We start from the raw sequence: 72089 nt of genomic DNA on the forward strand, positions 1-72089 counted from the left end.
CTCATCTACAACCCATTTCCAACATCAAAAGAGAGATTATCTTGCTTTCTTCATCTTTCACACTCGTTTCTTGTACATTACATTTGTTCAGTGAAAGAAAATAATACCCTTACATTTTTGTCAAATATCATCCAACATCCACTTACATTTCTGAAAACTTCATACACAAAGAATTATTAAGATTATTCAAATATGTATTTCTGCATTATCACCTATATATTTTACCAAAACTAAATAAAATAAATTATTACCAAGACCACTTGAATCTGAGCCTAACACATATCTATCTAATAATTCTTCAAACAACAACAAAAAGAAACAAAAATAAAATGTGGAATTTGGCAGAATGCACTGAGTTTAGTGCAAAACCTCTGGGAAGCAATGTAATATGCAAATAAGGTGCACACGCAAGCAGTATATCAGCGTACTTAAACTGCTATGTGGCAAAGAGGTGCCACATACAAGCAATATATCAGCGTACTAAAACTGCTATGTGGCAAGGAGGTGCCACATGCAAGTAGTATATCAGTGTACTAAAACTGCTATGTGGCAAGGAGGTGCCACATGCAAGCAGTATATCAGCATACTAAAACTGCTATGTGGCAAGGAGGTGCCACATGCAAGCAGTATATCAGCGTACTAAAACTGCTATGTGGCAAGGAGGTGCCACATGCAAGCAGTATATCAGAGTACTAAAACTGCTATGTGGCAAGGAGGTGCCACATGCAAGCAGTATATCAGTGTACTAAAACTGCTATGTGGCAAGGAGGTGCCACATGCAAGCAGTATATCAGAGTACTAAAACTGCTATGTGGCAAGGAGGTGCCACATGCAAGCAGTATATCAGCGTACTAAAACTGCTATGTGGCAAGGAGGTGCCACATGCAAGCAGTATATCAGCGTACTAAAGCTGCTATGTGGCAAGGAAATCAACGGCATTCAGTTACTTATACTCAACAATAACTATCTGGCAAGAAATTAACATACAGCAAAAACATTGACAAAAACCTTTGTCATACATTGTAAGATAGCCGCAGAATATTTTAATTAATATAAACACTAGTGCTCAATTTTATTATGCCAACATTGCTTATATGCCATAATCAACTTGTATCTCTGTAGAACACTGACAATACAAGGAGGGCCACTGGTGTACCAGTTTATCCCAAAGGGGTAGCCTATGGTACTGAAGCCATGTTCTGTATAATGGTGATGCATTTTGCAATGTAGCCCCCCCCCCATATCCTAGTTAACATGTAGTCTGCACAGTGATGAACAGCATATTAACTTAACAAAAAAAAAAAAAAAAAAAAAGGCAACAACAACAGTACTCATTAGGATGATGGCACAATGCCACATACTGTTAGCATGTAGAAAAATAACCCCCCAAAAAACTGGAAAGTGCTTCCAGCACTTATCAGTTTATTCCCTAGTGTATTCAAATTCCAACAGCTAAAGCAAATCCCAATTTCCATAATATCTACCCCTCTGAAATTAAAATAAATGTAGGGTGGAGTTTTCTAAGTCCTAATTTGTACATACATTTACAAAAACAATTGCAATAACACTGAACAAAGACCAAACTCAGAGGTGCCATCTACCCCACACTTCGAAGATGGCCACCATCTGAGAAGCATATTAAATTATGCTAACAGGAAAATCAATAATTGCCAGACAAAGCCAGTAAAAAACAACTTGGTTCAGATTTAGATTCTAACTGAAGGAAATTCTGTCTGGATGTTAACACAAATAAAATCTGGAAGAAAAAAGATAATGTAAAGAATAAAGGAGAGGAAAACGCAGTGATTGACTGATGACAGAGCAAGGAAGGAAATTCTGAAGTGTACAGCCAGCTCTGAAAAGCTGGAAGGGGCAGACTGTATATGCATATGCATTATGAAGGCCAGTAACAGCAACTGGACTGGTATTGCACAGGAGGACATATTAAAAAAGAGGTCACATCACGTTATATCTTAAGAAGTCTTGCACAGACCAACAATTGTGAATATACAAACATACCAACAAAAGTAAATGGTGTTAAAAAAATGTGAGACAGGAAAGGTGTTGAAACAAGAGCATTTGTAGAAAATGACAAGTCAGCTTATACCAGACAGAAACTGAACACATTTAGTCTGGTCATAGGGTGTGTCAATTAGTTGGCATGAAGTACACACTGCTATTTCCTGCAGCATTCTGCGTGTTTTTTTTTTTTTTTTTTTTCTGGGGCCTCATCTGATTCTGTAGACAGAGCCGAGTCTGGCACCTACCTCTGTTTATCTTCACTTCTTAGTGACTGGCTGTCCATCTTCTCCTTTCTTTCTTTTCCTCTCTGACTCGATGACTGCAGAAAGCTGAAAAAAAACAAAGTTGTTTAAGTACTTTTACTTTCAGTAACACAACGCAATGGTAAAGTATCTTTCTTCTGTAACACAAGACAAGAAGTACTGTTTACAGGCTACTACTACTACTACTGATTGTTTCTTGCTCTTTTTTGAGAAAAGAGCAAGAACTAATCAGTAGCAATCCAGCCCTTCACCTCACATACGTGCCTGCGGATGTGGCAGTCCGAACCCCCTTCTAATTTGCTGTGTGGTTAAACCACATATACTTCTGGGCATCACACTGATGCCATGTCTTTAATTTGGACTGCTTTTACAGCAGTCTAGATTCCAGATGCTTATTAAAAAAATAAAATAAAAAAAAAAAAACATGCGCAGTTCAAGTTCTGGGACTTTGCAAGTCGGTCGGAGTCACTTAAGAGCATAGTGCACAACATAAACAAAGTAAAAATATATATTTTAAATTTTTTATTCAATATGTACGAATGTAATTGCCCATTTTTGCTGGGAGGGCTGTAGTCCTGCAGTCCGATGGCACGAGCCGCCCCTGATTATAGCACATAAACTCATTCATCATCCAGAAAAATGCCCTCCACTACAAAACTTATTACTACCATACTGTCCAGCAAGGGACCTCACTTCTAGTAAAAAATGCTTATTACTTACAAATAAATCGAATAATGTTGCAGGAGACTTGCTCTACTCCCAGTGCATTGCTAAACTCTGGAATAGTATCCTCGTGCAAATAAAACTCTCCAACAAACTCAGTAGTTTTAAACCACTGCTTAAACAACATCTTAATCAATCTTGGACCTGTACATGCTCATCACAGGGTTAAAACATTTTTGCTGTGCAATACTATCCAAATGCCCTCCTGAAGCATAATATTCTAAACCTCTTATTGAAATGACAAAACAATTTTTATACATAAGTGCTGCCTGTACTATCCACTAAGTTGCACGTGGACTTTCTCTTTAGTAACTTCCACCTCTGTAAAATCTTAGAATGTATATGTATAAATGTAATTACTGTCTGTGTATAAATGTAAATAGAAATGTAACTCCTCTGTGTTTGACTGGAATTTATTATAATACAATGTATGAGTTTTTCTCACTGGGCTTCCAATGAAATTGAATATTACCCAGTTGGATTTTCCTGGTAAATAAAGACAAATAAATAAATAGTCTACATATTTTTGGGAAAATTGATCAGGGAGGAGAATGAAGGTTTATCCTCTTTGTTAGACTGTAATGACAGAGAACATGCTAAAAAAGTAAAATGTTGGCAGTGCCTCCAGCGTAGAACAATATATCTATACATTAAACCAGTAAATAAGCAAGATATTAAATAAAAAAAAAAAACATAATAAACAATTATGAAATATATGGAAAAAAAGTGACTTTAGCCATAATAAATAATAAATAATATGCTGATCGAGCAGAAAGAACTGAACATACCAAAACATAAATGGGAAGAGGAGATACGTATTACTTTGTCCCAGCAGTATATATACATACATATATATATATATATATATATATATATATATATATATATATATATATACACACACACACACACACATATATATATATATATATATATATATATATATATATATATATATATATACATATATATATTTATTTTTTTTGGTATCAACATAAAAGCATAATATGCAAATGTGCTTATAGACTATTGTAATATATTCTATTTTTGTTGGCATATATTTTGATTGTTATTTACATTTTAACTGCCTTCCAGTTTATAGCCTGCTACAGACCACCCTCCCAAACCCAGGAACCCCAGTCGGCCTTCCTGAGAACACTGGAAAATATGAAGGTCTATCCAAACACCATATATTGGGCGACTTCAACTACCCAAACATAGACTGGGAGCATTACTCTAGCTCCAACACCCTAGCCCAAAGGTTCCTAGAATTTATAAACTCAAATGCTATGGAGCAACTTGTTACCACTCCCACAAGAGGGGAAAACATACTGGACCTGATCATCACCAACATGGGGACTCTATGCTCCAGACCAGAAGTGTATCCCTGAGAAACAACCAACAAGAAAAGGATCCACCAAATAGTAGTTTATTCAAACTCTCTGACGTCTCGGCCACAGCCTTCAAGGAGTACAAGTGGATCCCTCACTGGTAAGATCAGACCATAAACTAATCTCACTGGATATTCACATCCCGACTCCACCCTCACCCTGAAAACCACAGTGAAAAACTTCTCTAAAGCAAATTTCACACTCCTCAAAACTGAGGTGGAATCCTTCAAAGCCCCCGGGCCTGTGGAAAATACGGCCCAGACCGCAGAATCCTTTATAAACACATTCTATGAACACCTTCAGGAATGCATGGATCATGCAATCCCAAATAAAACCAAGACCCAATCCTCCAAAGGCAGATGTCCTGTCTGGTGGACCCCAACCATAAACAAACTATACAATAGAAGGAGGAAGCTACTACATGATAGAGCAAAATCCCAAAAAGGGAAGGCATCTCTGACCAGTATTAGCAAAAAGCTACGGGCACTCATAAAATCATCTAAGGCCAGCTTCGAGAGAAAAATTGCACAGGACACTAAGGATAATCACAAGGCTTTCTTTAGTTATGTTAGGAACCCAGGTGGGAATTCCCAGATATGCTCAGAATTAGTCCAAAATGACAAAAAATACACCAAACCCACAGACATTGCCAACATCCTAGCTGACATGTTCAGCGCAAACTCCCCCCCCTCCCCACCAAAAGGGCAAATATCTATCCCAGCAGAGTGCTGCCCCCTTGACATCTCAGATGCTCAGGTAAGAGCTGCCCTCTCCAAAGCAAAAAACACAGCATCAATGGGACCAGATGGTGTCCCGGGCTGCATCCTACATGAACTCCAAGAAGAGCTAAACCCAAACATAAAACTACTGTTCAGTCTCAGCCTTACTACAGGATATGTACCCAAAGAGTGGCGTACTGCAACAGTGGTCCCTCTCCACAAAGGTGGTGCCTCAATGGATCCTGGAAACTATCGCCCCATAAGCCTGACTAGCTTGTTCTGCAAAGCTATGGAAAGGATCATCATAGACCTCATAAATAAAGATATTGGGGACTTACAGACACTGGATCCTACCCAGTTTGGCTTTGTTAAGGGCAGATCCTGCCTCTTAAACCTGGTTGATTTCTTTGAAACAGTCACCAAGGCCATTGACGAGGGGAAGATTGTCCACACAGCCTACCTGGACCTTGCAAAAGCTTTCGATACAATACCCCACTCGGGCATTATAGATAAGCTCACCAGCTTAAATATAAACCCCTATGTCACTAGATGGGTTGCAAACTGGCTCAAGGACAGAACCCACATGGTTAGAATTGCTGGAGCCATGTCTGACTCCAAACCAGTTACAAGTGGCATCCCACAAGGCTCAGTCCTGGGACCTCTCTTGTTCGGTATATATTTCTCGGAGGTACAGGCCAACACGGAAGGACTGTGGCTGACCAGGTTCACAGATGACTGCAAACTGGGTGCCATAATCAACTCTCCAGCCGACACAAGCGTCCTCCAAAAGAGCCTCATAAAAACAGACAACTGGTGCCAGAGCCATGGCCTCAAGCTAAACGCCAAAAAAGTGTATAGTCATCCCCTTTGGCAAAAACAAAGTGCCCACAAATTACCACATAGGTCATAATCCATTAAGTACAGAAGAAGTAATTAGGGACCTGGGGACCCTAGTTGATAGCAATCTCTCATTTGACAACCACGTGGCCAAAGTGGTTAGAAAAACATTTTATATAGCCCACCTAATCATGAAGGGATCCACATCTAGATCAGGGGAGGTCATCGTGCCTCTTTACTCATCCCTCATCAGGCCCATAATTGAGTACAATGCCCCTTTTGGGATGTACCTTACCAGACAACTGCAGCAACTGGAAAGACCCCAAAAGTACCTCACCAAGAGGATCAAAGGCCTCAAACAGATGCCATATGCTGCCCGGTTAAAGAAAGTCCAGCTCTACTCAGTGGCATACCGCCTGCTCAGAGGCGATCTGTGCCTGACGTATAAAGCTATGTCCAACCCGGAATTAATGGACATGCTGCACCTCAGAAAATCCAAATCCCATCGAGCTACGCGCTTGAGAGACTTGAACCTCAGTACTGAAATAAATAGGACATGCTGGAGGGACAGATTCATAACCCAGAGGCTCCCTTCACTCTGGAATAAAATCCCAGTCCAGGTTAGGCAAAGTCCCTCATTGACTCTCTTCATGAGGAATCTTGATGAGTGGATGGGAGATCGTAGGTTTACCCCGGGTATCACTTCTGTGTCACTTTTAGACAGAGGCACAGTATACTAACCTCGAAAAAGGGCATAGCAAAATTAATTTAAAATGGGTGGCGAAAGCCAAGCACACTCTGTCTAGGCTTATAAATGCCCTAGGGCAGATAGCCTAGTATGAACCTATGAACCTATAATGTTATATATGGAATATGAAGACCATGGTGTTGTTAATTGAGGGCATTTTGGTAATATTTGTTATTTTAGAATGTGTAAATAAAATCATTTGTAAAAAAAGGGGATGTGGGGATAAAGGGATAAAAAATCAATTTGGTGAAGCCCACTACAGCTATCTTCCCTCCATACACTGGAATAAGCTACCTTTAACAATCAGATCTATCACACAGCCCCACCCATTTAAAATCACCCTGAAAGTCCACTTTACTAATATCTGGACTTGGTCCTGTACACAACCACCCCTGAACTTAACCACCTGACCCCCAATGCATACAGACCCTTCTCAATTCATACTTAACTCTAGTCACAGAACGTTAACTCCTAATACCTTTTTCACTCAATTTCTCCACTACTCATATTTACCTCCCTCCTTTCTTTTCCCACTTAGCTTACTCCCCTTTCTCAGATTTCACTTGATTCTAACTACTCCTCCTCCTCTACTCTACTCTCTTATTTATAAATTTAAAAACAATCTCTAATTTTCCCTCTTTTACCCATAGCCACCCACATTTTTTTTCTCTTGACACTTAACCTTTTTCTATCACCTGCTCTATCAACTTCCTTTCTGCTTCTGATTACTAATGTACATGCTATTGCCTGTAAGAACTAAGATATGACATACAGTACTTTCTGAACTCTTGTCTGAGTTAATTGTCAATACTTACCCTCTAAATGAGGAATTCCTTATGTATTGGAGATATATGAGTGACTTTAACATATTGTTTTATTGCCTTTTTTGTAAACAATACCTTTTAAACTCTCATGCTACAAGTAGGAATCCAAGCATTATAATGCACGTTTATATTACCTCACTTATACTGTACTGTTTGTTAATATTTTTATGGTGTATGTAATACTTTGTGGAGCTTTTCTCCCCAGGCCTGTGCTGAAAAAGGGCACAAGCTCAGTCAGACATTCCCAGACAACAAATGTCACATAAATAAATAAATACACAAATAAATAACTAAATAAATAAATAAAGGGAAAACAGCCTTACCCAAAAGTTGTAGGATCTTAAAGCAGTGAAGCTGAAATATATATCTTACATGAATTTGATTAAACTGATTAGAGAATTCCCATTTCTGATTGTACCCAGATTGATGTGAATCCCAGTTAGCCTATTGCTGAATCACTGCAAAATATATTTTTCTTTATTGCTAAGCAGAACCAGTAGTTAATCTTCATAACTGACAGACTAGTTAATTATTTTTTCAGGTTTTGCTTTTTCCCATGGGGTATCAGATCGTATTGATAAGGGCAGTCATAAAAGAAAATAGGAACTCTTCTTTTTTCTAAGAAATTTGTGATAAATTTTATGGCCTACTGAGCAGCGTATATAGCTCTGTGAATATGAGTCCTCAAAGTGACTCTTTGCGGGATTAGAACTCAATTCCTTTTCAATCTATGCATAGTATATGTTTGATAATAAGAGGTTGTATTTGTCCTTGTGTGACTTTCTTCAAAGAATGTACTAAACAATGAAGAGAAAAACAATGGCAAGAAGCTCTTCACTTAGCCTGAAAAAAGCAAGGAGATTGAAGCCATTTTGGAGTCTTAACAACATGCACATGGAAAATAATTTATCACTTTATTATGACGAGAGATGTGTCTCAGGAGAAGAATGTGGTACCATTGTTCAGTTTTACAGATGTATTTATATATTGATTACTTCAGAACCTGGTTCAGCCACATAGCTCACAAGCTAAATCTTATGGCTAAATTGTTAAATGGTTAGAGGAATATCTTGAGCGTATGATGCTGGTAAGCTCAGAACTATTTCATTTTAATCATTGCAGTCAGAGACCCAATAAGACAGTGTTGCACTATGAGACCGAGCTGAAGCAGCGAATTATGAAATAAGAGTTTGACATGAGTGCAGGTGAACCTGTTCCAGACACATTTATGAGTGACATTTGCAGTGAGGAGTGCCAGAGAAAGTTAACTCTCTTAGTAAAATGTATCATTTACAAACGTGTTCAAGATTGTTTTGAGCATGAAGATTGCTGAAACAAATATACAAAGAAGATGAGGAAGCACAAGGGCTGGAATAGTGCTGTTCCTGGTAAAACTATGTTTATTTATATTTCTACAGCAACAAACAATATTCTCCACAAGTCCTTAAATATAAAGAGGTTAAAATGTCATACTGTGGAAAAATGACATTTAAATAAGTAAAGTTCTAAAAGGTAATTTTCAAGGCAAGACTAAAAATAAGAATTATCGTGGCAAAAATAGATATATGTGAAAAATGAACAAGCATATGAAAACATAAGGGTATTACCGGTGCTTTATAATATATCAAAAAAGTGAAATTATTTATGCCTGCATTTATTATAAATAATAAAAAATGGACACACAAATTGACATAGACACAATATTATCTGTTTGATGCCTGTATAAATGTTTTCTGCAATATTTCCTAAGTAATGCTTACAGAATACTATTGTGAAGCTCAGGATTACTTACAGCTGTTGTTCTTAAATGCTTTGTAATACTTGATGTTTTTCTTCCTGGGCCTTCACTGAAAATGGGCACCTATCCAGTTGGGCTTTTCCGTTGGTCACATGTTAATAAATAAATAAATGAAATCTGTGTGAAATAATGGACTACTGTATGCTACAGAAAAAGTGTTTTCTTTTACTGCTATAAAAGCTGAAGAATGCATTTTGCATGGAGAAACTGGATGCACAAAATAATAAAATCTGGAAAAAAAGTGTGTTAAGTATGTTATGAGTTTTTAAATTATTGTAAAAAAAGAGCTTGAATTCCAAAAAAACAAGTGTTTTATAAGGAATTTTGAACACTGCGGTGTTTTAAAGCCTTCATTTCATTGTTCATAGTATTGCAAAAAAGTTATGCAAAGTAGAACATTATCATTTGCAGAAGAAGACAGACTGTTTAAAGAGACTGAAATGCTTGAGAGAGAGAGAGGACTAATTCTGTAAACAGAAGGCAAATCTTCCTGTTCCTGCTGTAAAATGAGATGCTGCTGCTCACATATTTAAAATTATTATAAATAACTGTAAATCAGGCTATAAGGCCTAAAACCTTCCCTTTCTCTCAGCTTTAAAAGCTGCTGCCATATATGTATTGTCGGAGATACTGGGTGGGCAGATAAGTATAATGAGGGAGATGATTATTCAGAGCTATGACACAGAATCAGAATTGCCTAGACATGGTATGGCCTTGCTATGTCTAATAATAGTGGCTGCCAAAAAATCAATTACTAGAAAATTAAAATCAAAATCTAAACCAGCTATAGTAGAAGTAGTGAATATAGTAAAAGACATAAAACAACTGGAAATTAGCTCTTTAGAGGGTAGGAACAAACTATTTGGGAAAATGAGAATTGTGGGAACAATACATACAGGGGTAAAATGAGGTTTAAAAGGTGACAGGATTGAAATGAGCTATGTAATATTTGACTGAAAAAGAATGGGTAGATTATAAGTAATGTATATAATGTTTGCAACTGGGAGTGTGTCAGTATGGTTTGTCATGTAAAATGCTTGCAACAAAAATTGTATTGGTGTGGTTTGTTTTCATTTGGATAAATGTTTGATTGCCTATGTAGTAAGTGATGGTTTAATAAAGATGTTTCTTGTTTAGAAAAACAAGCAGAAATTGAATAATTTATGTAATTTTGCTTAAGTTATATAATATATAGCAATATATGTGAAGTAAAATGTTTATGTTAATTATAGTGTGATTACTTTTATATGAATATAAATTTGCCTATGTCACAAGTGACAATTCAGTAAAGGTGTTTGGGAAAAAAACTGCTGCCATATTATAATCAATATTAAGCTGTAGAAATCTGCTTTCTGAAACAGAGCTGGCTATTCCTTATCAGCAAGCAATACCTGATGGTGATTCTAGAAAGTGTGTGATAATATTCAAAAACACTTCATTATGGACAAGAGAGTACCATTCATTGTGAGTTCTGCAGTGCTACGTTTTTAAAAGAATAATGAAAAACCATTCAAAGATTTGTAGGTATGGTGTGCATCTCAATAAGTTAAAGTGTTAGAAAAATGATACCACTATGGTCTGAGAGAAAAATCAAAATGTGAATTTAGTAAATCACATGTTGAATATATGGAGCATGTATTGAAAATGAATGGAATGTATAACTCCATAAAAAATGTTAAGGCCATTTGGGAGCCCCTTCTCCACTGCCACCACCCCTACAACCACCACACATGCATATGTGAAAGAGTTTCTGGCTTTTATTGGCTTGAACACTTTTTATATGATGCTTAGGCCTATTAAGAGAAATGTCTGCACCACTGTATAGACTAACAATGGAAACACCCTGAGAAAGATACTTTCAGAAGATATAAAGCACTCCAGCTTGTTGCAAGTTGTTGGTAAACTATAATTATATAACGACCCCCCTCATTAATATTCCAAACCGTGCACTCTGATTGGTCAGTGTGCATGTTGTAAATCAGAGTTATAGTAATGGAAAAAGGTCTGGTCGCCCAGACTTTTTCCATTAGTATAACTTTTTTTACAGCAACGGAGAACGCAAGATCTCTGTTGCTTTTCACACACTGTCTCGCTATGTTAAATGAGTTTAACATAGCGAAACAGCTTTAAAAAAAAGTAACGGAGATCTTCCTATCTTCATTGCTTTTTTTAAAGGTTTCTCTCTATGTTAAACTCCTTTCACATAGCGAGACAATTTGGAAAAAGCAACGGAGATCTTGCTTTCTCCATTGCTTCCGCCCACAGCTCTGATGTACTGCATAAGCATACACATGCGCAGTACATCAGAACTGCCACAGAATACCAGACAGCTGTGGAAGGGCAGCAAGGAGACATTATACAATGCCATTATTTAAGAAAATTAATTATTTTTCTTAAATAATGTCATTGTATAATAGTAATAACCCACTTCTGGGTGTGGGTAATGCTGGATTTACCCATGGTTGTCTTTGTTTGGCCACTCGGGCTTCGCCCTCTTGACCAAACCACACCCAGGCATGGGTTATTGCTATAGTAACCAACATGCTTTTTACTGATGTCTCAGCTTATGTCAGATATACAGTGATTCAACTTGGTAGTCCTTCAGGAAATGAAAGACCAATTATTTATTAATCAGAAATCCTTTTCTTGTTGATAGAAATATTATAACTAACTTTTTTGGGGTAAAGAAATTCAATAAATACCTTTAGAGTAGAAACTCAAGATTATTACTGACCATCTTTATTAGGATTGTTCTTGAGCAAAATATCTTATCTAGAATGGTAGGTGTAAGAATTCAAATGTGAGCCGTAATGTTTACATCTGTGACTATAGCAGATATATTTTAGGAGATAGGTTATAATGGTGTCAACATATGAAGACCGTACAGAGTATATTGTTTCAGTGAGTTATGGTAATAGTGAAGAACTCTCTAAAATACCCTTAACTAAAATTTCAGATAGTGCTACTGAAAACAAAAAAAAACAAAAAACAAAAATAAAAAAAAAAAACAGACTCTCCATTTGACTACATTATTACAGTTCAAGTCAAACCAAGACTGAAATAATTTTGATATATGGTATATCCTATAACCATTATGAATGAGGTGGCAAGTTTCTTCATGATACTGGTACACTGGAGGACTTCTGAGTAGGTCATATTGTGAAGGTCTCTGCATTCTGCAAGTTTTACAAGACTTAGGCATTTGAATGTTGTTATATTCATGTACTAAATCTTCATGGCTCTTGATATGAATAAAATGTAGAAAGTTATGTTTCACCATTGTGTGTTTAAAATGTTTAAACTCTTTCCATCTGTTTCTTCACTGGATTTCTTACAGATTATTTTGTTTTGATCCGCAGGTTTTGATATTGTATTCAAACACAGGCATAGCTTTAGGGGCAGTCTTGCACTGAGAAATAACATAGCAAAATTTTCAAACTTCCAAGTGTTTGTGGGCACCTTTTGGAATAGAGGCACGTATCTTTTTTACTAACCGCAAGCTAAATCAGGTAAAACTAAACAGACAGTTTAATGTTAGTTTAATTTATACTGCTTTGTAGAGTTGGTAGGGAAAGAAGTTAGTTATTACAGGAGAATTTTAATTACATACATCCATAGAGACCAGAGCTTCTGCAATTGTTTACTTGAGATAGGTCATTCCATCACAGATCATAGAAAGAGTTTCCAGCATTAGAATAATTTGTGGTGCTCATCCTCTCATAGGCATATTTCTAATTTTTACACTCTTAATCAGAAATTTGGGTCTTATCCCTTCTAGTACTGCCTGGGGCCAGGCTCCATCTGATGCTGATATAAAACCTGATGGCCCATTCTCTATTTAGAGAAGACATTACTATTCCAGGCAAGTGAGGTCAGTGGAGACCCAGCTTGTTGCTCTCTCTAACTACAGTAGTTATGTCAGGACTCAGAATTTTTGATTGGTAACTATTTTTTTTCATGTTCCCCTTGTCTTTAAGATACTTAGATGATTATCATTGTCTGGCAGCTGCCATTTTTTTTTTGTTGTTGAATCTATACTCTGACCATCTAAATTCCCCTAACACCATATTAGCCCACTCATTCCCCCAAATGTAAGAACCCTATGGTGAAGTTTCCCCTCAGTGAAGAAAGTTGGAGGAGGGAGTGGTATGGTTATTCATATTGCAGAGCAGGGTTTTCTTCTTTACGTCCTAGGATTTCTTGTCACAGCTCTAATATATGCTTTATGCTTTCTTCTGAGGATGGCTGTTACCACACATATATTCTCAGGTTGTGGTACTGCATGGCACTAATGCAGTCATGGATATTGGCCTTCATCCTAGACCAGCCATGCTACCCTTCCCCTTGAGGTGAATGTGACATCATTAATCAGTCCATTCATAATTTCCCTGAAGCAGCTTCATCTGTGTCTGAGCTGCTAGTCAAACTTTGATCATCTAGGCTATATATCAGGACTTATCCTTCTAAGCTATGAAGATGGGTCACCCTGGCTGTCTTTATTTGTATTGTGTCAGTCTTAAAAGTGCTGAGTAATAGGACATTTGCTCTCTCCCCTAACCAGACTTCTATATGATTATGCACGATTTCAGAATACATTATGATGTCTTAACAGTTTTTCACATTCCCCTAAGGCTTTTTTATTAAGGTTATGAAGGGAGAGTAGAACTTTGCCTTTGAAAAAGCTAAGTTCCCTGTTTCAAAGGAAAATGTGGTAGACATGTCTATTGTTAACCCATTTATATATCTCTTAAGTTTTATGCCAGCAGGGTATATGTTGGCCTGTTTTACTAAGATGCAGTTTGTCAATGTTTGCTTATTCTATAGACTTGTGTTATTACATGAAAGCTACTGATTCCCATTTGAACAAGGTCTCCAATGGACTTGATGGTGCAGCTAATTTGATCAGATCTCTGAACCTTTTCTCAACTGGTAAAATTCTTGATGGCAGATATTTTGCTCACTGGGGTACATACCAGAAGCCTACAAATCTCAGAGAATATGATCACCATTACAAATCCCCACCCAAAGTAGCTGTCAGTTTTCTGGTTATCTAAACCAAAGATCTAAACTGAATTCTGTTCGGCCTGGGTGGTTTGCCTCTTGTTATGCTCAGTGTGGCAGCCAAAACACACAGGAGCACATAGTCATAATGTATATGATGGCCATTAATTCTAACATCTGACCCTGTCTCTCATCTCCACTTTACAGTGACTCATTAGGGTAGAGGATGAACTGCCCTAGTAAAAGCTTTTTTTAGGGCTGTTATCACTTCAGAGTTGCTATTCTTTTTCTTGATTTGAGGAGACTCAGTGAAGCCTTCTGTCACTTCTGGAAACATTTCCCAGCTCCCATAGATCTCTACATGTTAACACAGAATTATTTTAGAGGCCTGACTCAGAGAATTGTTCATGCCATCAGATCCTGAGATGTATTCTTATTGTCAAGATCAACACCAGTAAAAATGATCAACTAGAGTGAGTCATTTTTTCAGTTTTTACCCTCAGGGTAGATCTTCCTGTACAGCTGTGAGGCAGGTTCCTACTGTTTCCTTTAGTTCTGGCCATTCAGACTGCAGTTCACCTTGGCCAGCATACCTCACCTGATAGCCCCGTTTGCCATCTTCACATATTAATGTGTGTTTAACTCCATTTATCAGATACCTTTAGAAAAGGTATTCTTTATGCATTGGTTTGGTGTTCATTATGAAAATGTATCAAATCTTTTTTGAGGTAGTCTTTTCTATTCATTTAAGATTTCCTTTTGGAATACAAGGTTTCTTGGCAATTCTTTCAGTATGAAGAATTTCTGAGGTGAAAGATTTGAAGTGAACCTTCTTTGATACCATCATTATTGGGACACAGTGGCCTCGTAATGTCAATTATGCTAAAAAATCTTTATTGTTAATGACAAGTAATCCCTCACTTGTTATCATCAGAAAATAACTAAGAGCTTGTAACTTACAGATCGCAGATGTTAACTTTTAGTTTCCTCCTAATCTTTAGGAATTTGATATTCTTATCAAGGTTGGTCATTTTTCCTTATATACGTTGGGAGCTTCATTGGGGAAAAGGCTATTATCCACTTGGTTTGCCTAATGAATAAGCTTCTAATATGAATATGGGACCTTGCTTCTGAAGAGGAATTTTCTCAAGCAGGTACATGGTTGCCCTTTTGTGTCTGTTATAAAATATTTTGTACTGGACCATCAAGATGAGTCTGATGAGGCTGGTAATGATGATTCTTTGCTGAGTGCTTGCTGGGAATTTTTCTGTACAGATGCGAGAAATGCAGTAAGACAAGAAATAAAAATAATATAGTATAACTGTAGGAGTTGTACTCAGTATTCTATTAAATATTTGACATTACTTGTGTTTCAGCAGTATTAGATTCCTTTCTCCATCCCCTACATTTACAGTGGCTAGGAGTGTGTACACGTTCTTTTTTATATTAGTTTCATACCATGATTCTGTGGTTGGGAGTGCCTTCTGTGTGGAGTCTGCATGTCCTCCCTGCAGTCGAGTGGGCGTTCGAAAGACATGCGTTGAATGGGCATGCCTTCGTTGAAGGTTGGGCATTGGGCTGGCAACTCAACACCATAAAAAAAAAAATAAATAAATAACTGCCAATCTCTAGCGGACCGGAGTTCCGCTGTGGCAACCCCTAACTGGGAAAAGCTGAAAGACAAACAACAACCATGATTTTGTGGTTTGAGGTTTTGGAGTTGGATATATGTTCCATTTATGCTGCCATATTCAGCTATGCATTATGACACAGACTGCAAGTGACAATTGTATATAGTTGGAGTGGCAGCCCTATAGGTTCCTTTGCCAGTGAAGGAGTGATGACAACAACATGACCATCAACAATTTATGTACTCTTATATAAAAATCCAAAAGTGAAAAAAAAAAACACCACCAAAGCTGTGAGTCAAGGGTTTATTAATAAAGTAAGCACTTTCATGTTAAAACACACTTCATCAGATCATGAAAAATCAACTAAACCAGACATCTTCCAATACACATACTAACTAGCAGTCAATAAAACAATGAACTGACAAAGAAAACTCCATGGCAACATTGAGCACCTTATGAACCAATTTATGCAATTTCAAAAAAGGTTTTAAAGAAACATTATCATTTACACCATAACCTCCATCTGCTTGTAGAGTGATAATCCATAAACCCCATCCACTTGTCCAGGCTCCTTTTGAACAGTTTATAGGTTAATAGGTTCATAGATAGGTACTAGGCTATCAGCCCTGGGGCCTATATAAACCTAGCCAAAAAGGTTCCCTGGTTTTCACAACCCAAGAAAATTATTTTTCTGTGCCCCTGTCGAGCAGTGCTGCAGAAGTGATCCCTGGGGTAAATTTTCTATTTCCCATCCAGCCATCAAGATTTTTCTTAAAGAGGGCCAATGAGGAGCTTTGCTTGACATGAATGGGTAGTTTGTTCCAGAGTATGAGAAGTCTCTGGGACAGGAATCTATCCCTCCAGCATGTTCTGTTTATTGTGGTGACAAGCTTTAGGTCCCTGGAGCATGTGGTATGGAGAGACTGGGAGTTCTTTAAGTGTAGCATGTCCAACAGCTCTGGGTTTGACATAGCTTTGTATGTTAGGCAGAGATCGCCTCTGAGTAGACAATATGCGATGGTGTAGAGCTGGAATTTTTTTTAGACGGCCTCCATATGGCATCTGTTTGAGGCCAGCAATCCTCTTAGTGAGGTATTTCTGTGGCCTTTCCAATTGTTGTATGTGTCTTGTGAGATACATGCCAAATGGTGCATTGTACTCTATAATGGGTCTGATGAGGAATAAGTAGAGAGGAACAATGACGTCCTTTTTTCTAGAGGAGAACCCTTTGGTGATGAGGTGTGCTATGAAGAAGGATTTCCTGACTACTGTGGCTCTTAGTGTGTTTCATATGGATGCTCTGTTTCACATGAAATAGCAGCTTCTTCCAAAGATGCTGCAGTCACTGGGAGACAAATCTGTCCCTCCAGCATGTCCTATTCAAGTTGTAGGCCATATTTAGGTCCCTGGAATGGGTAGTTCTAGTCATGTTTGATTTATGAATGTGCAGTAAATTCATTAGGTTTGGGTCGGGGATTGCTCTGTTAGCTAGGCATAAGTCTCCTCTAAGAAATCTATATGACACTGAGTACAGTGACAGGGACTTTAGTCTGTCTGTGTAAGGCATGTGCTGAAGTCCCTTCATCTTCTTAGTTAGAGACCTCTGAGGTCTTTCCAACTGTTGCAGGTGCTTTTTACAGTACATGCCGAAAGGGGCATTATACTCAATTGTGGACCTGATTAGTGGCAAGTATAGAGCGGTTATACCCTCCTTTGCTCTAGAGGTGAAGCTTTGTTAATAAAGTGTGCTACATAGAAAGCTTTCCTTATGGCAGTTGACACATGCTGGTCAAAGTTAAGGTCACAGTTTATTTGTGATTCCATATCTCTTATCACTTCATAGGTACATACATAGGGTATTGTGGTCAATTTGATTGTGTGAAGGGACATTGTTTTTACCAAAGGGAATGATGATGCATTTCTTTTCTTTCAGTTTGAGACCATGACTAAGAAACAAGTCACTGGTCTGTGTAAGACCCTCCTGAAGTATACTGACATCATTTGGGGATTCAATAATTGCACCCAGTTTGCATTCATCCACAAACTTGGTTAGCCACAGCCCCTTAGTTTTGGCCTAAACTTCTGAGAAGTATATATCAAACAGTAGGGGGCCCAGCACTGGCTCCTGTGGCACCCCACTGGTGACACTTCAGCTGGTTGATGTCAAGTCATCCACTTTGATAGTGTGTGGCTGGTTTGTGACTCAGTTGGCAGCCCATCTCACAACAAAGGGGGTTGCATTCAGTTTGCTAAGTTTATCAGTAATGCCTGAGTGTGGGATTGTGTCAAAGGTCTTTGCCAAATCAAGGTATGCTGTGTACACAGATTTGCCCATGTCAATGGCCCTCATCATATTTTTGAAGAAATCCATCATGCGTAACAGGCAGGATCTGCCCTTGATGAAGATGAATTGGGTTGGATCCAGGGTTTGGAGGTCACCTATGGCTTTATTTATGAGGTTCATGATGATATGTTCCATGGCTTTACAGATGATACTGTCCAGACTTATGGGTCTATAATTACCTGGGCCTGTTGCTAAGCCACCTTTGCGGAGGGGAATAACTGTTGCTGTTTTCCATTCCACAGGAACAAAATCTGTGGTTAGGCAATGACTGAATATGGTACTTAATGATGATACTAGTTCTTGTTTTAGTTTGTTTAGAAGACAGCCTGGGATGCCATCTGGTTCAATAAAGGTTGTGTTTTTTCCCTTACTCTTTGGATATGTAGGGTGGGGACGGGGAGTTGGAGGCAAGGTTTGTTATAAGTTTGGTGGGGATAAGGGAGTGAAATTTTCACTAAATCTGTCCACTATCAGGTTTGCTATCACTGCTGGATCAGTGTGTGTATGATAGTGTTAGTCACTAGTATGGTACATGCTTGGGATCTACCTTATTGGCTATGTACTTAACTGTAAAAGGCCTCATGGTTTCCCTTGGCTGTGATTGCTAACTTTTCTCAGTTACTCTTAGAGAATTTGACATGACTTATTAGACATTTTGAGGCTGAGGAGGGTGATTTCCATTGTTGGTGCCTTGCCTTAGTTTTCTTAGAGAGCAACGACTTTTTGCATTTGTTGTAAAGTTTGTTGATGTCCACCAGGGTGGCTTGTTTTTAGTTAAGCTATGGCCTTGATTGTCGCTGGAACAGCCAAGTCTATACACCTATACAAGTCACTATACAGGGCTTTTGTGTAAGCTTTGGTGTAGTTACTACTTCCAGCTGGGGGTGGGGCTTTGAAGGTATTTATACTTTCCCCTAGGAGGGTATAGTTTGCTTTGGTGAAGTTTTTTAGTCTGACTTTGCCCTTTGTGAGTTCTGGTGTTAGTACCAGTTTGAAAGCGACTGATTTGTGGTCAGATTTGACTAATGATGGTCCAACATATACATTGGTATAGAGTATGACATCAATTGTTGGAAGTAGGATGCAAGAAATATATCTAGAAAAAACTGAATTAATGATGAAACTAAAAAAGAAAAAAAACAGAAAAAAAAAGGAATGCCCCACTATTATCTTTATTTCTTGTAACATCATTTGCATTTTTTTAACATCAAGACTACTTTTTAATATTTTTAATATCTTCACTAACCTACTGTATTCCTCCTGCCCACAGTCTTCCATAGTCCAATACGCTGATGGCTCTACAGTCATCACCATTGCCAACTCTCCCTCTGAACTCTTATCTGCTGCCCAGTCATCCTTTAACTCAGTTGAGACTTGGCTCTCCAATAATTAACTTATCCTCAACCTTAAAATACCAAAACTGCTACTCTTTCTCCCCAAAACAGTCAACCACATCAAATCTTCCTTCTCCATAATGTCCCTTAACAATACCCCTATTGAAGTTGAATCCAACACAAAACTCCTTGGGGTTGCCATTGAAGATCAGCTAAAATTCGACCATCACATAAATAATTGTATACAGAAAACCCATCAAAAACTAGGACATTTGTATAGTAACAAAAAAATTCTCACCTCAGAAGCTAGGATTACTTTCACACATGCTTACATTCTACCCTGCTTAACCTACTGTTCACAAATTTTCGCTAATGTTAACTCCTCCCTACTTACTAAGCTTGAGTCAACCTACCATAAGATAGCTAGATATGCAGCTCAACAAACCTATAAATCCACCACTGTCTCTTCCTAAAATACTTAAATTGGCATGAATTACCTCACCTGCTTCTCCTATCTCAGCTCCAAATCATACGCTCCATACTATATCAACCAGCATTCTGTCCTACATTATGCTCCCTCATCTACCACTATTCCCCTACAAGACATCTCCGGAGCATGACCCAAGATCTATTACGTGTCTATAAACCCAAGTCAATCTCTGGGTGCAACATATATAGCTACCACCTCTCCATAGCATGGAACAAACTTCCTCTTGAAATCAGGACTCTTACACATCCTAAACAATTTAAATCAGTTTCAAATGAGTACTTTAAACTGCAATGGGCCTGCCACTGTTCTCACCCTCCCTGAATATATCCATCTAATGTACCTTCTTTCTCCTCTCTCATTACTGTTTCACTCTTAGAATCATCTTCTGTCCTTTACAACCTACTCCATCCTTTTCCTATATTCACCTCTGCACTTTCCTTTCCATTCCTTCTCTGTATTCACCTTTCAATACACTGTACAATTCATATGTTTACATAACATCTAGCCTAAATAACCCACTACCTATACTTTTCATGTAACTTCCTATGCGTTTATAACTTTATTTGTAACATAGTACTGATGTTGTTTCGATTGACGTTTAAGCATTACTGTATTGATTTGCATGTTTTCTTAAATTTTTTGGAATTTTAAAATTGTTTGTAAAATTTGGAGCTTTTCTCCCCAGGGCCTCTGCTGAAAAGGGCTTCTGCTCAGTCAGACACTCCTGGTCAACAAATGTAAAATAAATGAATAAATAAATAAATAAATACATAAATAAGAGTATAGCTGGAAATTAAATTAATTGCAAAACAAAGATGCTTCAGAATGTGAGGAATACACTTTATCTAAAGAATCATCTCAAGTATATTCCACTTGCTACAGTGCACACAAAAGCACACACACACACACACACACACACACACACACACACACACACACACACACACACACACACACACACACGTTTAAGTGAATTAACAGTCTTATTGTGATTTTATTATACTTTTAGTGCATATATATATATATATATATATATATATATATATATATATATATATGCAAAATTAAAACAGATTTTAAGTACAGAACACTTGGCAAAGAAATCTGTCAATATTATAATAAGTAGACATAACAAGAAATGCAGGTTGTGGCAAATGAGTGTCCTAGGTTAAAATACTATATTCATGAAAATTGTGTGTTTAAAATACTCTGACATACCAAATTTGAGACTGTCTGATATTTTCCAATAACAAATGGGAAAATCAATGTCCCTAAGTATTTGGTCGCTGACATCCTTACCAGAGGTATAGCTAGTTTGGGAAGAGCTCTCAAACTCTTAGCAAACAAAATCTGGACTAAGCCAAAAATAATGGGGGCACAAAATCCCCAAAATAGGGACACATTTTAAATATTACTCTTATAAACTTAGAAAGTTGCTAGAATAAAAGCTCTTTGTTACCCTGTATTTTCTGAAGGATATGAAATCTGAAACTCAAATGACTCATTATTTAGTGAAATCAATCCACACTGATTCGTCACAAAAATACAGAAAATCAGAAATTTTATGAGAAACAGACTGAAAATATGAAGCAAAAATCTGGACATTCTGTGAAAATCTGTACTGTTGAGCGGTATACGAGATATATTGATAATTCTGTAGTACACTATCGACATTCAGAAATGATTGCTAATAGTACATTTGTGATCAGGGCTGAAGTCCTTTAGTGCTTCATGTGTGTTGTAAGGTATAGCAAATGGCTTGTTACATGTTTCACGCAAGATCCTTTTTTCCCAGTCCTATGGTATGAGAGCACCATTTTTTTTATTTTGCTCCTTAGCTTAAAAATCACAGGAATAATTCTCAGATTTTGTCTCATGAAAATGAAATTCATTTCTTAAAAAGTGAAAAATCAGTGTCTTTAGAAATATTGGAAAAATATAAGCACGTTAACTGGGCAGGAAGCTTTTTTGTCGATGTGTTTGCTTTCAGCTGTGTTGTTACATATGATGGGAAAGATGCTAAAACAATTTACATATAAGACAAGTCACATCCTCATACCTGAAACAGTATTAAGAATATGTGTAATTCTATTGTAAGATATGGGTGGAGTCAGACATTTTGCATGTAAGTGCAATGCACACATCTTTAGTGAACATGGAGACAGGTAAATGGAAAATGGGTTGGTGAGTTTGGCAATACAAATGGAATAAGGTATAGGAAAATCAGAGGGCTGATCAGAACAGTATGAGTTTTTTTTTTTCTGTATGGATTTGCCCTTGTTTAGAAGAAAGTTAGTGTTAGGTATGATCAGATAAAAGAGAGCGACTGTGATGAAGATGTAAAGGAACATAAATGACGGACAGCACTTAATAGAATAAATATAGGGAGTCACAGCTCAAATGTAGAGATGTACATTGAAGGAAAACACAAAAATAGGATATACCACATGAGATTCAAAATAAAATATGCACGAAATGAAAAATGGTGGTGTGGCCAAACCTATGTCTATATGACAGAGACAGTAACAAAATAGTTTACAGACTCACGCAGCAGACCATTTTGTAGTGAATCCAACTCATGCTGGGAGAGGCACTAGACCAATGTGGGGTTCACAGCAAGTCTCCATGATGCTTACTTAGTGCTCATGGAATGATGGAGTCAGCCATTTCCTACATACTATTTGCACACACATACCCTAGCAATTACACAATAGCATGGTACGGTGTATGCATTATCACTGCATATCCAATGCCTCTTACAGTAGGGTATAAATGTTGTGCAGATGGTGACAGGGTGTCAGTTATGGGGAGATATGTCAAAATGTTGGACTGTAATATAAGCATGAAGATGTCACCCTACTTAGTGGACCCATGGACTTGCTAAAAATAGTATGCAAGGGACGTGTAAAAAGTGCTAATGAAGTTCTGTTGGTGTAATCACCAGCAGAGGTAGCATATGAAGGTGAACACAGCATTATCATCTGTTTGGCTCATATTTATGTAATAATGAGAATGGGTACAGGAAAAGAAAATCCGAATGGCTGACATGTACCATGGCAATTGTGCAGTAACACTGAGGTGTACGGCAACTGTATAGAGCAGTATAAGGTAAATCATTATGCATCAATTTTATGTGACAACACGTCACATAAGGACTGCCACCATTTATAATGTCACCGCATATAGAGAACTGTTTGAGGATGCCCCCCCCCACTGTAGAAGGAAGTAGTAGTCCATAAAAATCACAAAAAACTGACAGACCAAAAAAGAGCCATAAAGATGATTCAGTGGGCTATTGAGAATAAGAAAGAAATTATATATTGTTACTATTATGCAAGAAGTCCATTATTTTCAGACAGAAGTTATACAAAAAGATTAAGAGGGAAATTAAAGGAAAGAAAAATATTTGCACAAGAAAAACTGTCAAAAAGCTTCAAATGCAAATTTGTCTTCATTAATATACAGATTCATGAAAGGCATTGTGTAGACTAAAAAACCTTGGGCTGTTTAGAAAAAAGTGACTGGGGAAGTGGAAAAACATAAAGAACCAAATCTAGAGATTTTTGGAAAGTATAAAAAATAAATATGGACATAGGAAAGAAAGAAAGAAAGCCCGATCTGAAATGGTGCAATATGTATGCCAAGGAGAAAGCCAAATTACTTAATACAAAAACAGCTCTAATGATATTTGAAGAGAAATACAGGCAAAGGCACCCAGATATAGAAAATTTCACAATACAAAAATAAGATCACAAAGGGAAGAAGATTATTAAAGCAGAAGTTGAAAAAAAATAGAAGATGAAGTTATGGAATACCTGAGGAGTGAAGGATTTAGTGTACAAAGTCTAACACAGGTTGTGTCATGGCATGATGCAACAATGAATCCCCCAAATAGGGAGACATCTAAAGAAGAAATATGGACATGGAAAAAAAGAGATTTAATACGGTGCAATATTTATGCAAAGGAGAAAGCAAGACTAATCAATATAACAAGCAGCGCCAAAGATATTTGAAGAGAAATACTGGCAAAGGCATTCAGATATGAAAAATTTTACAATACAAAAAAAAAAAAACAAAGGGAAAAGTAGAAAAGATGATTACTAATGGAGAAGTTAAAGAAACAGAAATGAAGTTATGGATTACCTGCAAAGTGAAGGATTTAGTATAGAAAATCTAACTCTGACAGCACTGGAACGTGATAGACTAACAAATCCCTAAATTAAGGAGAACCAGTGGAGTGGTAAGCATCTGATCAGTTGCCATATGAAGATACTTTGGAGCCTTCAGAAGGAAACCAGTACAAAAGTTCAGCTGGAGTTGCACAACAAGGGATGAGTAGGAAACTGTGGCAACTCTAATGCAGTCAGTGTTGTGGAGTAATAGCCCAATGAGTTCCCACATCAAAGAGCAACGGATGATGTGGGGTGAAGCTGAAGAGAATATGGCACAGGAAGATTTTCAGGAACTTTCTGTAGAATGCCTGCAGGAAATGAAGAACAAAGAATGTACCCCTACATTAGAAGAAAATGATATAAGAGAAGAATTGCTTCATTAAATAGAGATGGATAGACATATTAAGATCAATGAAAGAAAAAGTGTACAGAAAGTCAATAAGACCAAAAATGTTGAGACGTTTGATAAAACAAATGAACCTAGTAATCAAGACTGTTCATAGAAATTCATCTTATATAACAGAAGTAAATATGATATATTATCGTGTAGCTAAATTAACAACAGATAAAGTCTTACCACAAAAACTTAGGGCAGTAAGGGAAAGGAAACAGAGAAATTAAATGGAATCACGGAAGTATCAAATAAAGAAAACTATAAAGCAATTAAGACAAGAAGTGTCACTGTTAGAAGAGTACAGAACAGGGAACAGATCAATAGAAATACTCAGAAAGAAAGATGTGATAAAAACAATGTTGATCCGATCAGAGCAGGATTTGTCATACACTATTGCAAATAAACTAAAGATATCAGCACATGCAGAAAAAAACTTAGAAGATATGCAGATAAATATAAAGGAAAAGTACAAATACACAATTTATTGATGCCCCCAAACGTTTTATAGAGCTATGAGAATGGGAAACAAGGCAAAAGGAATAGAAAAAAAAAAAAGAAATAGACACATTTAGACACATTATGGAGAAATATCTATGGAGATCCAGTGGAACATAACAAGAATGCTGAAAGGATAGAAGTAAAAGAAAGAATCAAAAGTTCAAATGTACAGGATATGAAATTGGATGAAGTAACGGTCAAACAAACTGAAACAAAATTAAGAAAAACTCCTAATTGGAAAATGCCTGTCCCAGATGCAGTACCCAACTTTTGGCTAAAAGTATTAACATCTTTACATTAAGATTTAGCCATGAATAATAACTATTTATATGTTCACCATGAAGAGACACAAACCTGATTAACAACTAGAAAATGATACTCATCCTTAAGAGTGAACCTGCAGATGCCCTAAAAACTATAGACCAGCAATTCGCCTTCCAGTGATGTATAAACTGGAATTAATGCCAATAGGGTTTATAGTCATTTACAAGAAAACTCAATCATGGCAATAGAACAAAAGGGTAACTAAAGAAAGTCATATGGAACAAAAGATAATTCATTTGTTAAATAAAGGCATAATTGAGATTTGTAAAAAGGGAAAGAATCTAAGTATGGCATGGATAGACTACAACAAAGCATTTGGCAGCATCCCACATTCATGGCTAAAAGAGTGCTTACAAACCTATAAGATACACCCTACATTAATTGATTTCATTACAGTGACCATGAAACAGTGGAAACTACTTTGCAGCTAAGCCATGACAGAGGACAAATTATTATCCAAGGGATAACAAATCAAAGGGTATATTCCAGGGTGACTCTGTCACCGCTGCTCTTTTGTCTTGCCTTTAACCCATTAAGCTGTCTACTTAACAGATTAGGTCATGGCTACAATTTGGCTCTCAGAAAACATCAAAGTGTAAAGACTTCTCATCTTCTTTTTGTGGATGATGTAAAAGTGTATATTTCGTCAGATGAGGAACTGAAATTACAACTGCAAATGGTCAAAACTTTGTCAGATGATACAAGAATGTCATTTTGTCTTGATAAATGTGCAAAAGCAACATTTAAAACAGGAAAGCTGCAGCACCAAGAAACTATCAATCTGGAACAGGAATGTCATATAAAAGAACTTGAGCAAGAGGAAATGTACAAATATTTGGGGATTGATGAAGGATAATACAAAATGTACACATGAATAAAACGTAGTAAGGAATATTTTAGAAGACTAAAATTAATACTGAAAACAGCTCTGACATCTAGGAAGAAAATCCAAGCTATAAACCAATTAGCTCTTTCTGTTCTATCCTACAGTTTTGGGGTGATTGACTAGCCCCAAAAGATATTGGATCAGTTGGATAGGAAAACAAGAAAAATGTTTTACGCTTATCAAATTATTTATAAAAATTAGTGTACACCAAGATTATATATTCCCTGTTCTGAAGAAGGTATGGGCCTCCTTGAAACTGATTACATACACAGATCTGCAATCATAGGACTGCATACATATTTGCTGACCTCACAACATCCAGACATAGAGAAAGTTTTAAAATATGAGGAGAACAAGTCTAATTTTGCAGAATTATATTAGTGCCAAGTGAGAATGGAAATCAAAGCAGAAATAGATACAAATTAGGCACCAGCTGAATATGTAAAACGAAACAAAACAAACAAAAAAAAAAATAAAAAACAAAAGAAAGAATATAAAGTGAAGGATCAGATGAGAATACAAAATGTGGAAAATGCATAAATATAGTTGCAAGTACAGAAAACTCCTGGAACAACCTTGTGTCAAACAGAATTTAACGCAGGAGTGGTTAAGGAGAGGTGAATTTAAGCTAAAAAAGGAACAGTTAATATTGATGTCTCAGGACAGTGGACTATGCATATGTTGGTTTACAAAGTCCATTGAACATGTTGGAGAAAATAACAAATGCAATTTTTGTAAAACAGTATTTGAAACAATTTCACATCTTGTTGCTACAGTATGTGTGATACACTAATGGTAGAAGGCCTGTATACCGAAAGGCAAAATAATGTGGCAAGACTGTTGGGACTGTGCAAACATAATATTGAAGTAGCTGAGAAGTGCTGGAAACATGAACCACAAAGCATTATAGAGAATGATGAAGTTCATATCACATGGGATCATCCATTACCAACAGTTCAAAAAATAGGTGTGATAAAAACCAGATATAGTAGTTCCGGAAAACATAGCAAAAGTAGCATTGATCATTGAAATTGTTACACCCAGTGACTGCAGCGTCTTATGTGCAGAGAGACAGAAAGTCATAAAATACCAGGATTTGCAGGCAGAAACAAGGGTAATGTGGAAGAAGAATACACAGAGAGTTCCAACGGTCTTATAAAAAAGATTTTACAGTCATATTTAGATATGTTAGTGATACATGAAACTCTGTATGAATTGCAGAAGGAGTGAATTCTAGGCATACATTCCTGCCATGGTATTAGAAACCCAAAACTCTTGGAGAAATTAGAAAAGGGATGGATTTCTTTCAATGAACAATGATGGATGTGGAAGGCCAATGTCCATTGTGTCTTCTGTGCTGCTATCATGAATGTTGGCACATTTTACTACACTCAGTGACAGCAAAGGAAGTCCAGTTGTTGGAGTAGAGGGGCAGAACTGTGAGCAGTTATTCCAGAGGTACAGGGTTTTATGGACTGTTTGATTCTCTCAGCCCTCATTTGTCCACTGTGTGCCTTGAGCAAGTTATTTAACCAAATGGTGCTTGTGAGCAAGTGAATATTTAGGCTAGACTCCTCAATGGCCCACTGGACTGCAAGCCTAGCAACTACCTATGAACCCAGGTTGAGCACTGGTTGTAGCATGGTCATGAGATGTTAAGCCATCAAAAAATGATGGGGATATTGGAAAGAAAGGAGAAATACTCAGGGCAACACACGCCTATGTATGTGATCATGGCATGTAGTTCATCTGCTGCATGATGGTGTAATAAAAATAGAGGTATGCAACATGCAATCAAGAGAACAGGATATCACCACTGCAGCACACCACACAAGAACCACCATATCAAAATGGCATGACAGAAGAGATTAAACAACTGTGCTCACTGCAAATCTTATATTTTCCAATGGGTGAAAACTATGTTATAGCATGGTCAGAACTGGGTTAACACAGGTGGTGTTCTGCATTGGGTACATATGGACTCCACCAGATGATCTCATTGTCTAGTGGTCATTAACAAAGAAAGTGATGTGGGGAATGCAAGAAAGCTTACCTGTATGGCAGATCACCAGTACAAACAAATTGAACAGGTCCTAATGGGTAATGTTGTGTGATAAGGCAATGCATACTTGTGGAACTTCAGCAATGTTCTAGATACATATAGCGGATGCATCTGTGCAGCACAATTGTGGTAGTGTGCTATGCAAGATAAGAGTGGTCATACATACTATCCTAATCCATGCAGCATCACTGCTGTGAAATGGTAGGCCAGCAACATAGTACCACTACAGCTACTGACACAGCTTTACAGTGCTCAGATAAAAGTATTGTATATATAGCTATGTATCTATAACACTATATTACAGCAAAGTATAGAGATATGCAGTTATGCATGTGATCTGGCTCCACACTATGCATCCTGTTTGATATGTATAATGGTAGCATGTCTTATTGCACAAGTGCAACATCCTATCTACCACCAGTATACCATGTGCACACTGTTTCCACATACACACATATCACTCTATACGTCATCGAACATCATCATTTTGCATATATGCACAGCATTCCTGCAGAAATACTGCAGGGTAGGATGTGGATTGACTGATATGCATAAGAGATAGCCGGGGAACATACATCAGGCTGTACCATAAAACATAATGTGACAGAAACATGTCTGTCATGAATGAATACATGACCCATAGCATGACACTGTTGTAATGGTCCTGCACCACAAGCTTGTACATGAATGACACTAAAAGTGGGGATATGTATCCCTGCGACTCAGCAAATAGAATGAGGAAGCTCTATCAGTTTGCAAGGCAACAACAGAAACTTAAAGAAGATAGTCATCAGATATCATTCATAAGGGATGCCAGCAATAATCTGCTCACCAGTCCAGTCCACAGGACCTCAAAGACAGATGTAAGGAGTAATTTCAGCAATCTGTGAATGAAGAAAACCCCATAGAAGTGGTACTGCTGCATACACAGCCTACAATGAATGAGGAAGAAATTTCCATCCTAGAAGAAATAAGTCCAACACTAAGGAAAATGAAGTCAGGGAAAGCAGTAGGCTCAGATAAAGTCACAGTGGATATGATCAAGACATTGGATGAGTTAGAGGAGAAATGTCTCCTGAAGATTCATGGTATAGACAGAAAGGACTATCACAGATGATTGGAGAATTGGCATTCCAGTGTCAGTATAGAAGAATAAAGAGGACATTTACAATGGTGGGCATGAAAATTCATGCAAGAGTAATTGATGATTAATGAATACGCAGAATAAAAGAAAGTAAGAGAGTAAATGAACAGTTTGGATTAAGATCATGATGCAGTACAACTGACCCAATGTTTGCAGTGAGACAGATAGTAGAGAAGAAGCTGGGAATGAGGAAAGAGTTTAAGTGGTCATTCTTATGATTAAAGAAAGCATATGACAAGGACCCATGAAAGCTGAATCAGGCAGTCCTGCAATGGTTAAAAGTCCAAGAAATATTAGCAGAACTAATGCAGGCTGTGTACAAAAACCCACTGACCCAAGTACATGCACTGCTTGGACTGACAGGGGGGTTCCCAGTGGAAGTGGGTGAGCATCAGGGTTCTGTTCTGAGTTCACTTTTGTTCATACTGTTGAGGGACTACGTTATCATACATGTCAGCAGTTACAGATCAACAAAGCTGCTGTATGCAGATGATAAGGCAATACAAGCACACTCTGAACAGGAACATTAGCAAATGACAGAGGAATGGAATGCAAAACTAAAGACACATGGGATGAAACTTGAGTATAGACAAGACAGGGGTCATGGCAGCAAATGAGAGAAATCAGAAAAAGCTGAAAGATGAGATTGAAGGCAAAATAGTGGAACAGGTTAATAGTTTCAAGTATCCAGGAAGTCTGGTTGGGGAGAAGTGTAAATGGAAAGGTCAAAGCAAGAACTAAAAGTATTTCTCCCAGCTGGCACAAAGTTCACTGGCAGTGTGTACCAGAAGAATGCCAATGATGCTAAAAAATAAAGTGTACGACCAATGCTTCTCTATGGCACAGAAATCTGGACATGAAGGCAGACATGGGAAGGCTTAAAGTGATGGAAATTAAATGGTTAAGAATAGTAGTATTATACTCACTGTGGGATAACGAAGAAATGAGAAAAACAGAGCGGAGTAGAAGTCAAGTAGCCACAATTGCAAAGCAGGCGATGCAGAACATATGGTGATTTGGTCACAGATGCAGGAAATATGATTTGATAAAGAAGATTTGAGAGAGAGAGAGAGAGAGAGAGAGAGAGACAGGAAAAAGGCTAGAGAAGAACAGAATATCTAGCTGACAGATGGATTGACTGAGTGAGTGAAGACCTGAGGCAGTCATGATTGATGATGAAAGTAGGAGGGTGGTTCTGAATCAAGAGAGGTATTGCCAGTTGAGGTAACACTCTGACCCCATGTAAAACTGAGAAATACGGGGTACATGATCATGGAGGATTTTGTTCAATTATGTTTTTTTTTCCAGAATGCTTGGTTCACTAACTGAGCTTCTTGCGTAAGCCTGTCAAGTTTCAGGATTTTCTTCTTACAGTACTGTAAAGCTAGGTTGCCTATAAACATATATTATATCTGACAATAAGTTTGATAGGGCATGTACACATTGCAGACAGTATTCTTTATGAAAGTATCTGGCATGTCATTCAAGTTCAGTTTCTAAAGAATAGCATTTCTGTAGCAGTTAAATACACAACATAGTCAATAGCAATATATTAATGTAACTGAGAATGATTCAGGAGTAATTGGCAATCACAGCTGAGAATATGTTATTTTTTTACAAGACTGCATGCTGTATATGTATCACTGCACTGCAGTGCAATTGTGAACAAAACCAATATTCTTTCTCTCTAGTAACAATTAAAATGGTAGAGAAGAGGTTTTAGAATGGGATCAAGGGAAAACAAATGAACCAATGCTGTTCAGAAACTACAGACTACAATAAATTTTCTTTAAATGTAAATCTCAAATTCTGCTTCCAAATTTAGATTTAATATAATCAGTAACAATTACAGATTTACACAAGGAACGTAAAGCAAAACAAGAGATATTCCTCTAAAAAGAAGCTACTAGCACTGTGGGACTTTTCCAGTAAATAAAAACAGATAAATAAAGTCAAAAGCATTCAAAGGGAAAAATAACTTTAAGGTGATTGTTATCAGTCATATATGAAGTAATCAGTGGTGTAGAAGTTTTAAGTAATGTGTTAAGAAGAAGACAACCATTATTATGGCAAATAATTATGAACAGGGATTTTTATTTAATATTACTTTTGTATGTTAATATATTTTACCTTAATAGTTCTTACCTCATTAAAGTAATTTAAGTGTAATTAGAGAGCAAAACATTTGGAAGGTAAGTATTTGAAATGTCTAGACCCACATTAGCATGTCCTGAAACACAGAGACCGAATGAGTAAAAAATCAGACTTGTACATACCATTTGGAAACAACTTCATCAATATTCAATGTTCAGCTTCATTGCTTGCCTTTCTTGCTCCAGTCATAAACATAACCACACAGTTTGTAAAGGCTATTATTAAAGGATGTGAAAGATATTGTATGTAGACTTTGAAGTTATAACTATTTTAAATCTGATAGAAAAATACAGATTTCTCTTTTTCTGTGTCAAACCTATGTGCTATCACAGATAGAGCTTAATGTCATGGTAATTAGTGATTTGAATATTTTTCTCCAAACTTAGGAAGAGTAGAAATGCAGAAATTAAACTTGTGTGCACAGTAGAAAGTAAACTTTTATTTCTTGATCCTGACGACTGTATTGCGATATACTGGTTTCAATACTTTTGTACAACATTGATATGGATGCTATCCATTTTGATTATGTACATGATGCATACAAGCAACTTGTAATACTAAAACTATAGATGGTGATTGTTTAATGCTGCTAAGCATCTGCAGTGGATTTGGACATGTAGAACTACCTCTAATGATGTAAGCCTGCTGACAGCTATAACCCTGATATAAATGGATTATTAAAAAAGTGACCACTGTGGCTACAATGCTTATATTCAGCAGGCTAAAACATATTCTCTGGGATTCAATAAACTCTGTGAAGGCTTTGTGCAAAGCCTACATGGAGTTTACATGTGTGCGTTGTGATGCACTGTGAGCAGCAGCACTCATTGCATATTCATGCTGCACTCTGCTTGCTGTATAAACATAAATAAATGAGGTTTCTTGGCCAGCAACATAGGAAACCATGTACATGAACATGGATAGCAATTCTGTCTAAATCAGAGAACTGAAAGTCCACAGTTTTGCAAGGAATGCCACAATGATCACCAGGGCTTAACAGATAGCTTTCAATCTCATAGTGCAACACATCTGGACAAAGGCCAACATAATGGGGGGGGGCAATGACACAGAAATAGGTACATATTTGAAATATGTGCTCATTAGAAATGTACTAGAATAACCAGACGTTTGTGTTAAGATACATGTTCTGAAGGATTTGAAGATTGAAACTCAAATGTGCATAATTATTGAGTCACATCAGTCCTCAGATCATCCCAGTGATATGGCAGAAAGCCAGAAATTTAATAAGGAACTCATCAAAAGATATACAGGCAAAAATATGGACATTCTGTTAAAATCTGGACAGTTGAGAGGTATGATTGCTAAGTATATGGTCCATACACAGTACAAGACAGTGTACCTACAGTGCAGATTATTGTGAAATCCCATTCCTGGCATTCTTACTGAAGTTATGTAAATGATCTGTATGAGTACATGGACTACCATGTAAAATAAACACTCAGGAGAAGTGTGTGTGTATTGAATAGAGACACACAAATGGATTGTAGGAATGAACACAGGGAAAGAGGACAGGTGAAACAACCTAATGTACAGTAGATGAGAGCATGTCAATGGAAGATGGCTGTAGCAGCAACACCGATCATATATCAATCTGGTACAGTAGGGACTGTACATTGCAAATGTGTATTATGTGACTGCCACACAAGGTGGCATAACAATGGGGAGGATGTCTGTGTGAGATAAGTATCCTTACATAAATAATGCAGAGGACATCTATCAGGGATGTTACATACAACTGGGGTAGGGTGCATATTGTGAAGCAGTGCAAACTGAATTGCCTGAATGTGAGTACAATCTCAGCAGAGGTCTTCAGCAAGTGGGACACAGGTAAAGGCTCATGGACAACATTAAAAGAAGCAAGCACGATCACAGACAGTATCAGAATAATGCCACCAGTACTCCAGTGCCTCTAACATAACATATGTGATTTAGAGTGATCAGAGATGATTCTGCACAAACACACTTGCACAACTATTATGATACGTCCGCACTCTATGAGGGTAATCATGCACACTTTCCTGGTACAGTAACATCTGCTGGAGGTGTTAGAACTTACTCTGCTATACCTGTATGGAACATTATGATCAATACAGACTAGCTGACTGATGTGCATGGCATACACACACACACACACACACACACACATATATTTATATATATATATATATATATATATATATATATATATAGAGAGAGAGAGAGAGCACAATATGCACTGTCAGAAATATTACCCATGCCATTAAGGTTGTCAGACACCTATGTATGTATTGTGTGCATCACCAGAACAGGTAGCACACATGCATCTGGTATAACCACTTGATGGGACTCCCCAACATCAGTCAGTAATGTTTATGCCACAAAAAGAATACCTTAAATAATGGACAGGAAAGGGCCTAGAAGACAGCCCAGTTGTATGGACCTGATCACTGGACCCGAGATATAGGTCACTCCACACATGTCAACATATCTAGTTGCCATGTACGTAATACACTGGTCTACCCATTTGGTGATATAGGTGTATATGACCACATCTGAGAGTGTTGATTGAATAGCTCATTGTAGATTTGTGTCAAATGCCTTGGGCTTGTCAAGTTCAAAAGGCTGATAGCATTGTTGTCATGCATGCCCTCAATAATCTCTTTGAGGACATCAGATGTAACAGACATGATGTAGCATTAACAACTCACACAGGTGTATTGCACACAGCCAGGATATCACTAGTGTCCATTTAGAAAAGGTCCATGATGACATGTTGGTCTACCTTACAGATGAGGAGAGTCAGGTTGTGTCTATACATGCATACATTGGGTGCTGTCTCCCCCCACCAACTCACATGGATGCATATTGAAAACACCCTTCTACAGCATAATAGTCTGTGTGTAGGGTGTGTCAAAGTGTGTATTCAACAGTGTCAAGAAGGTATATGTGATGAGTAACATGATAGGTGACCTGTGATGCTGCGACAGCCCATTGATTCTGTGAAAGGCCTGGATGTTGTGATAGGCCTGGATGCAGAAAAGACACTGCATGCTGGCTATCCTCAACTGGCCTAGGGTTTGAACACAATCCCCACACACAGGAGAAACTCTCAAAGCTGGGTATTAAATTTCATGTCACTAAATGAGTGACCAGTTGGCTCACTGACTGAACACATACTGTGAAAGTTGGTGAATCAACCTGTACTTGTAGAGCTGTCACCACTGGTGTACCCCAGGGATCTGTGCTTGACTCTTTACTGTTTGGACTCTATTTCTTGACAGTTTAGGCTAAAGTACACAATGTTTGGCTTACTGCATTTGCTGACTCTTGCATACTGGGTGCAATCACTGAGTCCGCCTATGATGATAGCATACTATAGAAGGGGCTAGCACAGACAAATGACTGGTGACCAAGTCACAAGGTTTACAAATAAATGAAAAATGTGTCTTTATTTTAGTCTTCTTCATGGTGGAATTCCCTGTTAATTACAGCATTGACAACACTCCCGCTATGCTGAAACCTAGTGATACAAGCGCTGGGAGCACATGTACATAGCACTCTGACTCTCGACCACCAAATGTCCACACTGGCATTGAAAGCCTATGTTGTGCACATCATAAGTCATGCCATTGTATACAGATCTCAGGATTATATTACATTACTGTACTTGAACCTCATTAGATTAGTATTATTCTCTATACTTCACCAGACACATGCAGCAGCTGGAGAGACCACATGGGTTACTCACCAAGAAAACACAATGTATACAAACCATGTCATAATGTGTGTGGATAGACTGAAATCCATATTACTATAATCTGAAGCATATAGGATGAGATGACTTCTGCGTGGCCTTCAGGCCAGTCCCTGACCCTGCCCTAGTGGGAATAGTGCACATCCACAAATCACATATAGTTGATGACATCAGCCATGTCTGCTGAGAAGAATATAGCAATAACAGTGTCTTGCATGCTGGGGTAAAATGGTTTCTGTAATGTCAAGCAAGTACACACATACACACACACACACACACACACACACACACACACACACACACACACACACACACACACACACACACACACACACGTGGCTGTAGTGAGAATAGAACCCCAACCTAAGTACACAGACTACAGAACTCTCTATTTAAGGCAAGCATCACTGCACAAGTCTGACTTGTACAAGACTTCAAGTCAGCTTATAGTGAATGACATCAACAGGGCATGTTGGAATGAAGATGTTGGGAGGAATACATTAAGTGGATGGGTAGGCACATGCAAGTATCAAAATACTGTCAATCCATGGGATTGTAGTGGTAACTGGAGGATGCAAATTTCTGCTCTTCTGGCCACACACACACACACACACACACACACACACACACACACACACACACACACACACACACACACACACACACTCACACACACACACACACACTCAAACACACACACACATACAAAACCCCTACCTATTTATATGCACAGACTACAGAAATCAGTACTTTACACAAGTGCCACAGCACAAGTCTCACTTTTACAAGACTGCAGGTCAACTTATAGTGGATGACAGCACATCATGTTGGAGAAAAGATACTGGGAGGCTTGCATAAGTTCATAGCTTCACAGGTTTGTAGGATGTTACTAGCCTAATGGCCCTAGGGCATTTAAAAGCCTAGCTTTGTAAAAACACAAGTACCTTTATTGAGCAAAGTTAAATAGTCATTGAGAGCAAAGTGATTTTGTGATCAGCACCAAATGGCCCTTTTCATGAGGGACATAGGTGCCATCCCAGGGATGAATTTAAAATCACCCATACAGTTGTCAAGGTTGTGCTTGAATATAGTCATTGAGCAACACTGTTTCAAATGCAGTGGGAGCCTACTACAGGAGTAGGCAATTGCTGGGAGATATATCACCAGCATATTCTGTTTATGTCACAGTCTAGGTTGAGATCCCTGGACCAAGTTACTCTTGCCCCATTTGATTTGCAGATGTCTGGTATTTACAGTAGGGCAGGGTCTGAGACTGCTCTGCAGGCCAGTCATACGTCATCGCTCAGCAGCCTGCATGATACTGAGTACAGTGACAGGACTTTCAGTCCTTCCATGTATGTCATGTTTTAGAGGCCCTGGATTCTCCCAGTCAAAACCTTCTGTGTTTTGTCCAGTTGCTGCAGGTGTCTGGTGAGGTGCAGACAGAAGGGATCATTGTACTCAATTAGTGGTCTGATAAGGGTAGAGTACAGCAGAGCTATGACCTCTCTGGTCTTGGATGTGACGGCCTTATTTATGAGGTTCATCATAGTGTAGAATGTGTGTCTCACCACTATGGACACATACTGATTGAAGTACAAATTGCTATCAACATGTGTTCCCAAGTCTCACAACACTGTGTATGAGCTTAGAGGGGGTGCTATGTATACCATAATTAACAGAGGCACTTCATTGCCAAAGGAGAAAATGAGGCATTTCTTGCTGTCAGGTTTAGTCTGTGAGTTTGACATCAATCATATGTCTGTGTCAGAGCCTTCTGTAATATGTTAACATAGTTGAGGGGCTCTATATGACTGTGTGCAGTTGACAGTCATCTGCAATTTGATAAGCTATAGGCCATCTACCTTTGCCTGGACTTCAGAGAAATATTTTTTAAACAGTTGAGGGCCCGGCACAGATCCTTGTGGTATTCCACTGGTAAGTGGTCTAGTGGTGGAGGTGCCGTCCCCAACTTTGACAGTGTGTTTTCTCTTGGTGAGGCAGTTGGCTATATATCTAGTAATGTATGGGTTAATCTCCAGATGAGGGATAGTGTCAAAGGATTTGGATAATTCAATGTAGGTGATATGTCTTGTTATCCCTCATCCAGGTCTTTGGGATCAGTATCAAAGAAGTCCACTAGGTTTAATAAGCAATATCTACCCTTGACAAATCCAAAATGTGTCAGGTCAAGTGTGTTGAGGGTCACATATGTCCCTATGGATAAGGTCCATGCTGATTCCTTAAATAGCCTTCCAGATAAAGCTTTTAGGCTTATGGGTCAATAGTTCTATTTCTACATTTTAACAGATTAATGTGAATTGCATATCACATGGCATTTGATATTAATTTCTGTAGTGTAAATGATATATGTGTGAAAAAACTACTGAGACACAAGGATTGCAGTGCCTGGGGGGAGGCAACACATGGCTGTATTGTAAATATGTGGCATATTTATTGTTTGATAGAGCCTTCAGTTTGTAATATTTCCACATGTAATTTTATGTCATAGACAGTAAATGTACAGTACATAGCAGTAATAATAAGATTTACTTTCCCATAGTGCAGTGAGGAGTGGGTTTGTGCGACAGATGGCAAAGTGTTTGTGCATGTGAGATACACTTTTCCAATACTTTCTCTGTTTGTGCATAGTTAAGTAGTGTGAAAATGTGTGCTGCATTGCTAACATTTTAGAGTTTGTATTGAGCCTATGAAACACAACTGCTGCATAACTGACTCTGTAGCAGCAGGTGTAAATGCACTGATGGATTTCTTTTCGAGCCCACATGATACTGTGTTTGAATCCAGGTGTATCTAATCATTTTAAATATTTTAAACAGTGGTAATGCAGTGACATTAATTCTTTATAGTACATGTGTTGCCGTGTGTTGGCATAGAGCAGCAGGGTTATGTAGCATTGCGCGGAGGTAACTGCTGCATTGTACCCCCACTCACTATTGCTTGGCATTGTTGCGTGAAGCAAAATTCCTTGCAAACATAGAGGCCAAAAACTGAAGGGATCTATTGCTTTTTCTGTTACTTAAGTGTGTTGTGTGTGATTCTATTTTTTTGACCAGATTATAGGTGTTAAATCTGGGTGGATAGGAAAGTGGCAAAATGGGGAAAAAGTAGGGGAAGAACAAAGAGAAAGCAATACAGTAATGTGCAGGAGAGATATGGGAAAGAAACATAGCTATCCATTTCTTCAACAGTAAAAACTAATCATATGTGCAGAATATTAGCTGAATTTGGACGGTCATCTCCAGAGAGCAAGATGACAACAACTTAAACATGTTGTATAGCTAATTGAACCAAATCAAATGTGTCAAGAAGACAGGTGGGTGAAATGGAGAGCTATGTATGGCATGATTTTTTTTGTGAGACAGGTGCCATTTTCTTTAATTCAGTAAGACAAGACTGCTGAGTAAAGGACGGAGGTATGTCTGGGTCAGGTAAGTTGGGTAGGTCAGGAAGCAAATGCAAACAAACAAGACAAGAGACAAGGATGGTAAGGGACACAAAAGGTTGGGGGACATCATGATTGGGGTGAGTGAGGGAACAATCCAGGCTCATGCCCGTCAAGCTTGGAGACAGTGAGAATCGATTCCTCACTCACTGGACTGTCATCACTGTCCCCTTATCCTGCTGGTGGCTGGAGTGCCTGGCATCTTCTCCTCCTATGGACCATGAGGAAGAGCAGCCTCTCTATCTTGCATAAGCATACACCAGTGGTGTGGTGCATGACCTTACACACCAACCCAGATATCTACCAGTGGCTGATGAAATCACCATCTCTGCCAGTGCTTACAGAGGGAACCACTGCACCAGCTTCTGTGGCAATACTACCTGAGGGTACAGGTTGTGCAGGGGCAGCAGAGGCAGTGGTAGCAGGCTGACTCCCAGATGTGCTGGGCATCAGTGCTGGAGCCAGTGGAGAGTGGCCAGTCTGATCCACTGGGGCTGGCCTACCTTACATGCTATGTAGCATTTAGTGATGCAGTACACATGGATGACATGGAGATATGTTGAAGACACATAATAGAAAATAAAAAAGAGTGATAGGGGTTTGGGTGAGAAAAAAAAGAAAGAAAATTAGTACCATCATATGTGACATACAATGCATTAATACAACTATACAACCCTTTTATCTGAAGTATTACATTTAAATATACTTCCTAGCAGATACACACTATACTACAGATTACTGAAAGAAATCTTGGAAATGTACATATATTGGACATAAGCATGCTCCAGTTATACAGATTACAGTTTACAGAAGGGCATTTGTGCCACTGGTATAGAGTTTTTAATTTAACATAAATATTATTGAAGAAATAACAGATTTGTATAGTTGTGAATCATGGTATTTGAGCCCACAACCTCTGACTGCAGTCTAATATTGGACTCCTACAATTTATTTTATTTATTTTATTTTATTTTACATTTGTTAACCGGGGGTGTCTGACTGAACCGAAAAGGCCCTTTTTCAGCAGAGGCCGGGGAGAAAAGCTCCACAAAGAAAAATTACAGACACATTTAGTTATTTAGACATGATCAGTATCAGGAGTGGCCTTAGGTTAACTGGTACCCTAGGCAAAAGGGCTCCACAGCACCCTTCCACACCACCTGCTGCCCCTATCCTAGTCTAACTACACCAAATAAATACTGGAAAAGTGCCCCTGCTACAGCGGCGCCCTAGGCGGCCGCCTAGTTGGCCTATGCCTAAGGCCAGCTATGATCAGTATACACACAAATTACAAGAGACATGTTTTTACAGTGGTATGCGGCACAAACAGTTACAGTGGAGAGAACAATCAAAAAAATATTAATTTTAAAAATAAAGGTAAGTAATAGATTTGTGGTGTACGGCTGAAACTTTGGAACGTAGGTAGAATACATACATAGTACACAGGTACAGTACATACATTGTAGATTAGCCAGTGTTTGTGAGTAAGATTGAAAAACTATTATCAATTGCTCTAGATTTAGTATGTATATGTTATCCGCTTTCACTAGCCTGGGGAGCAATCATGGCACTGCCAACTTTGCTTGAGATGTTGCCTGATGAGGTCTTTAAAGGAGGCTTTGGATGATGTGTTTTGAATGCTAGTAGGGACAGAGTTCCATTTTCTAGCCACCAAACTACTATATAGTGCATCTCCAAAGCTATTGTAGCTGTTGGTGACTTCTAGTAGTAGTTTGCTTGATGATCTAAGAGGCCTTTTGGCTGAGTGATGTTGTACTAGGTTTTTGAGGGAAGGACACTTATTGGGGAGGTAATAGATAGAATGACAGAGGCAGAGCTGATTGTAGGTTAGGAGGTTGGGCAGTTCAAGCCAGTGGAGCTGTCCCAAAGCAGTACAGTGATGAGTTCTATATGAGCAATTTGCAGCAAAGCGAGCAATTCTGTTATAGCAAGCTTCCATTTTGCTTAGTTCAGTTTTGTTGAGATTAGTCAGAATGGGAGATGCATAGAGTAGGGTGGATAGAAGTTGGGAGCGAGCAATGGCTGATCTTGTGTTGTTGGTAAGAAATGGTTTGATATGGTAGAGTGACCCCAGTTTGCCATGTACTTTTTTAATAGTTAAGTTCAGATGACTATCAAATTTTAGGTGGGAGTCTATGGTTATTCCCAATAGCTTAGCCTGTGCCACTGGAGCAATTGGAGTAGCATTTGTGGAGTAGATAGTGAATTGACTGTTAGTGTTTTTGTTAGAACTGGTTATAATCATAAGCTGAGTTTTCGTTGGATTGAGGATAAGTTGGGCTTTGGTAAGGTAGTTTTCAACATCGGAGAATGCTAGTTGAGTTGTTTGCAGGAGGGTGGGAATGTTTTGTGCAGTACAGATTAAGGTAGTGTCATCTGCATACTGAATTATAGATGCATGCTGTGTGGAGGTGTGGAGGTCATTTGTGAAGACTGTAAATAGTAGTGGTCCTAAGACAGAACCCTGTGGGACTCCTATAGTTATGGGCAGCTGAGGAGAGAGAGAATTTTCCCATTTCACAGCTTGGTACCTGTCAGTTAAGTAGCTTTAGAACCAGGTAAGAGTGGAATTAGATAGATGATATTGGTTTAGTTTGTTTAGCAGGATTTGGTGTGAGACTGTGTCAAATGCTTTGGACATATCCAAAAAAAGAGTTGACACTTGCAGGCCTTCATTTTTGAGACGGTTTACTGTGTCTGTGAAGCAGAAGAGAGCTGTAGTGGTACTATGGGCAGGTCTGAAACCATGCTGAGTAGGTGACAGGATGTTGCAGTCTAGGAGATAGTTTAGCATCTGGGTATGGATGCATTTTTCTAGGATTTTGGCCAGGGGGGAGAGTAAAGCAATGGGTCCGTAGTTATTAAGTTCAGTGGAGGTCCCGCCTTTATGTATGAGTGTAACATAGGATATTTTCCAGAGTTTGGGCACATAGTTTTCAACAATTGATCTGTTTATGAGAGTGGAGACTGGGATAGCAATAGCATCTGCTGTAAGTTTCAAGAAATAGCTGGGGAGTAGGTTGGCTGCTGTTGATGAGGTTTTTAGTTTGGAGAGCAGGCTTTTGATTGAAGTGGTGGAAACTGTTCTGAGGGTAAAGCTTGTATTAGTGTTATTTGTGTTGGGGGGGATAGTGAGGAAGGAACTGTCCTGTGATACTAAGGATAGAATTGAGTTCACAAAGTGGGAGTTGAATTGTGTTTCGATGGGAACTTTGGTGTCAGGGTGGTTGGTTTGGGGTAGCCTTTTGGGTGGATTTTAGTAGCTGGTTTACATTTTTCCAAAATTTTTGCGGGTTGTGTTGGTATTTAGTTTGTAATGTTGTGTAGTAGGGTTTTTTTGTCCAGCCTAATGCATTTTTTTGCACGGTTGCGCAGTTCTTGGTACTTAGTTAGGCTTTGTGTTTCTTTGTTTTTTTGATAGTAATGCCAGGCAGTGTCTCTGGACTTGATGATTTGTTTGGTTTCTTTACTGAGCCAGGGCTTTGTAGAGGTTCTAACCTTGATTTTGCATAATGGAGCGACAGTGTCTAGGTGTTGTAGAAATGTTTTGTTGAAATATGCTACAGCCTGGTCAAGTGGGAGGGTTTTTAGGGGGGTCCAGTCACAGTTACACAGTAAAGTGTTGAGGACCTCAGGAGAGAATCTTTTTGTCTTTCTAGTGGATATATAGTTAGTGGTTTTGCATATGCTTGTTCTACTACGTATAAAGTATATTATGTTGTGGTCACTTAAGGTGTCTTGGAGATTGCCTGTGTGAGGGTACAATGTGGGGTTGCTAGTTAGGACCCAGTCAAGGATGGATTCCCTTTTAGATTTTTTATCACACCTAGTTGGAATTTGAACTAGCTGCTGGTAGCCATGGAGATTTATTAGATTACTTGGTGGTTCTGATATACAGGTGAACCAATCTAGGTTGAAGTCCCCCAGTGAGTATGTGGAAGAACACCAGGATAAGAAGTCTTCAAGGCTAGAAGGTGTATTACCAGGTGGAATATAGATCACAATTGTGGTGATGACCTTTTTAGGGTGAAGTTGAAGTTGTGAGATAAGTATGTCCCAATTATTGGGGGAGGGGTAGGAGTTTGGTAACTGATGGACAGTTAAGTTGGACTTGTAGAGTAAGGCAGTTCCACCCCCTTTACGAAGTGGTCTGTCTTGTCTAATGATATTGTAGCCGGTAGGGAGAACTTCTGAGTTAGCTATGTTTTTATTTAGCCAGGTTTCTGTTAAAGCAACTATATCTGGGGAGTAGTGTGCTATTGTGGCCTGGAGTTCAGGTATTTTATTTTTGATACTTCTTAGCATTAAAAGATGGTTTTGCTGCTGTTGTTGATTTGCCCAGGGATGAAGAAAGTGGGGGTGTTATGTTCTGACATTTGTGTTGGAGCAGTTTGTGTTGGACAGGATGGATTTGGGCCTGGGTTGGGGTGGATATCCTCACTTATGGTGAGCCATTGGTTTGTGCTACAGACTAATGCATGCATACTTGCATTGACAGTTGAGATATGCATGCCCAATTTGATACAACTCTATAAAACACCAAAAAAAGCTATCTTTAACTTTTAAAGCTAAAGTAACACATCTCTTCTGTTGCATACATGCCACTTGCTTCCCTCAGTCTCTCCAACTGAGAAACATGCGTCTGCTGATTGAACTCATGTTCAGTGGAAGCTGGGGAATGAACAGAAACAAATAGAAGAGCATTATGCATACCAGCCATGCCTATATTTAGCTTTCTAAGTCTTACAAATACTCTCTTATTGTCATGCTTACACAGCTGTGGGATGTCTGCAGTCTCAAACTCATACAACCAGCAGTTTAGAGTATCCCTTTTATGCCTATGTAGGTCATTAAAATGATGCCTACACTGTTATCCAGTGTGTGGGATACCAGTGGCACTGGATACATCCTACGCCAAATTATTCCATGCCTCAGACTTGTACTGGAAGACAGAATAGTCTCCCTGCAGAAGCCTTTGGCTGTGGTACTTTACCAGGAGTCCAATAAATATCCTGGATTCCTAGACATCCCAGCTCTGTGCATAAACTTGGCACCTTCCTCTCTTATGCCAGCCATGTCTAAGAGCCAAACTAGAGCAATGGAAACTGATGCTTTCCCACCAATTCCAGTTGTAGCATTTACTGATAGTGCACAAACCCAGTTAACAATGCCAATCATGTTTACACAATTTTAAGCAGAGATCAGCAGTACCAAGTAGGGAGGAATTAAATAACTGAAACTGGAAGGTTAATCTGACACTTGGCCTTAGTTTGAGGGGTGTCTACTGATATAGCATGGACATATATATTGGAAATTGGAGGGTTAACTGTTAGGTGAGTTACGTTTGCAGACATGCTCTGGGGCCATAAATGTAATGACCAAACACATTTGTTTTTGTCTTTATACACTGAACAAAATTGATTTTTACACTGTGGGATTCAAATCTAGGCATAATGGACAAACATTTTCTTCCAACGCATTGATTTTCCATCTTTGCCACAGAATAAAAGCTGCTCAGACATAGTCTGGGATCATACATAAATACAGGTGACATTTTGAGCTGTTGCACATGAATGTGTATGTGTGGCCTGACAAAGGTATTGGGTATAGATCCAGTTGTGCATGTGTCTTATGTAATTGTAAAGCCCATACAAGTCCAGATAGTAGAATTATACTTATAGAAATATAGTAGATAGTATACTCTCAGTGTCTCATCCCTCATACATATAATTCATATCATCTCCACTATCTAAAGAGTTATAAGTGAGAGTGAATATAACGGGAAGTGGAACAACTATAAAAGTGTATGTAATATCCTTTATTAGAACCCAGGATCATGTGTATAGCAGTCCCAGACTTACACCAGTTGCCATAAGAATGTTGAAATAGCACTGGTCTATGTTTAAGTTCATCACTATAAATTACACTATAACAACAGTAAAAATAGGTGGCACACCCTGTACTAGAACCCAAGACCATATGTACTCTAGCCCTACACTTACACCTGCTGCCCCAGAACTAGTTACATGATATTCCCTAATTTACTAATCATTCTTAAGGTGTCTGAGTTAACTGCCACCCAATGACACTTAGCCAGTTTGCATGGTGCCCAACAGAATTAATTGAATGCATCTGGTTTTGGTTATTAGCTGTCTGAGTTCAGTCTTCAGGTGTTTGATGGCCACAGCTTCTGGGGAACCTTGCTAACCTCCATGCAATGACACTAAGCTCAGTTGTGTGATTGAACATAGAAACTGCAACAATGTATTGTTTTTGACCTTTGCTGTTTTACAGATGCCCTGTTTGGAGGTGTTCAGCAGGTATTCTGTCTGTTTCCTGGGTGGACCATTAGTCCAGTTTGCACACTGTTGCACTTTGCTCAAACAAGGAAAGCACAGCTAAACCTGATATTCATTTTCTCCATTTCCCATGTTTGTGCAAAGCAGCATATCATGCAAACACAGACCCCCCCAAAAAAAATTAAAAGAGAAAAAAAATAGAAAAGTAGCCGAAATGAGGAAAATCAATCTATGACATACACACTACAAAATGTTAATACACATGAGATATTTCTACATAGGTCTGGATTGCAACTCTCACTCAAATGAACCTTCAGGACATAGTAAGTGTGTCTTATCCCTTATTGCCACACAAACACCTTTGCAGCAAGGAATTGAAATTATTCTGCATACAACCAACTGCAACACCAACAGCAACATAAAACCATACAAGTGTTATTTGTACATTTATTATTTTTGGATGTAGTGCACTAAATGATCACATAACCAGTTATGAGCAGTGTTTGCAAATATGCAGCTCTGTCTTACCTCTCTGTGTTTATTGGTTATTCTTCTCTTATCTGACCAGTAATCTGTGACATGTAGTCTGTAAGCCATTCTACATCATTGTCCCTAAAATGTGTAAGGATATTAAATGACAATAAAATAATATGCAATTGCCAACAAATGAAGGGGAGGTTGGATGTTAATGAACAGTACCTGTGAACTGTGTGCTGCTTACTTACATTTCCAACCTTGGCAAAACTATATCTAACACTTTGTAAGTATAACCTGACACACTCACTGGATGTAGGGCAGCCTGCATTGCTGTTGTATTTTCCTTCTTCCTACCAGTAATCATTCACATTTGCAATCCATTAAAAACAAACACTGAGGGAATGCCAGCACTATGCTTACATCCGATACACAGATCCAAGTATTTGGGATTCAACAATTCAAATGAGTTCACACCTTATTTGCCTTTACATCATGCTGGCAGCCCTGAATCTACACCATAAAAGAGGAACAGTGTAGATAGGGGAAGCTGAAAATGAGGAGGCTTGTTTCTGTGGAGAACATAGAAAAGATGGTATTAGTGTGGAATATATCTGCATAGAGGATTACTGAACTTGAGAAGGTATGCTTCATTTTGTCAGATACATACTGCATACGCTGAAATGTAATTAAGAAAAATATGTTTAATAGTTTTATATATATATATATATATATATATATATATATATATATATTTTTTTTTTTTTTTTTTTTTGATTAGCAAAGGCTTTTACACTTTTATCTGTATGCATTAGTTAGAAGTGTACTGATGGTGTGGGTATGTTTGTCAGGGCATTTGACAGATACACCTGATTGGCAATAACTTAACATGGAATGTTTCTGTGTTAAGTCTATAGACATGTTTCAGAGACAGTCCATTTAATAACAGTTTTAGCATTTCAGAGATTGTTTGTTAGCAAAATTTGTCAAATGCCTGATCTTTTGGAGGTGGGGGAGCAAAGCTGCATCTCTGTTATGGCACAAACAAGGATATGTTGCTATTGTTACTCTCCTTTTTCTGCATCTAGCCTGTTGTTCATATTTCAGATCTTTAGACTGTTTTATGTTTCTCCAGAGGATAATTCTGAAATGTTATCTTTCTTGTTTTATCTAGGAACAGTTATTTTGTAGTTATGTGATGCTTATGTGTATTACCCTTCTGTTGTCTTTTAGGACACCTAGGACTATACCATCCGGGTGTCTCAATCCTTGAAAACCACCCTTCACTGATACTGAGAATCAGGTCATTGTTGAAGCTTTTAGGTGACATGGTGTCTTCCTGATTGAGAGTGGATATGGAGATATGTCAGGCTAAACATATGATGCTAAACTGAGAGCATGCAGTGACCATCACTATTTTTGAGAGGCATGACTTTGGAATTTTTAATGACTGAGGCCTACTACTTAATGATGGACATACATAAGTCAAATGAGTCTCTGCTGTCACATGTTAAGGTCATTTCTGTACAAACTCCCACCTTACACTACCAAGTAGCAACATGCTAGGATATGACATTCATTCATATTATTGCACAATACATTCCATGTTCAACACCTACTATGTAACTCCAACAGTTGCAACAGATTTACTTCAGGGCTGACTCAGTCTGATGCACGCAGTACACAGCCAATACATGGGAGATAAAGGTTGTGAGAGATGTCTGTCATCAATGCTACTATATGTATATGCATAGGAGAGGTTTTAGGCCCTTAGGTGGTGAGTAAGTGTGCTATGTGCTGTCTCTTAGCCAGTGTGAGGGCATATTGAACATGCCTACATCTGCCTACACCCACAACAACTGCTGCTTGCACTCTGACTCCTCACCTGTGTATGGCTGTGGTGACCTTGGCATTGGAGGTAGGATGCGTGTGCTTCTTCCCCTTGTCAAGCTTGTTGAAACTGTTCTCTCAGGATGTTGTGTAGCATGACATATACCGTGAGTATCTCAGTACATATCTGTGGATCTGTACTGCAGGGCTCCACCAGATGTATCTAGGCACTGTAACTGCAACTTCAGCAGACCAAACATATGCTATATGATATTTCTGGTTTTAGAGTGTGCCTCATTGTGGCATTCTTCAGCAGGCGTGTGTGCATTTCTGATGGGTATCATCAGCCACAGTTCCAGTGCATAACCTGCATCCCCCAGCAAATGACATTGTGGGATATCCCCCTAGTGAACATCTGATACAACTGGGAGCTGTGCAAGATTTGTGAGTCATGGTAACTGCCTTGGTTGCCAGCATACACACACACACACACACACATTCAAGGTGATTCTTGGCATTATACATGAATTGGCTGTTAATAGAGTGGAAGCCCTTTCTATTAATGTATAGTCTTCCCTGTTTCCCGGGTAGTGCCTTAATTTCTACATGTGTGCAATCTAGGGCACCCAGAAATTCAGGGTAGTGTGATACAGGATAGAACTCCTGCATATTTCTGGCCCTATCTTCAGGAGTACGGGGAAAATATATATGGTCACTAGCATGTTGGAGCATAGCATTCAAGAATTGATGGAAGATCATGGATGTTGATGCCTGTGACACCACCAGTATGTCTCCTGTTGGTCTTTGAAAGGTAATTATAGCTTAAATTCTAAGAGCTACACATACCTTTGTCTCCACTGGGTTGGGTTCCCCTTGGTTTGCCCTGCCTCTGAGTTGAGGATGACAGAGGTTGCAGAGTTTCTGCAGTGTGTCTCTATCTACCCTGCAGCGCTCTACAATTTCCACATCATGTACATTGTGATAAGTTATCCAGTGGCTGAACATTTTTCTCCTTCTTAGCCTTGATCTATTAGCAACAGCTTCAGCATAGACTTCAGCCTACTGCACGTGCACATGAATTAAAGCAATAGCAGTCCCTAACATAGTTTTTGTGTAAACTCCATTCCATGGCTGTATTCCAATAGGTTTTGGAATTTGCAGGAAAAAACAGCATTGAGTCTACATGGTTGCTTTAAAGCTTGTTGAAAAACTCCTCCACCTTCGGTTGGTTGATTAGCATACAATTCAGCTGCTTATGCTGTAATTTGCATGCCATAGTGTTTACTAACATGTGCACATCATGCTGTGACATGCACATACTGGAAACAAACTGTGTAGGCTTTATTGAATCTGGTTTATTGTTTTCTTTCATGTAGGAATACATGGATAATGTGAACAGAAGCCACCTGACCATTTTGATAACACCTTAATGTTCTCTGAACCACAAAGAAATTTAGCATTTTATCAATTATGTTTTTGTAACATTAATAATATATATATATATATATATATATATATATATATATATATATATATATATATATATATATATATATATACATATATATATAAATAAATATGTGTGTGTGTGTGTGTGTGTGTGTGTGTGTGTGTGTGTGTGTGTGTGTGTATGTGTGTATATAGTTTTTTTATCATTCTGGGGAAGTAACAGTACAACAGTAAAATTATTACTCCAACTTTCCAGAATCAATATTAGTTAATTTATAAGCCATGAGATGGTATATAGATGAACCTTGAGACTGAAACAGCTTTGAGACTTAACTTTACATACTTAGTCTGTCACTGAAACAAATATTATAGTTAAATACATGAGAATGGATTCTAAATGTATTTCGCTTTGCTTGTTGGAACTTGCAACCATTACATGTATGATTATATGTGTTGCATTGTTATGGAAGTGATAATATATGAATGTGATCACTTTACTTACAATGCTATTTATAGTCACAGTGCCTCTTCTGATATTCTTGTCTACAGTATACATGCATTGTGGATACATGCCAAACAAATAAAAAAAAAAGTTTCACAGCTGTTATTACCAGCCTTATATTTCTGGAGAAGGAGCTAAAAGTAGACACATGACTACTCAGAATACTCTTCGCCCGTCCCCACCCTGTAGTTCATAGCTTCTTAGAAGTCAAGAATTCCTGACTGTTTAGGCACAGTATAAAAAGAGCTACAGATGCCACTAAAAACATTGATGACTATCCATAGCTATTTCTATTCAGAAGTGGTTACTGATAAAATGGTTTGGTACTGCACTCTTTTGCTTTGCATATAGCATGGTCACTGCTAGAAAGTAATTAATTAAACAAACTTAGAATATTCTGTATAGAATCATTTATGTTTCCTATTCTATGTTTATCCAACAGTATATCTGATAGCTATTTTATGCTGATACTTTACATAAATATACTTAACTGCATTATACTATTCTATAAGTATAACACATAAAACTCACAAAACCTGCATAATTATCAGAAAGATCTGTAAGTATCAGTATACGTAATTATTCATATTTTCAACAGCTAATAGTTAATGATAATTCTACTCAGTTTAAGACTGATACAATAACATAAGCACTTTTAAAATATGCTTAATATACTTTTCAATAAATCTTTTAAAGAAACCATATTTTAAGTTCTGGAGAACTTTGTGAGAAATTCTTTTGAACTTTGGCAACATTCAGGAAGCTAGAGTAGCCGATTTGGTACTCTCACGTGTATGAACTTTGAAAAAGTTTAAGGATTATTAATGGAACTGTAATACAAAGCAATGGATTGGATTCTGTAAAGTTTGAGGAAGCTATTTGCAGACAGTGCAGCAAGCAGAAGGAAAACATCAGTGCACCTGCTGCAGGCACAATTCCAGAAGACACACTGAAGGTAGAGTGAGTACTTAAGTATTCAACAAAGAATAATTAGAAATTCCAAGCATGCCAGTGTCATTCCAAAGCACACTGTGTATATACAATGCAACTCAAATGCAACAAACAAACTTTGTTTTTGAAATCCTTGGTGCTCACATTACGAACCCCAAGGAATTCAAGTGAATACTATGAATTATGGCAAAACCTATAGCAAAACATAAAAATAAATAAATAAATAAATAAAATGCAACCTGCTTGTATTATACTGCAACAGGCAGCAGTGATGGAAGTCATAAATGATGCTATGCCTGTGCATCCTAGAAGGCAGCCAGCTAGAGTCATAGCAAGGCTACAACTAAACCAGCTGTCAGACCATCAAACAATCGACAGATATCTTCTAGACAGACAAATGGTGCAGACTGCCTGTAACATATATGCCACACACATCTTTGTGCAGACCCTGCAAAGAAATGCCATCCCCTTGAAGCCAAAGTGTGACTCAGGCTGAGTCTACTTGTATCTGAGACATTCCAGAGAAACATGGATGATGCTGAGGGAGTATCCTGGCAAAACTCCTGGAAGCAATGTAGAGCAAGATGGATGACTACATATACTTTCCATCCACTCCCATGGACCGGGGGACTGAAATGCACCAGTTCTATAACATTGAAAACTTCTCCCATGCACTCTGTACAACAGATTGCATACACATACCTATCAAGACACCGGTACATCCAAAAACAGACTGATGCATAAACAGAAAGGGCTGTCCATCCATCAACTGCCAAGTTGTTTGCGCAGCAGATGGCAGCATAACAAACATCATGGCAACACATCGAGGAAATGTCCATACTGCTGCCATTTAGAGAGAAAGTGGACTTAGGGCTGCATTCCAGCAAGGTGGAATACCTGAATCTACTACTGGGTAAGTGCAGAAACATAGCTAGGATGCTAATTAAGGATATCCCTCTCAAGAATTTCCTTACTGGACAAAAGTGTTTATATTCCCCACAGCAAGTGACTGTGGTTATCCACTTGAGCCATGGCTAATCACCCCATACCATGAATCATTCAACCACAGGGGGCCTACAATAGAGCACAACCAACAACCAGAAGTACCACAGAGTGTGTTTTCACTGTACTGAAAGCTAGATTCACTAGGTTCAGATGTCTAGACACATCCAGAGGTACACTGTAATACAACCTTAAGAAGGCAGCACAGATGATAACAGTGTGTGTCATGCTCCAGTTCATACTAACTAGAGCACAAAATGGTCTCCCAGCTGCAGGTGTAGGTGAAACTAACCGAAGAACCACAAATCTCTGAAGAGGGTATCCCACAGTTATCAGAGGAGGAGAAGGATGCAGGCCCAAGCTACAATGCAGTGTCTGTCCCAAACATTTGAGTCATGACAAACCACATGTACATGAGTACACAGATTGAATAGCGATGTCTAGGTGGTGCCCCACCACAGCAACACAGAGTGCATCTAATGGCAAGTACCCACAAGATGTAAACACTGAGCATCACACATAACATAATTATAACATATTCCAACATGAACATATGCAACTGTGTCAAAAAAAATCAGCTCAGTGCACAACTGACACAGGTATGCATAAACGCTCAGTTTGTTATATCACTGTATGGTAAGCAATACTGGACACACATCAGTGCTGCACTTACATATCTGTATACTATTATAACATGAAAAATGAGAAAGCACGCAGAACATACTGCAGACATTTTTATTTCAGAAATCACATATCACAGTACAGTGGTATTGAAATAATATGAGGCAGCTATGTGTACTACACTGCTGGACACACTCTAATGCAGTCTTTGCTGGCCACTCTGACATCTCACACCATGGTCTGCCTGCCACAACCATGTATGGACACATCTTACCCTGGTTGATTCACAAAGGAAATGGATGGGGGTACAGCACCATGTTGAGATGAAGAGCATGACTTTGAGTTGAAGGTCTTTTGATGGCTGGGCCCTCAGCAGATGGGGCAGCAGTTAACATGCATGCAGGTTGGACCACAGACAGAGATTATTGATGCCCAATGGCAGTACTGCGAACAGGTGGTCTGCCTCTCACAGGCTGCAATCTGCTGTGTATAGCCATGGAACACAAAATCCTGCTTGTAATACAACACTGCTGCAGTACCGTAGAAGCCATGGTTTCCACTGAATGTGCTACAGTTAGCAGACTTTCACTCTGAGTGGCCAATGCAGCCATTATCTTGCTATCTTTGTGCTCTTGTCTCATGGATGACATGTATGTAGCTGGCATGCTACATGATCTGCAGCACAAGCATGTGCAAAGATGCCTGAATGATGCTGTTGCTGTGACCATTTATTTGCCTGCAGAAGGAGGTGAGCACCCTCCAACGGGTCTATATTATGCAATTGAAAAGTGAATTTGTCAAACTGCATCCACATTGGAAATGCAGTTCAGTGAATTCACTCACCCCCCCCCCCCTGCTAATTATATATATCAACTCCAAGATCACACTATAGTGAGGAAAGGGCAAATTTTCCAATCTTTACTGTACTGTGATCTCACCATCAACAGTTCACTGAACTGCATTTCAAATGTAGATGCACTTCAGCGAACTCACTTTTTCATAACATAATATAGACCTCCCCTCCAACACATGTCCATGTACAACATCTGTTCACCTATGTCTACAGTGATGCCCTGTATCTGGTTTTTGTGTGGATCTGCCAAAAGCAGCACTCCAACTGTGGTGTGTGTTGATCAATGGTCACTCCCCTATTCAACGTCCACTGTGCCATCATCCTCTGAATGCATTGACAGGTGGACTTCCACATCTGAGGATACATTTGGTGCAACATCAGGGTCAACTTCATGGAAGGACTCTCCAAACAACTCAAGGACCTCTTTGCCAGGGGCCATACTACCACGCTGAGACACTTCATGAACAACATCATCATCATCATCACCGGATGGGGTGCTGGGTGGTAAACATAGTTTATGTGCTGCACGATACAAATACATGGATCAGGACAATGTCATTACAATACTTGATGAATATCAAAGACACTTAACATATATATTTCACTGCAATGTTACAAATACTAATTACTTCACTTGTAGTGTATTTGTATTGTATGTATGTTTCCTAGAATGCACATACCATAAATATATAATATAATATATTAACATGGCCAACATACACAACATATGTGATGCATAAAAAACACACCTTGCAAACACTCATGGGATGATGCTGTTGTTTCACTGAAGTGAACTTTAACTAGTTTAGGGAAAGAAAAAAACATTATGGATCACATTATTCACACCATTAATCAGGTGAACACAGTTAAAACATACAGAATGTGTAATATACACATACCAGTCATATTTGCACTTGAGAACTCCTGCTGTGTAGAGGCTGTGGTTTGTACTGTGTATCCTGCAATGGGAAAGTAAAGAAAGGCAGCACAGTCATGTATTTCTCAAAATGAATATTAACACCATCACATATACAACACAGTAATATTGGCTGCAAATACTAATATGATGGATGCTGCAGCTGTACACCAGAATGGCCTATATTGACAAAAAATGACAAAAATATCAGGCATCAAATGTGCTACACATTGTTGAAAGCTATGACAAAGTTAATGTAACATACCAGATCTGTATGCACTCGATTATGCATGTCTTTCCCCTCCACTGGGTGTATCTGTAGTGTTCATTATTAGTGAAACAACAATATAACAGTAAACAGCAGTGCCATTAAGAGAGGTGGGACACAAAAAAGGTAGTGTGCTCAGCAACAATACAGAGACACTCACCTGCTGCTCTCTGGTATAGGTCTGAAGTAATTGAATAACCACTACAAATGTTGTTTGCACTGCTCTGTCTGTAACTTAGAAGTACAATACATGTAATTCTACTTATGTTCATCATCCTCACCCTGTGTGGAAGTGTGTTCACAGCTCAACTTTGTTGCTGTAAATCAAAAAAAGCAATACATGAATATGTACACTGAAGCAATAAGCATTGAGTGTTACAATACTCATCTCCTGTACTTAACATAATTTTTTACTTGCCTGTCCTGAAATTCCAGCCTCAATACCACCACCAGGGATTTGTTGCTACCTTCTTGCTGTATGCAATGAGGCCAAAACATTGAGATGTCATTAAGTGGAGTCAGTGGTGGTCCACCACGGTGGCATCCCTCAATCCCTCAGAACGTGTCACTCAGTTGGCTGCACAAAAGATCATATCTGAAGAGCATCATCTACAGGCCTCCTGGGATCAATTGTGGCCTCCAACTGCATTGATCATGTTGGTGAACTCTGTCCAGATTTCATTTCTCCAAACATTATGTACTGAATGGCCTAGGAGTCTCCTTCTGTGTTGATGGAGAGCATTGATTATGATGTTATTTTCCTGGAGGGAGAACTTGTCACCCCTAGGATGGTTGTCATCTGGAAAACATTGATACGTACATGCTATTCATAGCTGAGCCCATTTATGCATTTCATTCTGTAAGCACCATATGTCAAAATAAAAAAAACTATGCATTCCTGTGCAATTCAAAGATCTGTATAACACTGCCTGTGATAAGCAGTGACATAACATGTAAAAAGTATCAACAATGTCTTCATACAAAATCACTAGTAATAGCTGTACTTTTTCTGACAGGGAATAGAATCCATAACACTACATATATGTTGAAAGGAGGTCTAAAGACAACAGCATCATGCCACCAGAGTCTGCTTCTGTTTCCCTTAAAATACTATATCAATTGATAATTAAACATATATAATTTGTCAGAATAACGCAGGATCCATAGGAAGTAAAGATACATAATAAATTGAGACAGTAAACCTTTGTTATGAGGCATCATTGAATAAATAATCATCACAACAACTGCACATGTTTTAACACTGTTTTAGGAAATGTGATTTGATAAACGTGTAGGATCAACATCACATTCTAAATACCGAGACTGTCATAATCCATAGGTTTCTGTAGTTAGACTAAGAATACAGGTTGTGATGATGTGAGGTATTGCCAGCTATGCCAGGAAAAAGTCGGACAGTGGATGTGTAACATATGCCAGCACAGGTAGCTGGAAATTTGTAAAGAATTATATGTCATTTGCATATCAAACTGATTTGTACAGATGCTTGTGTTGAAAAAAATATCTGTAAAGCTGCTTGTGTTAAAATGTACCAATAGGGTGTCCTGCTGAATAGAAACATAAATATACATTAATTATTGTAACTGTTTAAATGCATGTTTTAACAGAGGGTACTGGAAGAGAAGAGGTTACTCTCAATCCACCTAACTTTGAAAACAGCTTGAAATTAAATTATCTGGCTTAGTCCATAAAGATTGTATCTTACAGTTCTCAATACAGCCAGAGATAAAACATCTGTAGCAGGAACCTTTCTGCATTGTCTTTGGGATGAACTAATTGCTACTCTGGAAGGGTAGAGGTTTTATATTGTTTTATGACTTCCAGGAGCTGCAGCAGATCTTAGCAAGGCTCATTGCATGTGTATTATTTGTGTTAAACCCTGACAGCTTCTTGCCAAGGGGGTTAATGTGGGAACCAGAAGTCAGATGACCAGATGTATGTAATGCCATTCTGTAATCTAGGAGAAAAATAATGTTTAATACTAGATGAGACTGAAGTCTCATTGCTCTCTGTTTTTGGAAACTAACAAAGAACGACTCCCTCACCTACTTGACTTTGCCATGCCCTAGTAAGTGACCAGGGAATAGTAATTCTTTAGATCAGTCAGGAAAATATAATGAGATTTGTTAAGTACTGTTTTTCTGTATCTATGTGAATCTGTGAGTTAGTATTATTTTAATATTTCATGTGACTGAAACTCTGATGTTTACTGTAAATAGATATTTAGTATTTTCATGTTCTTTTCTTATTTATTATTAAATATATTCAAATTTTTCATTTTGGCTAGTACATTAGAGAATATTTTAATCTCTGAGAGTACTTATATATATATATATATATATATATATATATATATATATATATATATATATATATATATATAGATATATATATATATATATATATATATATATATATATATATATATATATATATATATATATATATATATATATATATATATATATATCTATATATATAGTGACAGCTATGGCCACTCCTGAAAGCCTTGCTGTTGATCAAACTACCATTTGTATTAATATTACTTACACTCAGTATAATTGGGTACTCTTGCAAGATCCTTAGAGTAGCTGGCCTTGGAGTATTTGTTAGTGGTGTAACTACCTTATAGTCTGGGCAGAAGGGATCATAGCTAGTAAATCTGTGGCAGCCTTTCCCAGGTGTGTGTGTGTGTGTGTGTGTGTGTGTGTGTGTGTGTGTGTGTGTATGTGTATGTGTGTGTGTGTGAAAATCAAATCTCAAAGAGTGAGTTTGTGTGTCAGCTGTTTGGAACAGGGACACAAAGCACTGGTTTCACAGACAGGGTGCTGGTGAACTTGGCTGGGACACTCATCCGAGGTCTTAGCACTATAGCTGTGCCAGAGGGGACTCTTATTTGGGACCTGGAGGGAGACAGACAGAGAAATCCAGACCCCAGACTGAGTGTGTTCCCTGTGTGTTCCTAAGGACAATTGTGCTTGATGCAGAGAGCTACAACTGGAAATACTCTCCAGTGCCTGTGTTGAGGATTCAGGCTCCTTGATTACTGTCTCAGAGTGGGGACATCACAAGGAATTACCAGTGAGAATTGTGGATGATCTATATATCCTCCTCTATATACTGTTATCATTTTCTGTGGAAGTCTGTCTCCACAACTGCATATAGGAATGAACCAAACTATTTAGAAGAGCAACATCTGTATGCATAAATTTCCAGATAACATGACTCCAGGAACCTTTAACAAATTTTGTTAAACTTAGCATTTTGAGTAAATATGACTATAAACATGTACCTTTTAAAATAATTAACTTTAATAGATTCAATAATTACAACTACAGAACTTCCACCAGTTGCTAATGTACCTCACATTCACAGAATCAAAGAGCACCTTGTGTGCACCGAGCTTTAGGTACCAGTTGCGTCATATATAATAAATGAGGTTAATTAAAATTCAAGGTTTTGGAAGCACATTCACGCATACCTGTGCACATTGCTGTTATGCACCGAGACACCCAGGTGTACCACATAGCACCCAATAGGTATTGATAAATGGTACCATGTGTGGCACATGCCAGTTATCTTCCAATAATTTTAGAACATTGACATCAGTGCCACTTTCAAATGTTGATTTTGATACATTTATTGATCAGACCATTGTTTTTCAGATTTCTACTACTTGAGGAGCATGATGGCTACTTCAAGCAGGCTGAGACATGTCTGTGCAGCCAGCTGGACTGACGAAGAGACAACCTAGATGTTGATGAAAGGAATCTTCCAACTGCTGTGGTGAAACTGCAAAATCAAGAACAAAAGCACAAACCAGGACAGATGAATCACCAAGGCTGACTCTAGGTATCCAAAGATTTAAACAAAGTTGCTGACGAACTAGTCCACAAAATACATCCAATTTCCATTTTAAAATGAATTTAATGATTCCAGTTTAAAAGAAGATAAGAAAATAAAAGTCCCTGGGTGCTCACAAATGATAAGCGCTTTTGAATTATTCTTCATCAGATCGTAAAGAAGTCGGGATATTCTTTACTTTTATAAAAAGTTTTACATTTGATTGGCCAATACCAACTTGTACATTTTAATTAACCTATGTCTGCTTTCATTTTCTCATCTCATTTGGATTTATAAGGCCAATGGGAATTCCATACTGGAGTCACATCCATAGGCTGTTCATAAATGCATTTTTTACCTAATATGCAAATTGGCTGAAAAAAACAACCAATGAAATTCAACAATGGTCCATTTTAACGAATCATAGTCATGGGTATACATATTTGACAGCTTGATGCCTCCTTCTTTTGTTTATGTATGACATTTGGTTTCTGACAAATTACTCTATTTCATGAAACTTATGTATAAATAATATGTTCTGATTAATTATTTCTTTTTTTCTCTATACTGGAAGAATCTTTCAAGACTTTTCATTCAAAAAACTTCCATGAAGAAACTGATCGCAGTATCATACTTTTGGTATATAGATTGTTTACCAAACCAAGGCAAAAGTCATTCATCTTATAATTTCCGATGTCCTTACAATGGTCTACTAGGTTTGCCATCGCAATAAGCGGAAAGCCTTGGGTCATAATGACATGCTTAATTGTCAACAATGATGATGTTTTTCTATATTGTTCATTTATTTGACATCTTATTTTGACAAGATGTAATACACATGCCGATTCAAATAATGCTTTTCCCAAGCTTGGTTATTAATAATGATGGAAATATACATCTCCCATTGGAGGTATTGTAAAAGAGAATCGCCATCTCTCAATTCATTTAAACTTAAATTAAGTTTTTTCATGGTTTTTAAACCTGTGTAAAATAGCGGAATGAATTGACCAGTTATGATCTTATGTAGAAAAATTATGTCCGGACTAGCCAGCAAACAACAGAACCAAACCACAGACCAGACGGCTCAAGCTTTGCAAAAAGATGACAGGTTAGTAGATGTAATTTAGCGCTTTCTTCCACTTTATTTTAAAACATGGACTTCGTCAGAAAAACGGGAACTCTCCCATGTTCCCGTTTTTATACACATGACAGGAAATGATGTGAAATGACTCATACATAAAGTTAATGGCTTTGTTCTACTTAACATAACTTGATAAACGAACCATTAAACTTCATTAAATTATTTTATAATCATCATTGAAACCATTGTTTGTACTCTATCTATATGGCAATATATAACAAAATATAATAATATTGATAGTAAAATGAAAATGAAAAATAAAACAGATAAAAAACAAAATATATAAATTCATAAATTACATTCTTATCCATTGTTAATGTTTTGTATAATAAATGTTTATGTATCAAATATTTGTATACTAATTATAAACTTTTTCTAATTTTCTGCAATTGAAAAATACATGTGTATTCATAAATAAACATTAAGTTATATGTTTACAAATTTAAATACTATTGAATAATATATTAAAAATTCATAACTCCGAATGGAGCTGACTAACCTACATATCAACCTAATAGATAGTGAAAATACTACTACCTTTACTATCTATATACTAAAAAACATTTAATATTAATAGTGTCGTTAAGCCCTGGGGAAGAATCAGCCCCTAATATTAACTGCCACAAAGTCTCCTTCTGTTCTAGTTTGTTATTGGTATCACCATTCAACACTCCTTTATCTATTTTATCTAGTACAAAAAATTCAAACCTCTTGAAATTATCACACGTCAAAGCGTGTCTTGCTAACGAATTGTTGGTGTCCTTATTTTTTATTGCAAGGACATGTTCATAAATGCGTCTTTTCAAAACTCTTATTGTTTTGCCAATATAATAGTTTCCACATGTGACACATGTGGCCAAATAGACCACATGGTCACTATTACAGTTGTAATACTCTTGTGCCCAGAATGTTCTATTCAGATGTTTAAACGTCACAAAGGAAGTATTACTAATGTATCGACACTGCTTACAATCTTTACATGAGAAAGTTCCTTTTTTGTTACTTACTACTCTAGTCAATGTCTCTCTATTATGACTTTTATATTCTAGCATCTTCTTCACATTTACTATATTTTTATAAGTAAATGTTGGTGTTATACCCAAGACTGTCATAAGCTCTCTATTTCCTAAAATGATCCTCCAGTTTGTCTCTATAATACCCCTAATGTACAACATCTCGTTGGACAAAGGTAATGGAAACATTGTGCTACAATCTTTTGTTTCTAAATTTGATGTGTTGTGCACAGTGTTCCCTACCAAAAACTCATTCTTACCAAAGGACAAAATTGGTTTTGCCACCCCTTGTCTTAAATTGGCCACTTCTCTTTCCAATTTTTTCAGAAATTTTAGTTGGTATCCTCTCTCCAAAAATAATTTCCTTAGTAGTAATAACTCTGTATGATATATGTCATTGTCAGATGTTAGTCTACTTAATCTTATCATTTGCCCTTTTATAACATTTCTCTTCATGTGCTCAGGGTGTAGACTTTCTTTATGCAGATACTGATTTGTAAAACATGGTTTCCTATATATTTTGCTTTGCAGAGTGTGGTTCTCACTGTTAAAATATAGTGTCACATCTAGAAAATCTATTTCCTTCCCATATCCACTGATTTTAAATGTCAGGTAGCTTGTTGTTTGAGAATATGGTGAATGATCTAAATAAAACAACAAGCTACCTGACATTTAAAATCAGCAAAGCAAAATATATAGGACACCATGTTTTACAAATCAGTATCTGCATAAAGAAAGTCTACACCCTGAGCACATGAAGAGAAATGTTATAAAAGGGCAAATGATAAGATTAAGTAGACTAACATCTGACAATGACATATATCATACAGAGTTATTACTACTAAGGAAATTATTTTTGGAGAGAGGATACCAACTAAAATTTCTGAAAAAATTGGAAAGAGAAGTGGCCAATTTAAGACAAGGGGTGGCAAAACCAATTTTGTCCTTTGGTAAGAATGAGTTTTTGGTAGGGAACACTGTGCACAACACATCAAATTTAGAAACAAAAGATTGTAGCACAATGTTTCCATTACCTTTGTCCAACGAGATGTTGTACATTAGGGGTATTATAGAGACAAACTGGAGGATCATTTTAGGAAATAGAGAGCTTATGACAGTCTTGGGTATAACACCAACATTTACTTATAAAAATATAGTAAATGTGAAGAAGATGCTAGAATATAAAAGTCATAATAGAGAGACATTGACTAGAGTAGTAAGTAAAAAAAAGGAACTTTCTCATGTAAAGATTGTAAGCAGTGTCGATACATTAGTAATACTTCCTTTGTGACGTTTAAACATCTGAATAGAACATTCTGGGCACAAGAGTATTACAACTGTAATAGTGACCATGTGGTCTATTTGGCCACATGTGTCACATGTGGAAACTATTATATTGGCAAAACAATAAGAGTTTTGAAAAGACGCATTTATGAACATGTCCTTGCAATAAAAAATAAGGACACCAACAATTCGTTAGCAAGACACACTTTGACGTGTGATAATTTCAAGAGGTTTGAATTTTTTGTACTAGATAAAATAGATAAAGGAGTGTTGAATGGTGATACCAATAACAAACTAGAACAGAAGGAGACTTTGTGGCAGTTAATATTAGGGGCTGATTCTTCCCCAGGGCTTAACGACACTATTAATATTAAATGTTTTTTAGTATATAGATAGTAAAGCTAGTAGTATTTTCACTATCTATTAGGTTGATATGTAGGTTAGTCAGCTCCATTCGGAGTTATGAATTTTTAATATATTATTCAATAGTATTTAAATTTGTAAACATATAACTTAATGTTTATTTATGAATACACATGTATTTTTCAATTGCAGAAAATTAGAAAAAGTTTATAATTAGTATACAAATATTTGATACATAAACATTTATTATACAAAACATTAACAATGGATAAGAATGTAATTTATGAATTTATATATTTTGTTTTTTATCTGTTTTATTTTTCATTTTCATTTTACTATCAATATTATTATATTTTGTTATATATTGCCATATAGATAGAGTACAAACAATGGTTTCAATGATGATTATAAAATAATTTAATGAAGTTTAATGGTTCGTTTATCAAGTTATGTTAAGTAGAACAAAGACATTAACTTTATGTATGAATCATTTCACATCATTTCCTGTCATGTGTATAAAAACGGGAACATGGGAGAGTTCCCATTTTTCTGACGAAGTCCATGTTTTAAAATAAAGTGGAAGAAAGCGCTAAATTACATCTACTAACCTGTCATCTTTTTGCAAAGCTTGAGCCGTCTGGTCTGTGGTTCAGTTATGATCTTACTTCCACTTTTCCCGGAGTAACTGGTATCCAATGATATCACAGGCTTCAGGCGTTTGTCATAGGGCCATCAGCTGAAGTATTATCCAAATACCAATGAGTAAATCATAAGATGGATAGGGCTTGATGTACTTTCATAATAACAAATTGCTTATAACTTGCTCTTTTTCCAGAGATATAAAAACTCTCTCAAATGCATAAATATGTGTAGATGCTTGTATTGCCCTATTTCACTATGACAATCTACCTATAAAAATATCAGTTAGAATTATGTTCGTATACCGGAGAGTGAGTCATAAAGTGAAAAAGGCGGCGAAATGCACTTTCATGGTAATCGGGTATTTAAATGCTCTGTCTTCATAAATGAGGGAGAGTCTCTTCTCTGTGGAAAACCCTTATTGGTTTTTGTATTTACCATTTTCTTTGTGAAATCATTCTTTGTCACAATTACAGTAATTTTTCTTTTTCTTTGTGAATTTGGCCATTACATTTGCTTGTAAACTGTGCCGTATGCATGACCTTCCAAATATAATGGATGTTCTTAATTTGATAAGCAATAATATTATCGCTTATTTCTTTATATGAGACACTTGATATTAACAGAGCTGGAAATATAATCTAAATATCAATTCTAGCTACATATGAGTGAAGTATTATGAACTTAAATGATAATAAGATAAAGGCTTTTTACACTAGTAAGTCAGAGCCATAGGTTAATAAAACCCTGATTCTCTCCTTTTCATCCATGGTTCTGTTACATTCCTTATTATCAGTGACCTTCAAGTTTTGTCACTATAGCCTCTTTCCTTCATGTTCTTCTGTAAAAATTCGACCTCTTTGTCACATATAAATTTTTGACTACAACGCTTATGGATCCTTTTAACCTCATTACACATGATGTTCTTTGTAATATGTCTGGGATGCATACTGCTCTTTAACAAATAATGGTTCCTCCACGTACATTTTCTATGTAATTCAGTATCTTTGTTTCATTGAGAATGATGTTAACATCAAGAAAGTTTACTGTTTTCCTAGAATAACTGGCTGTAAATATTAGGAATGTTGTGGTAGAGTCAAGATAAGTTTTGAACTGCTTGAATTGTTCAATCTCTCTTTGCCATAAGATGAACAAATCATCCACAAAACGCCCATAATACAGAATGTGTTCATGCAATGGGTTATTAGAATGAAGAACATGTTGTGTTTCCCAATTTACTAGGATGAAATTAGAGTAACTATTGGCACAGGGGGTGCCCATGGCAACCCCCCATCTCTGTAAGTAGGTTTTGTTGCCATACACAAGTAGTTATTCTCCAATATCAATTCAAGTAAAGCGCAAATAACATATGTCTCTGCTGAAGTCTTCTTTTCTGATAATATTCTTCTTATTGAGTCTATCCCAATGTCATTAGGGATTGTGGTGAAAAGATTATTTACTTTGAGGGTAGTTAAGAGGAGATCATGATGGTCAGTGAGTCTCCTCATTGTGATATTTATTTTGTGTAAAAAATCATCTGTGTCCTTCAAGACTGTATCATAAGATGTCAAAAGTTCTCTTAATTCTTTTTCAACATACAGGGACATGTTTTCTGTAATCCAACCCTGACTTGAAACTATGGGACGTAAAGGTGGATTCAAAAGATCTGTATGTATTTTGGGGACTCCATTTATAGTTGGAATGGTAGGTTTGGGTACACCTAAAAAATTGTACAGTTCCAAATCAATATGTCTTTGTGAGATCATGTCATTCAAATAACAACTTACTCCGTTAATAGCTTGGTTTAGGCTGAGAGATGTTACTTCTACATATGTTTTGGAATCTTTCAACATCATTTCCATTCTATTGGTATACCATGATGTATCCATAACGACAATGGCACCCCCTTTGTCCGCTGGTTTCAGAGTGATTTTATTATTCTGTTGTAAATTACTTATGGCTTGTTTTCATCAAAATAATATTTCTGTATTGTTCAATCTCTCCTTGCCATAAGATGAACAAATCATCCACAAAATGCCCATAATACAGAATGCAAAAACAAGTGACATTTATTGAAATTCATTCACCTAATTGAGATGAAAAGCCATCTGACACTATACTAGTGTAAAAAGCCTTTATCTTATTATCATTTAAGTTCGTAATACTTCACTCATACATAGCTAGAATTGATATTTAGATTATATCTCCAGCTCTGTTAATATCAAGTGCCTCATATAAAGAAATAAGTGATAATATTATTGCTTATCAAATTAAGAACATCCATTATATTTGGAAGGTCATGCATACGGCACAGTTTACAAGCAAATGTAATGGCCAAATTCACAAAGAAAAAGAAAAATTACTGTAATTGTGACAAAGAATGATTTCACAAAGAAAATGGTAAACACAAATACCAATAAGGGTTTTTCACAGAAAAGAGACTCTCCCTCATTTATGGAGACAGAGCATTTAAATACTCGATTACCATGAAAGTGCATCATGCCGCCTTTTTCACTTTATGACTCACTCTCCGGTATACGAACATAATTCTAACTGATATTTTTATAGGTAGATCGTCGCAGTGAAATAGGGCAATACAAGCATCTACACATATTTATGCATTTGAGAGAGTTTTTATATCTCTGGAAAAAGAGCGAGTTATAAGCAATTTATTATGAAAGTACATCAAGCCCTATCCATCTTATGAGTTACTCATTGGTAATTGGATAATACTTCACCTGATGGCCCTATGACAAACGCCTGAAATCTGTGATATCATTGGATACCAGTTACTCCGCGAAAAGCAGAAGTAAGATTGTAACTGGTCAATTCATTCCGCTATTTTATACAGGTTTAAAAACCATGAAAAAACTTCATTTATGTTTAAACGAATTGAGAGATGGTGATTCTCTTTTACAATACCTCCAATGGGAGATGTATATTTCCATCATTATTAATAACCAAGCTTGGGAAAAGCATTATTTGAATCGGCATGTGTATTACATCTTGTCAAAATAAGATGTCAAATAAAGGAACAGTATAGAAAAACATCATCGTTGTTGACAATTAAGCATGTCATTATGACCCAAGGCTTGCCGCTTATTGCAATGGCAAACCTAGTAGACCATTGTAAGGACATCGGGAATTATAAGATGAAAGACTTTTGCCTTGGTTTGGTAAACAATCTATATACCGAAAGTATGATACTGTGATCAGTTTCTTTATGGAAGTTTTTTGAATGAAAAGTCTTGAAAGATTCTTTCAGTATAGAGAAAAAAAAAGAAATAATTAATCAGAACATATTATTTATACATAAGTTTCAAGAAATAGAGTATTTGTCAGAAACCAAATGTCATACATAAACGAAAGAAGGAGGCATCAAGCTGTCAAATATGTATACCCATGACTATGATTCGTTGAAATGGACCATTGTTGAATCTCATTGGTTATTTATTTCAGCCAATTTGCATATTAGGTAAAAAATGCATTTATGAACAGCCTATGGATGTGACTGCAGCATGGAACTCCCATTGGCCTTATAAGTCCACATGAGATGAGAAAATTAAAGCAGACATAGGTTAATTAAAATGTACAAGTTGGTATTGGCCAATCAAATGTAAAACTTTTTATAAAAGTAAAGAATGTCCCGACTTCTTTAAGATCTGATGAAGATTAATTTGAAAGCGCTTATCATTTGTGAGCACCCAGGGACTTTTATTTTCTTATCTTCTTTTAAACTGGAATCATTACATTCATTTTAAAATGGGCATTGGATGTATTTTGTGGACTAGTTCATCAGTAACTTTGTTTAAACCTAGATGTTGATGGTGCATGCCGGATTGGAGCAGTGAATGAGAGTCAGATCCAAGAACTTCACTATGATGAATGTATGGAACCAGATTGTAAGGGAGCATTGACAGACGACAGGGATCTACTGCACTGGAATGCAGGTTCATCATCACAATGATGACCTGCATCAGAGGGACTCAGCGGAGCTTCGAAGGAGTGTTGACGAGATGAAGAGGCAGCCTGCATATTCCTACAGTTAAGGAGGAATATTCTATGTATACCCTAGCATTCCTTTGGATTTTACAGATATTTCTTTGAACCATGTATACCATAAATATGCTTTTATAACCATATTTTAGCTGCTGTGAGAATTAGCTCAGTGGACATAATTGTGTGGAATTTGTGCATACTGCCCGCTTAACTATGGGTTTGATACCCATGTTGTTATTTTACTTAATAATTTATTAATATCCATAACTAGGTCCTTTGTAGATGTATATATGTTTTACAAAATCTAAGTACAGAATTTTATATAGTGTCTGTTCTTATGAATCACAGATGCCTGCAATGCCTAGGCCATGGATGACTGTACATTTCGTAGTTTTCCATTATAGTACCACTGTATCACCTATTGGATTAGAAGTTGGAAAACAAACACATATATAACTTACATCATTCTTCATAAACAAGTACACAGACATGTTTAATTTAAACATTAATACATACATGAACATAGGTTTTAGTTGTGTTGATAGCTGTTATGTCTTCACTATGAGAGGTTTGCAAATTGCATGCATTTTCCATAGTCTGCCATTTATCACAGGATTTCTAATAAATACCTGCAGTATCTATTTGCTACAATGAAATCTTAGTTAACTGTTAGCTTGGCCTGTAAAGCAAGTAGTCAGCATGTCTAAATTTTGATGTATTGTGGTTTCCAAACCACATAGGGGAACCTGTTACATTGGTTAACTGCATCCATATGATTGTTTTAAAAAACATATTGCAATACTTTATGTTATGTTTTATGTTGTACATGGTAATGACTCACACTGATGTAGTCTTTCTACAAATAACACCATAATCCATAATGGTCTAATAACATCTGTTATTGAACAATATTGTTTAAAAAACAGTGCCTATTTGTGGATGAGTAGTATGTGCTGAGTTTAGCTCAGCTTGTAAAGACACATGCCCACAAGTCTACATATTGTGTGCTGTTTGATTCTTGACAGGGAATACATATATTTTAAACTAATTGATTCTGTATAGTCACAGCATTCAGTTACTATTGATATTAACATATATTTGAGCATTGTTGTGAATAATTCTGCTATTTATCAAATTTCTACTGATATCTCAGTAATCCATAACATTCTGTTAACATCTGCTATTTAACAGCAGGGCCTATACATTTTGATAAATCCTCTTACATATCTAAGAAAGCTTTAGGTTAATATTGTATACTTTTTAAAATACTATGAAGGTCTGTTTTTTATGAAATATTGATGGCAATTGAAGAACAAAATCAACCTCTATTGTTGAGGGACTATGATGGCCACAGTAATGGTTGGAATGAAGCACTATTGATGTGCAAATTTAATAAGGAATAATGGTCCTCACACATACTTTCTTAGATTACATTAATATGTGTTCAACCAAATATCATGCTGCCTATCTCAGAATTTGTCATATGGGTTGCCTATTGTTCACAATAATGTCCAATACCTTTAACCTTATTTTTACAATTGCACGTTGCAGCTACTGCTATAAAACACTGAATGCAGACAGTAAATATGGTTTTTGAACATTCATAAATTTTCACAAAGCTAATAACCATGCATGTGTGTTTAAGCATAGAGAATTGTTCAGGAAATAATACTGTTGTCCTTTTTAGGAGTAGGACATATATATAGGTAACTCTGTCTACAATAGATGTGTTTCAGTACCTGTGTATATTGTTATCATATGGAACAATAAAAGACTTTTTATTTATTCGATTTTTCCATGTGGTGACTTCTGTTTGGATCTGATATTAGCAGTTGGTTTACGTTTTTCTACACGGAGTCTTTGCTTTTTTTGCTGCAGTTTGCTACACGTTATCATAATGATATTATGTTGTGCTATGATTTTCATGGGACTGTTCTGTGTGATAGACATTTTGTTTTCTTTTCTGTTGTGTTTTGCAATTAATCTTTGTAGAGCATGGCAACTGAGGATGTTTGACAATCCGAAGACGTCAATGCGATGTGCACATGCCACTGCTAGTTTCATCTAAAGAAGACAGTGATGATGATGGTGATGGTGCTGAGGCCACCTGGGCCTGCCACTGGTTGAGGCATACGGTGCACATCCCAGAGGAGATGTCACCACAACTGTGACAGAGACAATTTTCTGGAGGAAATTTTGGAGGTCATTGCCCATGTGTTCTGAACACAGAAGAGGGACATTATGGGGAACCTTCTTTGATGAGATGGCACTGGCTATGCAGTATTCATTCAGTATAATAGCATGTGAGATCTTTCAGGAGTCTTATTTACATCAGCCTGGTCCCTCCAGTCAGTAGGTATTTTATTTGTGCACCACTTCTGTTATGCTGCCAACATGGTGATTGTAGTTTAATTGTTTGCACTGTATATGTTCTCCTCTGCATGAATACAATGTATCTGTCATGCTTATGTGTCATCATCCTGTGACATTTACTTTGTTTTCATTACACTGTCCACACACATTCAACTGTCCATGCATTGTGGCAGTTATCATGTTGATAGTGCTGCAACAGGCAATCTGCAAACATGTGTCTTACTGGGACAACTGAAAGACAACATATGTTGTCCATAGTCCAACAGTAACAGTGTCATGTCTTGGAAGTTAATTTTGCTATATCAGGTATGTGCAACATACTGACATTTCATTCCACATGTTTTTGGAGGACAGTTTTCATGATGTCCCGCTGTCATGATGTGGTGTTGTGTCATGGTTTGGCAATGGAGATGCCATGTGGGATCATATACAGGCATATCCTGTCTATGTGCAGTCCTCCTTTTCTGACTGCATCAAACAGCAAGGTAAGTTAATCTGCACATTATGTTACAGATTATACATTCATTCACAGTATAGTACATGTTTGTTGTATGTAGATTTTCCACTGCCATGATGTAGTGACATTGATGTACACCTTCCATAAATATCATAAAAACTCTTCCTGTGTGTGCACATAGCTGGATACATACTGACACAGAAATGTACATTTGACAAGTAAGCATTCAGTGATGTACTGCTGATGCACTATTATGATGCTCACAGGAGTGTCCTCTGTTCTGTAATGAACAGGGTGGTTGGCATACACCTATATTTCTTTATTTGACATTTGCTTGACAGTATATGTGTATGTGTTTGTAATTTTTACCTTACTTACTTATGCATGTTGATGTGACATGATCGCTCATTACTGTTTATGTGTGTTTTATACATATCCAGTTTTGTAGACATCAACAATCCATTTGGGAATTTTACATACATTTTCCATTTATTTAAATATATGTGTGTCTTCTACAGCACACTGTGTCCTTTACACATGCATTTGCATTATCACAACTTACCGTGTTCTGCTTTACCCTGATGTGGTCACAGGTTGTCCACTTTCCTCCCACCTTAAAATTTTCCTAGTATATTTTTCAGGCATGTTTGCCTTTGTTAAAACTACTTTCCATTGGCATTTCTTAAGATGACACGGTGGACATGCGTCAAATGTATGACCATTTCACAATGTGGAACTTCTGCTCACAAGATGCTGGCTAATACTTGCAATACGTCCTTGTTCTCATTCTACTTCTGTTATTCAGTGTATTTTTTCAGATCTATGTGCACAAACTGCTATATTCATTATTCTGTACGTTTACATATTTTAAAATATTTTTACATGTAATTGGTATATGTAAGTCTATTGACCTTGATGTCATGCACAGTCCATTTATGCCACTTGCACACAAACATACACATGTACACCTGTGTGTAGCCTTTGAAATGGCATATGTGTGCAACACACACATTCCATTACATGTTTGATTAGGTTTTGGGCACCTACCTGTGTATGTAGCAGCCTTTGTTGCTCTTTTGTAGTACTTCTGTTTGGCACTGTGCTTGGTTGTTTGCCTTTCACATGCATGGTCATAGGTTTGGTTCTGTTCTTGAGAGGTCTCTACCATTTTTAAACCTACATTTTCTCATCTGTGATGTTGCTTGGCCTACACCTGCACTGCTTATAGACTATTTGGATATTTTACTTATTCATCCAGTTCTTACAGTGAACCTTATTATTACCATGAAACACACATTTACTATTTGCCATACACATCCAGGTATGACCGCCGCACAGTTTATGACATGTGGTAGCATGATAATGCATAGGTAGCTTTTCCTTTTCTGCATTTCACCATGACTGGTATGCATCCCCATCCTGTTTGTCAACTTTCCATTACACGTGTTGTGCAGTGTGCTGTCTGTGTAACTAACCTGCCCTTACTGTTTTTTTTCTAACCTTTCTCTATCTTGTGTTGTTCTATTTGTTCTATGGGTATACCTGCTGTGATTACCTTCACCTCCTCTATTTCTATGTTTACCATTCCTTCAGTTCTTAAAAAAAAAACAGAAAAATGGGGCCTGTTCCCACCAAAAAAAAAAAATAAAAATTTGCCCCTGCCCGTCTCACTTTTCTTCAGATTTTCCTATTCCAACAAACATCTTGTTTGTCCATCTTCTTCACCCACACCCCACATCTTTTCTGTCTTCTACTTTCTTTGGGGTTTGTGCATTACTTGTGTTCCCTGCAGAAGTCCTGATCTGTTTGTTAGTGACTCTTAGCTATGGCAGAGTGGCTGTGATTGTCCTTTGCATTTAAATTTTTTATTAGGAAATTTACAGATTCCATTGGAATAAGTCCAAGATGATATTTTTTAAAGCTACATGTATTATGTAGATATCCGTAGTTGCTCTGAATTTAGTGTAATGAGTAATGTGAATATATATGTATGAAAAATATGCTTGCAGTTTGGAAGCACATATTATACATTACTGGATGGTATATGTAAATATCTGTGTTTTTCTGAGAAGTATCTGCATGTACTCCTGCAAATTTATGTTATGAATAATGAATGACATGTGGCTTAATTTGGGATACTTGCCATCTGTTTGTTTTTTTTTTTTTTTTTTTTTTTGGTTATCATAATGGAGTCATTTACATTCTGTAGTTGTCTATAACCTTACTGTACAGATTTTGTTACATTTCTAAATAACTGTCGGGATTCTTGATTTGTGATCATCTTTCCATTTGTTTGGTAATGTACAACATTATTCGACAACCATTTCTCATAATTACACATTATTTGAGTATTTCTATAGTATGCCATTGCAACTGCAGGACTCTGTTGTGCACTGAGGTATTCTATGTTTCTTATCATACATTAATATATTACAATATTATCTGAAAGTTGTGCGCTGATATTGGCGAGATGCACCAGATTCCACAAACATTACAGAATCCAAGCCAATGATAAAATAACTTTTTGAGTTAGATATATATCACAAAATAAAATACACACACACATATATAGATCTACTTCAACATACCAAATTACTATAACGTTGAACCACAAAACATTGATACCATAATGTCAAAAGTACAGAACACTGAAAAGTTCGAACATCAAAATCACATAATAATGAAAATTTCAATCATCGAGTCATATATTGTCGAAAGTGTTAAATGCTTATGGTTTAAAATGTTAATTTTGTGGTATCACTTTAAGAAGTTGTAGTTTGTAGTAAACAGACAT

The sequence above is a fragment of the Protopterus annectens genome, chromosome 2.part1, assembly GCF_019279795.1.
Source record: "Protopterus annectens isolate FY-2018-M chromosome 2.part1, PAN1.0, whole genome shotgun sequence".
Lineage (NCBI taxonomy): Eukaryota > Metazoa > Chordata > Ceratodontiformes > Protopteridae > Protopterus > Protopterus annectens.